Source organism: Marmota flaviventris, chromosome 18, assembly GCF_047511675.1.
Source record: "Marmota flaviventris isolate mMarFla1 chromosome 18, mMarFla1.hap1, whole genome shotgun sequence".
NCBI lineage: Eukaryota > Metazoa > Chordata > Mammalia > Rodentia > Sciuridae > Marmota > Marmota flaviventris.
Genome location: NC_092515.1, coordinates 35200340 through 35271531, shown reverse-complemented (window position 1 = coordinate 35271531; position 71192 = coordinate 35200340). Strand labels below are relative to the sequence as shown.

At 47.2% G+C, this 71192-nt stretch overlaps 1 protein-coding gene and 1 long non-coding RNA gene across 2 annotated transcripts; one reads left to right on the top strand and one right to left on the bottom strand.

The window, feature by feature from the left end:
* Nucleotides 1-29747: 29747 nt before the first annotated feature.
* Nucleotides 29748-32412, bottom strand: Irx5 (iroquois homeobox 5). The gene is made up of 3 exons (XM_027939214.2): nt 32164-32412; nt 30714-31119; nt 29748-30541 (listed from the first exon to the last, which is right to left on the bottom strand). The coding sequence occupies exons 1-3, from the start codon at nt 32410-32412 to the stop codon at nt 29748-29750; spliced, it is 1449 nt and encodes a 482-aa protein (XP_027795015.1).
* Nucleotides 32413-34808: 2396 nt separating this feature from the next.
* Nucleotides 34809-44813, top strand: LOC114095649 (uncharacterized). The gene is made up of 4 exons (XR_003583298.2): nt 34809-34893; nt 38418-38540; nt 39979-40045; nt 44528-44813. It is a non-coding gene; the product is annotated as an uncharacterized lncRNA (long non-coding RNA).
* Nucleotides 44814-71192: the final 26379 nt, after the last annotated feature.

Genomic DNA, 71192 nt, shown 5'->3' with positions numbered 1-71192 from the left:
CCCTTAACACAGGGGCCTTTGGGGACACTCCAGATCTGAACTGTAGCCCTCTGCTTGTCACGTTTGGAACATCGAAAGGCTCAAATGTTGATAGATGATGAAACTGAAGGGGAGAAAGAATGGCAGATCTTGGACCAACAATCGGATGATCTGGCCTATAAATGACACAGGTCCCTTCTGTAGGTCACCCGGGGCTGGAAGTAATCTCCCAGCTCATCCAACCACAAGGGGCCAGAAATACAGGAAGTATCTGGTGAGTGACATTAATACCTACCATAATTATCACAGAAACACCTCTAGGGATGCTGAGGTAATTAAATGAATTATATTCCTAATAAGTCGTATGTAAGTATAGGCTATTAGAATCATAATTAGGATGGTAGGTCACCATATGAGTAAAAATAAAATAAGTTCATCATTAGTAAGTACATTAAAGTAAGACCCAATTAAACTATGAGCAAAAGAATAATTACTGTTTTAAATTGATATTAAAATTATATTAGAAAATATGATGTATTGTCAAAAAAGGACCAAATCCTGGCTTGGCCACTCATTTGCTGTGTGATCTTAGGAAAGATGCTACCCATCTCTGAGCCTTCATTTATACAATAGGGTCTTGCACTCAATATCCAGGAATGAGCTCAGGGAATAGGCAGGGCATGAATGATGGGAGTCGGCGCTGGCTTACCCCCATTAGCTGGGGTGGGGAGCATGCACCCCTTGGTCCCAGGCTTAGGAAAATCCTTGACATTGGAGCTGTTTGCATAGGGCTTATGAATCTCAATCCCTAAATTATAGGTGACAGTGGCTTCTTAAAGAGGAAATGAATTGTTGCAACACAATCCAGCCATGTTGTATCGATATGATTAGCTAGTTATCCATGGAGTGCAGTAATTTGCTTTGATTTTTAAGTATCCGTTAGCAGCCAAGTCCTAATGAGGCAGCTCTAAATTGATTAGATATTCCAAGATACAGCACGGTTCACAGATTGTTTCAGAAAACTGTCAAGATCCGGAGACTGGCATTTCATTGGATTTAATGATTGCTGGGGAAGGTGTGCATCCCGGCCAGATACAATCAAATTTGTCAGCATGATCCTCTTAAGCACAATTCAATTAAAGTGTTATTCTCTAATTTTATTAGAACCGGAGCCCAGAGCTAATGCAAGCTCCCGATATTGCATCAGGAGGGGAGTGCACACGATTTAATTTCCCTAATTGGAGTTTAGTGATCTAACATGCTTTTCATATCTTAATTCTTGGGATAATCTCCGGTTTTTGCACCTGCTACAATTCTTCTAATGGAACCAAGCAATCGGAAGCCCTGGTTACTCCCGGGGGCGGAATCCTCGGGTCACATCTGCCTCATCGAAGGGAATTTGCACCTCTGGATCCCTGGCTTCTACCTGATTCCTTCCCACTGATCTTGGCCTTGGCCTCCTCTGAGAAGGAGGCTCTCTTGCTCTGATATAATCTGCTTTTCCAACAGGCTGGGATTCTTGCCGTGGGGGGGGGTGATGGGAAGAGCAGGGACCTTCCAATCAGCCCAGATGTGAGTCTCGGCTCCACCAGGCACCCATCCTTCTAATCAATATTTAGTGGGTGCGTGCTTGAGTGTTCGCTGGGGGCTGGGCACTGTGTCAGGCATTGGGGGTACACCATGAACAAATCAGGTACAGCTCCAACGGCGTCCAGGGCGGAGCCTGTTGGGGCTCGAGAGGGTCATAAAATAGTAAGCACACCAACAGCCAAACAGATGTGAGAAATGATGTGACGGGAAAGACCTCCTCTGCCGGGCGTGGGATCAGGGAGGGCCTCTCTGGGGACATGACTTTTCCACCCAGAACCTATGGAGTTCCCATGGTCTGCAGATCTGGAAAGAGGACCCCCAAAGGTATCTAAAGCCCTGAGATGTGGTGCTCCCTGTAGCTGTAACGTCCTGTCCCCCTGGGCCCTGAACTAGTCTCATTCTTCAAGTCTCAGGCAAAGCCTCAGGGTAAAAAGAAGGTTGGAACAGAATACTTTTGGAGCTAATGAGTGGACCTCTTGCTAAATGAAGTAGAAACTGTCCAGGTGTTAGGTTAGCGGGGTAGGTGGGGCAGTTCCCATGGTCTCACAGGTAGAGCATTGGATCTCTCGGTTTGTGTGACCCCAGGTGACTTACTGGACACCATTATGAGTAGCACCCCGTTCAGTCTCCAAAGCACCCCAGGATGAGTGATGAATCATATGGGCCCCCACTTACAGGTCAAGTAGGGAGGACTTTTTATTACTGACATGTCCAAAATTGCTCGGGTGGGGTCTTAGCTGTGACTCTAAGGGTCCACTTCACCTCACAGTTTGGTTGCTCCAGATGGATGGCTGTCGGGTTGGTTGGCTGACACTGTTTGCTAAGAGTTGAGTCTTCTAACTGCTGTATGATTGAGGACGATGTGACCCAAGGAATCCACCTCAGGAGGAACCACTACATGTGATGATGGAGAATCGCTGTCACAGGGAGATGATGAAGAACGTTGAGTTGGTTCCTTCTCCCCAGACGGCTGTCACCATCCCAGCACTACGTCAGCACTTAGTGCTTTGATTGTGGGCAGAAGGTGCTTGGATGGAACCCAGGGCCTTCTACATGCTGAGCACATACGGAGCCGCTGGGCCAACCTCAGCCCTATATTTGGAACTTTATCCCATGAGCAGCAGGAATTCACAGACCCACGAACACAGCGCTCACTGCTGCGTCTCCAGCACCTAGGACAGGGCCTGGTACATGCAAAGTTTGGCATTTCTATTCATCTTAAAGATCGCTCAGGCTTCTCAGTGGAAAATGGATTAGAGGGCTGCGGTTGTGGAGGCCCAGAGGCCAGTCGGGAGGCCTTTGACTTTTTCTGGGTGAGCGATGGTGGTGGCTTTGACACGGGGGAGCAGAGAAGAGATGGGGAGAGAGTGGAGTCCAGACATGCATTAGCTGTGTGACCTTGGACCATGCACTTAACTGTACCATCCACAGTTTCCTCATCTACAAAATGAAAAAAAAAAAAATCTATTTCAAAGACAAGTCAGGAGGTCATCTTGTACCCGGCCGGGGACATAGTGTGCACTGAGGTGTGGTTGTGGATGGATGACCGCCAGGTGTGTTAGCTGTCTTCCAAGCAATGGGAACCATTATCTATTCTTGGCCATTTTCTTCCAGTTGGGTGGCCAAGCTATGGGCTTAGCTATACGGGAGCTAAGAAGGATGCCCTGGGTCAGCCCAAACCCACAGGTGACCCTCTGCCCAAACGTGAGTCTCGAGGGCTGAGCAACTTCTCCCTGGTTCACGGCAGACTCAGTCCTACCTACACGGGGGTCAGAGCTGGGCCTCAGGATGGCAGAGGGAAAGGGCCACAGAGAGCATTGGGTCCAGGTACTTCTGATACACTAGGGCGTCCGAGCCACACGTAAGTTGGGGACAGAGACAGTTTTTTTTTTTTTTTTTTTTAAGAAAGAGAAGAGAGAGAGAATTTTAATATTTATTTTTTAGTTTTCGGCGGACACAACATCTTTGTTTGTATGTGGTGCTGAGGATCAAACCCGGGCCCCATGCATGCCAGGCGAGCGCACTACCGCTTGAGCCACATCCCCAGCCCCGAGAGAGAGACAGTTTTTTGTGACAGTGGCCCTGTCTATAACAGAGCACTGAGCTGAGAAAAAAGCAGCCCTCAGGTTCTCTACCCCACCTGCCTCCAGAGAGCCCAGCTCTTGCTGGAGCCACAAAGATAAGAAAACAGTTCAGGCCGGGCGCAGTGGCGCACACCTGTCATCCCAGCAGCTCAGGAGGCAGAGGAGGAGGATCGCCAGTTCAAAGCCAGCCTCAGAAAGTTAGTGAGGCGCTAAGCAACTCAGGGAGACCCTGTCTCTAATAAAATACAAAATAGGCCTGGGGATGGGGCTCAGTGGTGGAGTGCCCCTGAGTTCAATCCTCGGTGTCCCCCCACCCCCCAAAAAGAAATAGCTCAGCTGCACTGGGCTCTGGATGCCCAGCTCTTGGGTGCATTATCTCATTTAATTCTCTCAACGGCAGTAGGAGGGCACTGTGGTTGTGTCCTTTTCACAGATGGGAAAACTGGGGCTCAGGGACAACAAGAGCAAGGCCATCTGCTAGTCAGCAGCAGTGAAGATTGAAACAGCACGGGTGACCTTCACCTGCACAGTGACTCCACGGGGACCATCACCCTTCTCCCCAGGGCACCCCTGAAGCACAGGCAGAGGGCAGGTTTCAGAGCCTGGCTCAGACAGAGTGGGGTGTCCAGAGCCCTGTGGGGTCCACAGGGCAGCGGCTGGGAGCTTCCCCGAGACCAACACTGCCCCACTCCTGGGACCCAACCTGGCTCTCCCAGCTGCCCGGCCGTCCTTGGGACACAACCTCCACCCGTGGCCACAGCTCCATGCCGGGCCAGGCAGCTCCTTTCTGGTCATAAATGGACCTGTGAGCCAACAGGCAGGTGGCCGGCCACACATCTGGTGACAAAGGTGCCGTCCGTGCTGCCACATGGCACTCTGGACCCATCATGTTACCTACCTGCCCAGGCATACGGCAGGCGCATATGTGACACGGGCTGTTGACAGAGGACCCAGAATCCAAGCAAGGGGACCTTATGCAAGTTCAAGTGTTCATGGAGCAAAAGCTCTGAGAAAGCAGCAGGTGTGACAGCAGAGGGACAGGGACCCCGGTGGGTCCCCAAGGGTGGAGAGCCAGTGTAGACGGTAATGCACACACGCCCACCTTAGGGCGGGAGCCAGCCCTCCTGAGGCAGCCCGTCTGCCGCTCTGCGCTGCCCATGTACCCTCCCTTACATCATGTCCCCAAGTGACACTCTCTTGCCCCCAACACAACCCAGACACGCAGACAGCTCCCGGCTTCGTGGTGTTTCTCCTAAGTCCATGTCCTCGCTGGTTATCTGGGCTTTGGGGTAACATGGGAAGCAGACAAGGAGGCGCCCCCACTTCACAGATGGGAACCCTGAGGCCAGAAGGGCCAAGAGGCCTCTTCAAGGTCCACACCAGATCCCAAGGTCCAGCTCTAGGAGTCTCAGCGCCTGTCACCTCCTCCAGCTTGTCACCACTCTCCCTGACTCCAGAACTGGCCGGGCTGAGCCTGTCAGGATGATTTGGATTTTGGTTGCAAACGAGGGGCTTCTGCCCTGAGCCACCCAGCGGGAAGAGAGGAGAGAGAAGAGAAGAAGTCTTCAGAGACAGAGGCAGGTGGGGAAATGTTTTTCAGGCATGATCTGTGATACTCCCATGACAGTAATAAGGAACACGTGCCCCATGTCACTCTGCACCAGACGCTGTCCGGAGCACTCTACTCAAATGAGCAGATTTCGCTCTCCCAGTAACCCTGTGATGTGGCGGTGGCGGTATCACAGGTAGATGAGGTATCCAGGCACAGAGAGGTTAAGCAGCGTGGTCAAGGTCATACAGCTAGTAAGTGGAAGAGCTGGAACTTGAACTCACAGGCCTGGCTTTGGAGTCTGCTCTTAACAGACATTTGCTCATATCATCTTCACGCTCCCGGCGCAGGATACTCTGGGGACCTGCCTGTACAGATGATAAAACTGAGACTCCGGGAGGAACGGTGAGGCGCCCAGGGTGGACGCCTTATTTCCAGCAAGCCAACAGGCTTGTCCGGTGGGGTTCCGCTCCCTGAAGGCTTGACCCCAGGAGTGGCGACAGGGGATGGTAGCTTCTGACCATCTCATGTAGCATTAAATGTGTGGTCGCAGTCAGTCCCGAGTGATTTGTAAGGATCAGCACACGGAACCCTTACAGGAACCCCGGGAAACAGGTATGACTGACCCTGACCCTGTTATACAGATGAGGAAACCGAGGCCCAGAGAGATTGGGAGGTCTGCGGAGATCACACAGCTGGCAAAGTGGCAGAGTCTGGCTCCAGAGCCCTCAGGGTTTGCTGCCTGTTCTTCCAGATGAGGGCTTTCTTCAGGCCAGAGGGGCACTGAAGACTACAAAACAGCATCTGGCCATGGGGGAGGGTCCTGGAGAAGCATCCACCTCTCCTCCAAAAGGCCCACGGAGAATAGCTGAGTGCCCCCGACGCAGCCCTGACCAGGGGTCGGGAAACGCCCTCAGCTGGGACCCTGAGGCCTGGGATGAGATGTGCCCCCGGGGGCTGGGTGCGCAGATGGCAGCCTGTGGAATCAGGTAGAATCTCGCTAATAGAAACCCCAGGGCGCACCCGGCAGAGGGGGCTGCTGATTGAGAAGGCGGGCACCTTGCTCTGCGCAGGGGTGATCCCGCTGTCAGAAGCCATTAGGGGTCAGCTTTGCCTGCCAGCCAGGCTGGGGGCCCATGGCGGGGAGTGGGAGGAAGAGGGGAGGGGGCGGCTCCAACAGCAAGAGCAGCCGAGTGGAGAGGGGGAGGGGGAGGGGCGGAGCGCCTGGGCCGGAGGGGGAGAGACACATTGAAGCAATTGCAGGAGAATCAGCAGAAGGCGAGGGAAGACTTTTGAGCAACCACTTCTTCCTCCTGCCCCATCCCTGTTTGCCTCCCTGATCCCAGTGGGTGATGAAGTGATCCTATAAATAACAAATAGAATGAGTCTGGCTTATCAAAAAAAAAAAAAAAAAAAAAAAGATTTAGGGAAATAATTAAATTACTGGCTTTTTGAGCACTGGCCAAATAAAATGATCCTGGCCCTGTTTTTTCCCTGGATGGGTGGCTCGCCATGTTGCTCAGGGCTACTGTTCCCTTGCCCACCCCCTGCATCCTCAGGTCTGACCACCTGGGCAGATACCTGCTCAAGACAGTGGAACATGACCGGTGGCCCAGGACGGGCATCAGAGAAATAAAAGCAGGCCTCCAGCCCTGCTCCCCAAATGGGAACCAGACCCCAGCACCTGGGATGATGGGGCCCCCAGGACTGTCTCCAGCCAAGTCTGCAGTCCTTCCGCCCATTTTTAGGGCAGGGGTCTCTGCTCTCCTCCTGGACTCAGGAAAGAATGGGGCCACCATACCTGGTTCCAACCTCAGCCAGCTGCAGGGGTGGTGGCCTGGGGAGGGGAATGTGGCTTCTGATGTTACTAGGTTCCACTGGAATCAAGCAAAGAGGTGGCCTTGTCCCCCCCCCCCGGGAGAAAGCAACTCTCCCCCGGGGCCCTGAATCCTGCAGCAGAGCTCCCGGCTAGGGAGAAACGGCCTCCGTGGATTCTTTGTGGATCTGAACTGGTGGCCCCTCTGCCCACTTGGTGATGAATGGAGCATCATGGGTGGGTCTCCTCTCTCTCCCCTTCCCTTTCTCTCCTCCTCTCTCCCTCCAACAAACCTTTGCTGAGCACCTACTCTGCTATTTGAAGTTCTGGAAATGCAGCAGGGTCCCTGCCCTCTTGTAACTCACATTCTAGGGAGAAACTGTGGAACCAAACCCACAAGCGATACTATAAATAGTGCTGAGTGCCTGGAAGGGAAAATGTCCAAAGGTCATGGGGTGGGACAGGGTTGGATGGAGGGACAGGGAGGGTCTAAGCCGACTGTGGGGTGGGTACCGCTGGGGGTGAGGCTGGCCCTGGATGTGTGTTGGGGGCGGAGCTAGCGCGACACGCTAAGGAATCCGAGAAAGAAGGGTGCCATCCCCCGACGACCCCACGGGGTCCTGGACACGGTCAGAGCTGGGCACCTGGGGTGGGACCGGTGGGACCCGGTCCCTGGCTTTAGTGGGGGCCTTCTCTCGGGAAGGGAAGGAGCGAGGGAACACTGCATCCTGCTTCCCGGAGCCTGCGGGTGGCCTGCAGGGGGAGAGGCGCTCCTCACGGAGCATTTATCCTCGTCACCCTCCGGAGTCTCAGCCAAGTGTTATTACCCCCTTTTTGCACAAGGGAAAAAAAATATCTCGATTTCCATTGATCCATTCTGAATCGATGCTTTTAAAAAATCTCACGCGCATTTGGCTTAAGAGCCAGGCCGCCCCTCATGTCTCCACGGTGTCATCGATCGCGCCTGCGCCTGCGCGCCCCACCTGCCGGAGCCCCCGCCCACCGCCAGCAGCTGGCCGGGTCGCACCGCGTCCTTAATGGCCTCGCCCCCGCCCGCACCCTCCGTGCCTCCCCTGGCCCTCAGCCCGAGGTCCTTCCTCGGGTTTTTTGAAAAGATCGATAAGGTGCCGAGGCCTCCCGCCGCCGCCTGTCACTCACTCTCCGCCAGCCCATAAATTATGCATCCGCCTCTCTTCCCCGCTCCAATTTCCACTGCGTTTGTTGATGGCTCTGCGATGGTTGGCTTTGCTCAGCTTCCGAGGCAGGGGTGCTGTTGAACTTGGGGAGGGGGCAGCAGGCTTAGGACGAGGGGGGCGCATTAGAAGGTGGGGACGGGGGAGACCGCAGCTGCTGGCTAAGGGAGCCCAGGGGGAGGCCGGCTGCTGGGGCTGCCTGTGGTCCTGGGACCTTCCTGATGGGCCAGGGACGCATCAGAACCCAGCCTAGGGGCAAAGGACACGTGTCTTGAAGGGAGTATATAAGCCATCTCCTGCTGGGCGCCCTGCCCAGGCTTTGGACCCACAGGCACTTTGGCGAGGCCCACCTGTGGCTGTGACAGCACTTGGGTTTGCTGGGGAGGGGGCTTCCCCACTCAGGGGCCCCCAGAACACCCGCCTGGGTGAGGTGTTAAAAAAGCAGTTGCTGGAATTCAGGACCCCGTTCTCTGTCCCTCATTTACCGTGTCACCAGAGACAAGCCTGTTCCCTTCTCAACCAGGTGTACCCAGAGGACCAAGGTAGCGATCCTCATAAGTGCTGGGGAGCCTTGAGCCCTTTCTCTGCACGTCTCTGTTCCCCTTCACAAGCATCTCTGAGTGTGTGGCAGTCGGGACCCCTATTTACAGATGACAAACGGGATGGAGAGGTTAAGGCATTGCCAAGAGGCCTGGCTAGAAGCGAGGGAGACCTGAGCCCAGGCCCGCCCCAGGCCCGCGGCTGCAGAGGCTGTGCCCGGTCACTCTGCCCTGATGCTTTCTCTTGGTGTCCCAGACTCTCCTGCTCTGTGCCCCTTTGATGCTCTTAGGAATCCTTTCCCTTGGCCTCACACTCTGTCTTCCTCAGCCGTCCTGTCTCTGCCCTAAGCCCCTTCTTGGGGCCCTCCCCAGCTCCCTCTAACCAAACCTCTCCTCCTGGCACCTCCCCACCATCGCCCTCATCTGCATTGCCACCGTGTCCTCCTCTCTATTGATGTCACAGTGGTGGCCAACTGATTGGTATGTTTTCCCCCAACTGCATGGATTTTGTCAATGAATCATTAAAAAAAAAAAATTGAGCCAGAAGTCCAAGTTATAATCCCTACCTCTCAGCACGGCCCAGCCCACCCTTTTCTCCATTTTGACCTCGGTTTCCTCATCTGTAAAATGGGTAGACAGTAATGTGCCACTTACATACTTCATGATGAAGATGGGGGAGATGGGAGAAATGGGTACTTCTTCATAATCAAAGTAGATAATGAAGGAGAAAATACTTCAGAGCTCTAAATGTGCACACAACAGATTGGCACAACTCTTTGTACTAACACAGGAGCATCCTCCTCTCACCCCCAGGGAATGGGATTCTGACAGGGGCATGAAGATTCTGTAAGTGACACTGGAGGGAAGCCAAGTGGACAGTCTATTTGGCAGGACAGTGGGGGATGGGGCAGCTCTTTGGAAACCTCATGGGGTTGAGCAATCCCCGCCTTGTTGAAGCCAAGACCTAACATTGAGAAAGAGCCTTCAAACCAGCTGGGACTCAGCCCTGGGGAAGCGTGCTCCTGTCTCCCAGAGAGGAGAGGGCACCAGTCCTGACCTGAGAAACAAGCAGAAGGACCCTTTCACTCAATATCCATTTCTATGTTCATTCATTTTGTAGATAAGTTTGTATCTGTAATGTACCTGGGTCAGTGCCTGGCATACAGTAGGTGCTCTATAGGTGCACATTTGTCATTCACTCTTTCGTTCACTTACACGACTGGATTGCACAACTCCAGGGGTGCCATTCACAAGCATGCAGAGGCCCTGCTCATTTCCTCTTTGCAACCAGATCCTGGGCCAAGTTCTTTGGGTCTCACTGATGAATAAGAGTTCGGTTTCCAAGGGCCTCGAGGTAGCAGAGTTTAAGGTGTCTTGAAACATCGATGACCCCAACTTAAGGTAGAAAATAAGAAATAGTAGCTACCAAAAAAGGAGCAGAGGACAAGACGGAGGAGCAGGAGGAGGAAGGGGAGGGAGAGGAGGAGAAGGAAGAAGGGGGGTCGGGGAGTCAGAGAAGGGCCCCAGTTGCTTGAGCTCAGGAGGAGAGGCACAGTCCATCCAGGCAAGCATCAGGAGGCCTGCCCCGCCTGTAGGGGGCAGCAGTTAGCCATCCCCAGACAGCTGTCCAGGACGTGGGGCCAGGACTGCCGGCCTTCTGACTTGGTAAGAAAACTTAAAAAAAAAAAAATCAAAAAGAAAAAGAAAAAAAAATGTGGTAGTTTTTGAGTTTTTAAAAATACAGTGCAGGTCAAACAAAGGGACATCAACCCTGGATTGAGCTGGTTTATAAGAAGAAATAAATCCCTCCCCAGGAAGGGCTTCAAGGTGGCATTTGAACTTGACCTTGAAGACCTGCTAAGAATTGCCGGTTGAGAGGAGAAGAAAGGCCTTCTGGGCCCCGGGAATGGTGTGACCAAAGGCACTGGAGGGAGCCTAGCCTGGTGGGTGGATGGGGACCTTAGGGAAAACCCATGTGGCTACCTCAGTTCACAGATTAGGAAACCGAGTCGCACTCAGTGGTGCTTTTTGGCTGCAAGGTCATAGGGGATGGGACATGGGGGATGTGGGGGGGAGTCGTCTGCAGATAAGTTGCTGGAGGCCTTGAGGGCCAGGCTAAGGAATCTCGGCCTGAGTGAACACGAATGCCTGAGAGTTGGCATTCCCTCTGTGCCAGGCCCTGGGGGCGCCACATCATTAAACCTTCACCGTACGTTGACCATCAACCCCATTTGACAGATAAGAAAACAGAGGCTTAGAGAGGCAAAGCCGCTTGCCCAGCCTCACAGGACAGCTGGTGAGTGGCCTCTCTGTCCCCAAGTACTACTCTGTTCTACAGAAGGATCCCATGGAGCAGAGCGTTGTAGAGAGGGATTCCGTTGCCTGGACATATTTTTAAATTCTCTAGCTCCTTGGCTCCTGCAGCTCTGTTATGTTTTATTGACTTGAAGATCAGGTTTCCACACTTCCTGAGCCGGTGGCACCCGCCCCTTTTCAAACACAGCTGTCCTGGAGGGTGGGGCGGAGGCGTGCTCTAAACAGGAGTTGTTTAACTAATTGCCAATTATCTCTGAATAGGGTATGGTTTCCAACAGCTGTAAGGGATTCTGGTCCCCATCCATCGCCTACTGTTGCTGGTCCTTGGAGTGTGGTAAGGTATTCTTGGCCTCTTGCTTCAAAGAGAGAAGCCAGTGCTCAGCCCTCCCCCATCTCCCCCCTGTCTCGGCCCTTCTTTTGGGCTGACTGGTTAGCTTGGAAGGGCCCTCTCTGGCTCTAGGAAGATGATGGGTAAAGTCTCTCTCTCTCTCTCTCTCTCTCTCTCTCTCTCTCTCTCTCTCTCTCAGTCAGTGCACTGTCCTTAGGAGGGCCGATGTCTCCCCAGGACTTTATACCATACCATCGTGCCCAGTAGGTTCAACATCTTTCCTGTGCTTTGCTCAAATCTGAGAACAAACTTTGCCTCCTACATCCCAAATTGAGCAGAAAGCTCAAAAGAAAAAACAAAAATCTTCTAATACAAGATGCCTGAAGACCCCAGTGAGGATGGGGGTGTCCATCGTCCCTTCTGGCTCTGTCTGCTGGATCCCTGGGAGTAGGCCGAGGGGCAAACCTTTGTAAATGTTAATCTCCTTATGCTTAAGATATCTCACTGCCTTTGATGTTTCCAACATGTTGACGCCCATCACGGAGGAGGGTGTGAGGCCTAGACAGGCCAAGTGCTTGTTTTGACTGTTGTCTTCCTCCGGGAGCTCAGGGATGGTATGCTCCCCTCCAGCTGAAACACTCTTTAAAGCCAGGCGTGGGGAGAGGGCCAGAGACAGGGTACACTCAGGGCCACTACACCCCCATCACCAAAAACCAAACCTCATTAGAATAATTTCCTCATTCTAGACCCATCCATTCACATGGACGATCCTTTATTATAAACTCTTCCTGCCAATATTGCAAGAGAAAAGGAACAGACTTTTGTTGTTTTTGTTTAATTCATTCCTACGTGTGTCCGTTTAGGTCCTGCTAGCTGCTATAACAAACAATGCCCAAAACGTTCGTGACTCAGATATAACAGAAATTCTCTCTGATGTCAAGTCCAAAACAGATCCCCCGGACTGGAGGTGATTTTTCTCCAAATGACGATTTGGGAAGGTAGATTGATTCCATCTTGCAATTCGGGGTTCATTTCATCTGCAATAAATGCTTCCCAGGGCCTGTGTTCCACTTCAACAAGCTGGAGGAGGAGAAGGAACACCCATCTTGTACCTGCCATTGGCTGGAACTAACGAAAGTCACCTCCAATCATACTCCATTGGCTCTTGCCAATTAAACATAGGACTTCATCCAGAAGGAGCCTATGGTCATGTCTGGCTCTTGGCTACTTCCCATTACCAACCTTCCCCACGGAAAGGGGAGCAGGAGTCCTTGGCATACAGGTAGCCTGGGTGTGTCACACACGGCACTAAAAGGAAACTGGGGATCACAGGCGGACCAGAAAGCAGTTGAGTCTGAAGGTGCAGACCCCGGGTTCAGACTCTGGCTGTGCCCCTTTAAGTGATGCACTTGGCCTTCCTGAGCCTTGGTCTCCTAATCTGAAAACAAAGATAATGGAGGATGAGAACAATAACAGGAAGCAGTGTGTGTTACGTGCTCTCACACATCCCACGATTGCCAACTAAGGGTGAACCTTATAGTATTTAATAGGAAAATATAGGAGATAGTTGGCAATTTGTATGAATTTCAAGTTTCCCTTAGAGAAATAAAAGCAGCTCAGGAGGCTGAGACAGGAAGATCGTGAGTTCAAAGCCAAAGCAACTCAGTGAGACCCTGTCTCTAAATAAAATACAAAATAGGGCTGGGGATGTGCCTCAGTGGCCGAGTGCCCCTGAGTTCACTTCCCAGTACTGCAAAAAATAAATACATGGATAAATAAAGTGGAAGAACTGGCCACCTCCAGTGTGCCTTCCATCCTGGGGACAATCAGCTAGAGGTGAATGTAGAAGGATCACTATGAAGTCCCCTGTAGCTCCCACCACTCCCATTTGGCCAGCTTTGCCCATGGACATGGCCTGCCTGGCTCTCACTGGCAGGTGAATCTGAGACCCCTGAGCTTCCAAGTGTGGCCTAGACTGATAATGATGTCCCCGTTCAAGCTTCGAGAATGATTTACTCTACTTTTCTACCTTTGAGAAAGCTTAGTCATTTTCAAACCCCCTCCCCAGCAGAACCTTGTGCATTGGCTTCATTAACTGTAGAAATTGCTTATTAAGGACTAAAACTGATGTACATAATATTATTACTTGTCAACGTTTTACCTTGGCAGAGCATCATGTTATAAATACTTTGCCACAAACTTCAGAATACTGTTCGTTTTCCTAAGATAATGAAGGAGAATTTCTGGAAAGGTTTTATTCCAGAACTCAGAGCCCTGTGAATCCAATAAGATGATTAGGACGTTGGCCTGCTGAGGCCCGTGCTGGGGGGGATGAATGACTGACAGCTATAATTGATTGGCACTGGTGTGGATGCCAGGGGCACGGCTTTGTTGGGGCAGGCTGGTTATCTCCTGCCAATGTCCACTTGGATATTGCTGAGAAAGCAGGAGATGAGCAATCATGGAAGATTTTTAATGATCTGTTGACAGAGATAAGTTAAGAAATGGAATTACAAGATAGAGCAAGTCAACAAGGAGAGATGGGAGGAAGAAGAAAGGGAGAAGAAAAAGAAAAGGGAAGACAAAGAGGGAAAGGATGAGGAAGAACGAAAAGAAGAAGGAAAAGAGAAGAAGGCGGAGGAGAGAGAGCAGGAGACAGAAATAAGAATTCTGAGCATATCAGTAAGTATAGGTTAAGGTTTGATGCTATAACAAATGACTCAGTATCTTAACGGCTTAAAGCAACAAAGGTTTATTTCTGGCTCACGGTACATATCCGCCAAACATCTATGCTTGGTCTGTGCTTCACGTTGTCCTCAAGCTGGGACCCAGGCTGATGGAGCCTCCACCATCTGCAATATCATTATGGGAAGGAAAGAGAGAAGGTGAATTGTACACTGAATCTTAAACAGCCCACCGAGAAGTGAGAGCCATCACTTCTACTTACGTTTTGTTGACAATGAATGCCACATGCCAGGCCTCACTCAGAATGAGTGACGAAGCGCCATCTCACCACCTGCCCAGGGAAGAGAAGCTGGAATGTTTGTGAACGGCTTTAACATCTATTTCTCTGAGGGGCTCTGGGGCTGGAAGGGATCTGTCCTGGTTGGGACTTTTTGGTTGCAAATAACAGAAGGTGAAACTCAAACTCCTTCAACAAAAGGGAAGTTGACTCACAAACCCAAGTTGAGTGGTTCCAACTGTCTTCAGGCAAAGTTTGATGTCAGGGCTCCAAGTGTCTAAGGTCTGGTCTCTTGTCATCTTCCAGCTCTGCTGAACTTCATCCCAGGTTTCTTCCTTTTTAAAATTATTTACTGGTTTTCTATAGTCACACATGACGGCAGAATCCATTTTGATGTAAGTATCCGAGCATGGGATACATCTTATTCTGATTAGGCTCCCGTTCTTATGGATGTCCGGGGGGGGGGGGGGGGGGGGGGCGTTCACTGTGTTGTTTCCCTGTATGATTCATAGTCCCAGGGTTCAAGTCCAATGGGAAAAGGAAGCTTCCCCTTCCCTTCAATTTTAATAAAAATCCTAGGTCCAGTTAGGTCTTGTACCCGTTCCTGAACCAATCCCTATATTCAAGGGGATGGAATGTCGGCCACACGTAAATCACATGCCCAGCCCTGGACCCAGAATTGAATTAACTTCCTCAAAAGCACAGAGAGCTGGGCACGTTGGTGTAAGCCTGTAATCCCAGCGGCTTGGGAGGCTGAGGCAGGAGGATCACGAATTCAAGGCCAGCCTCAGCAACTTAGCAAGACCCTGTATCAAAATTAAAAAAAATAAAATAAAATAAAAAGGGCTGGGGATGTGACTCAGTGGTTAACTGTCCCCCTAGAATGGACTCTTACCTATACCTGTGTCCATTTTACAGATGGAGAAACTGAATCTCAGAGCTGAACTAAATATCCAAGTTCACACATAGAACAAAGGGTAGAAGTGGAGTTGAACTCATGCTCGTCCCTTGGTTTATACCTTCAGCACTGAGAGGGGCAGGGCACTGAGGCAGGGACTTTAAGTATAGACGTTTCTGTGGTCTGTAGGAAGGTGGGAAGCCAAGGGGGTGAGAGGGTGTAAGAGGCAGAGGAAACAGCACGTGCAAAGGTCCAGCGGTGAAATGTGCGCAGACATGGCAAATAATTTTACAGCTTTAGAGTATTGGGTTTGAAGGAACATGGTACTTAGGTTTCTCGGGGCCTGGTATGAGAACAATAGGAAGCATGACATGGTTTAGTAATGAATCTGCGTCGTCATGTATGCAGTCTGCCTCAGAGGGGAAAATCAACTGCCGGGAACAGACTAGAGCTGAGAGGCCACCCAGGAGGTGAGATGTGACAGTGGAGAGGTGACAGTGGCTGGGATGTCCCTGGGGATGGAGAGGAGGTTCGAAGAAAAAATGTTGAACCAGCAGATTTGGAAGTGGATGTGACACTGTGGAGAAAAGGGGGAAGGCTGGCGGGCCCTCCCATTGCTAGGTGGTGCTGCCACCTGCTGAGGTCGGTGGCCACGCGGGAGGGCGTCAAGGGACCCAGGAGCCTGACTCCGGGCCACGCCAGGAAGATGGCGTGGAGACGTTCAAGGTCCCCACACTTGTGGTTCAATAGGAAAGGGCTGGGACTCGGGACAGGGCCAGAGGTAGTTAAGGGAACCCCGGTGGAGGGAAGGAAACCTCCTGGTTGTGTGAGGGGGCAGGAAGTCACCACACAGCAGCTCCACCGCTGCCCAGAGGTGCCAAGTGGCTCTGCTGCCCCCCAGGAGCAGAGCGTGAGCTCCTCCCTGTCCTGCCTCAGAGCCTGACCCAGGGCAGATACCTGGGCCCTCAGGGTCACCCCACAGGTAGATCCTCAGGAGTCCCCAGGTAGATTCCCATAGAACCCCAGGTGGGTTTTTTGGGGGGGTGCCAGGGATTGAACTCAGGGGACCTCGACCACTGAGCCCCATCCCCAGCCCTATTTTGTATTTTATTTAGAGACAGGGTCTCGCTGAATCGCTTAGTGCCTCACCCTTGCTGAGGCTGGCTTTGAACTCACGGTCCTCCTGCCTCAGCCTCCTGAGCCGCTGGGATTCCGGGCGTGCGCCACCGCACCCGGCTCGGACTTCAGGTTTTGAAGTGCCGCTTTCATTTTGTCACTGTCATGCTCTGCCACCGTCCAGAGCTCCATTGTCTCTTAGCCAACAAGGTAAAAGTGGTAGATGGGACGATGGGGGGACGGCTGGGAGGCAGAACCTATGAGGAGGCCAATGTCCCAGTCCAGGGCTGGCAGAGCCGAGCCTGGAGGGCAGGAGGAGCTGTGTCACTCTGAGGGAGGTTTTGTGTGACGCTGGCCCTGGCTTCCCCTAGGCCTCTCACCAAATCGGGGACTGCTTCTTCCAGGCAGAGTCAGATGACATGTCAGGCTAGCAACCAGCAGCGACCTCACTCCATGCACGGTCGGTGGGAGCCATAAATAGCTAGAAAACCAGCTAATGCCTAAGGCAGCAGAGCAGCAGCCTCTCCCCCTTGGTTCTGTCTAAGCACAGAAAACGACAGTCAGACATTCTGGGCTCTTATCTCACTTTGACACCCACTTAGCCAAGCGAATCTTTCAGTGCCTTAGTTTCCTCATCTGAAAAAAGGTTAAAAACACAGAGCCTGTTCCACAGCGACTGACGGGGCTCTCCGGAAAAGATAGGTGTAAAAACTTTAGTGCAATAGCTGGCACGGTCGGGCACGGTGGCGCACACCTGTAATCCCAGAGACTGGGGAGGCTGAGGCAGGAGGATCGTGAGTTCAAAGCCAGCCTCAGCAACTTAGCGAGGCACTTAGCAACTCAGAGGGACCCTGTCTCTAAATAAAATATAAATAGGTCTGGGGATGTGGCTCAGTGGTTAAGTGCCCCTGGGTTCAATTCCTGGTACCAACAAAACAAAAAAAACACCAAAAAACAAAAACCCAAAGCAACACACATTAAAGCTTAATAAGGCAGCTTTTAATACTGACGACAAAATAATCATTTCAGTAATAGGTTATCCCTTGCACTGTGCAATTAGCAGCTCTTAGCAAAGGAACTGGTGTTGCAATTCTCAAGTATCATTTCTTTGACCCTAGAGGCAGAAACTTGGGCCTTATGTATTAGAAATATCAAAAAAAAAAAAAAAAGAAATTCAAAAAGTTATAAATTGTCATTTCCTTCTGCACAGAGAATTGCTGGTGGTAGATACACCGCTAGATGAACAGATGATAAAAATAATATGATCTAAACATATTCTTTATGTTTGAGGTTCTGAATGCTATTAAAAAGAAAAAGGAAAAGAAAAGAAAAACCGGTCCTTCTGCCACAGGTCCCCTCTTGTGTGAAGAAGTCCAGAGTGTCACCTTCAGGAGTTTTCATTATTCAGCTGTTTTGGGAATGAGTGATTGATGTAATTAAAGTTATTGGTAAAGAAAGACTCAGTTACCAAGGGACCGATGAGTCAGCAATGAGTTTAAGTAATGAAATAATGTTCCAAGGAGTGATTCCTAAAATAAGCTTTTTTTTTTCTTTTCTTTTCTTTCTTTCTTTTTTTTTTTTTTAAACTCTAGACATCTTAAACATTGACAGGTCAGCAAAAAGATGTGAAGCAGTTACAAATTGAGGAAAATACACTACACACAATTTTAGAAATTCTCAGATGAAGTCATTTTTCCATCCTAGGAAACAATATTTATGAAGTCATACCGGTTGGGACGTATCTTTGTTCAGAGTCGGCTGCGTGCTTTGGTGGGCTTTGTGCACATGCTCTAATTTACCCTCTGAGATTGATAACTGTTATCATCCCTGCCTTACAGAGGAAGATACTGAGGTCCAGAGAGGTGAGGAACTTGCTCAGGGCTCCAGAGCTGGCTGGGAGCACAGATCGGGTAGGGATCCGGGCAGGCAGGCTCTGCAGCCCACCTTGGTCACCACCTCCGGTCCTGGGTCCTGTGTTCAGAGTAACCTGGGTCCCTAATTCACCCCAAGTAACAGAGGGCAGCAGTCAGGATTTGAACCCATATCTGACTCCTGAGTACCAACAAATATGTTGGATTAGGATCCATGGATCTTAAAAAAATTCTATCAATACCCAGGACACAGCGGGCTTTGGGCTCTGTGGCTACAGAGAAGATCCCAGCAAGGGACCACACATGCCCCAGACGACAAAGACCCGGGCTAGAGTTGTGGAGAGGGAGACTTGAAGGAGACCCCTCGGAAGGATCCAGGGGACGTGGGAGTGAGCGCGTGTGAAATGTGAAAGGAGAAAGACGTAAGGAGGTTTCCAAAGTCTTCCACCAGTGGAGGCCGGGAGGAGAGGCTGATTTGAGTGGCCTCGGGGAGGGTGGCTTCAGTTGGGTGCATTTTGGATCCGGGTGCTGTGGTCCTTCCAGCTAGGGATATATATTTGGGTGGCCGCTGACATGTTGCTTGGAGCCAGGGCGGAGGAGGGTCTGGATGCTGAGCCAGGCGCAGCTGCAGCGGGCCGAGGGGCGTGGCCGACCTGCCAGGGCACGCAGGGGAGGGCCCACCTGAATCCCCACGGGGGAGGGGGAAGGGGCGAGACATGACCGTGAGCAGCCCTAACCTGGGAACCCATCGGCCCCCACTCATTAACAGTCTGCAGGAACAGGGGAGGCCAGCAGGATGGGGCGCGCCCCGCAGCCAGCAGCAGGAGAAGAGGCACATGGGGGAGCCTGGGGGAAAGGACTCTCAAAGGGAGATGGCAGCCACCCCCTAAAGCCCTTTCAGTGTGTCCCTAGTACCACCACCTCCAAGCTTTGCTCAGAGCTGGGGGCTCGGCCCCTCTACCCCGGCAGGACACAGGATCGAGACCCTTTCTGTTGCCAAGAAGCATAGTCGGTTGTTGGCTTTGGCCTTGTATCCCCAAAGAGTGACCACAGGCCGGAAGACAGGCCAGGCATGGCAGCCCCAGTGGGACAGGAGGGACAAAGCTGGGCAGGCTTGTGAGGATCCTCCTTTTGAGTCCTGCCTCCCCAGAAGCTCAGCCTGAGATGGGCTTTATTGGTGGAGGCGTGGGGGGATCAGGTTAGGGAAGGACAGCATGTCCCTGACTCTGTCACCAACCTATGGGACCTTCAGCAAGTTGCTGGACTCCTGAGGTCCTTAGCTTCCATACCTACAAAAGGAGCCAAAGCAATTTCCCAAAGTGTAGGAAGGGCAAGTCTCATGCCCCTGGGGAGGTTGAAGCAGGAGGAGTCACTCGGGACCAGGAATATGCCCTGAGCCTGGATGACCCAACAAGACACTGTCTCAAAAGGAAACGAAACTGGGGGTGTAGCCCAGTGGTCGACCGCTTGCCTAGCGCACATGAGACCCTGGGCTCTGGCGTTTGATCCCCAGACTGCAGAAAAAGAAAAGCTAAATCCCAAATGTAACTGGGGGAGGGGGGCACATGAGATGATTTCGGGGGGTGAAGAGACACTCATGGGGCACCCACGTCATTCTGAGGGCCGCCTGCAAAGCAGACAGGATAGGGCAGAGGAAGGGCCAGAAGAGCCACCGAAAAAGGCCTTCAAGTCCGGGGGCAGCATGTTCACTGAATTCAATTTTTGTTCTAATTGTCTCCTGTTACAGTCACAGTAGCTCTATCCATACCCCTTTCAAAATCAGAAAATGGTGACAAAATCTTAAGGAAAAAATGATATTAGTTCTAAGAGTCAAAGATCCTGACAAGGAAAGGCAGGGTGGGGCCGGAGCCTGCGGCCTGGAGTCCTGGGGGCCTTCTCAGACATCCCCCCCAGATGCGCTGGGGCTGGCAGGAGCCTGAGCAGATTGAAAGGGAAATGAAAAAGAAGAAAACAAAAATCTGCAGAGAAAAACAACTCCACCAACCCAAACAAACCAGGGCAGTGTTTCTCCGCCACACTCCTTGTGACAGCAGAGAGGTGGCGTTTATTCCAAATGAGCCCTTTTCTCCAACTTGCCACTCATCTGCTCTTTTATATGATCCAGGAAAATTGGTCCTCAGCTCACCGGGAGCGTCTTTGTACATCTGGGTATTTGGAGAAAGAGCCGCCGATTACACAGGGTCTGCATTTAGGTACCGGATACAAATAGAAGGTAAAAAAAAAGACAAACAATAACAACAACAACAACAACAAAAACCCTTGTGGTTTGAATCTAAAAAAAAAAAAAAAAAGACTCAGAAACAACTATGTAGTGAGTCTGATGTCAGACCGAGTTAGCCGGGAAGGTGTCTGGAACATTCTGGAAACCATGAGGGTATTCGGAATGTGGGGCTAACAGATGTCTCACTCGGCTTGAAAGATGTTGAGCTGCTAAGGGCCTGTGGGTTCCCTTGGGGACAAAGTCACTGATAGTTTACAGGAGAGGAAAAAAAAAATTTCCCCAGCTGACGACTGTACATACAATTCAATACAAAAAGTCAAGAAAGGGATTGAGAGGAAGCAGGCTGAAATGTCAAAAAAAAAAAAAAATTCAAAATAAATGCATGAAAGAGTCAGGGCTCAGAGCCGTGCTCCTACTCAGATCTATGTTTGATAGAAGGTGCTCCGTAGAAGGACCGGTGGAGGACATTAATTTTTGCTTACACTTTGAGAGATAATTGTGGGCAGGCACAAGTGGCTTCCAGTAGAGGAATGAGCAGATGCTCTCAGAGCACAATTATGTAGGGAAGAAAACGCTTCCTGGCAGGGAAAGGGTCCCCGCGCCTCCTCCTCGCTGTCGGGTCTCTGGGAGAGATGGCGCACTCCTCATCTGTACTTCACACACAGTCCCGAGGAGGCCTAAGATGTTTCCCGGCCCAACCTAAAAATATCTCCCTTGACAGCCTGTCACCGCGTCTGAGAGGCTGCCATTATAAATTCATCCCTCTCTGTTAAGTCATTTTGTTTCGGGGACTTCTCTGTGGAAATACAGACATCCTGGAGAACTTAGCTTGGACAGGAGAGGGGGACTCGGACCTGGGCTTGGGACCTGGCTCTGCCTGTGCACTCTCTGTATCTGCCTGGACGAGTCCTGTTTGCTTCCTGAGCCTCAGTGTGTCCCCTGGGAGAAGAGACAGGAAGGGAGGGGAAGCTGGGGGCAGAGGACAGGGATTCTGTTGGCTCTGGATTTTCCCTACATGCATCTCATTCTGGACGGTTGGGTACCTGGTGACTGTCCACCCAATGTGTCCATGAGAACAAGCACTGTGGCCGAAGGGCTTGTGGTCCATCAGAGTATCTAACCCTGCTCCTCCCTTAATGTTTGACATTTCAGCAAATGGCCCTCCTACTCCCCTGGGTGCTCAGGCCCCAATCCTTGGAAGTACCCAGAAATCTCTTCCTTCTCTCATCCTCCAAAGTGTGGCCCAAACCTGGCCACTTCTCCCCACTCTCTGGCTACTGGTGGCCCAAGGCAGTATCACCCTCCAAAGGATCCTCCATCGGCCTCCCAACTGCTCCCTCATTCCACTCTGGCCCTTCCAGAATTTCAGCTCCTCACACCTAGGGATGTCACTTGTCACTCCCATCAAGACCTCGCACTTTCTACTCCAAGTGAAATGAGCCAAAAGGTCCCCTCTGAAGTGCAAGCTGTCCCACCATGAATTCCAAACATCTCATGAGGAAAGGGTCCCCGCGCCTCCTCCCCTTTGCCTTGGCCTCCTCCCCTCCTACAAGGGTCTCCTTGCTGTTGCTCAACCTGCTCCTATCTCAGGATCTTTGCATTTGCTATGCCTTCTGCCTAAAACTCTCTTCCCCCAAATATCTGTATCCCTAAATTCTTTCAGATCTCGGCTTAAGTACCACTCCCTGAGGGAGCCTTCCCAGACAATGTCACTGAAAGAGTATACTCCTTACCCACCTTAGAATTTCTTAAAACCCTTGCCACTAGGACATGGTGATGTCATTGGCACACTCATTTGTTTAGTTTCTGTCTTTCCCTCTGAAGTGTAAGCTCCAGGAGGGCAGGGATTTGATTTTATCCATGTTGCATCATCAGCACCTGGAACCTTGCATCTGGCATAATGTAGGTGCTCAATTAACATCAGTTGGAGGAAAAGAAGGAAACCATTTAACTGAAGCTGCACTCACAAGGAGACCAGTGGAAAGCATTCCCCTGGAGAGGCCAATGCCAAGGTCTCTCTGGCCTTCTGTTGCAGGAAGTCAGGATGCCTCCTGGAGGCAAAAGTACAGTTGGTTGTTGAGAAATCTAGGGACAGTTTGAGGGGGTGTAAGGTCAGAAGGGAAGGTGTTGAATACAGAGAAAAGAACCCAAGCTCACCTTTAAAGTCCCTAGAGACCAGTCCAACGTGAGCCTGCAGACAAAGGGCTGGTGGGAGGAGCCCTGACCTGTCCTGCAACTCACCTGAAACTGGGTTCTGCTACCTAAGGGGACTCCAGGGGAACTCCAGTCAGCACCCCGAAGTTCAGCCTTGAGCAGGTTCTGCCTTCTCTGCCTCCCCCATGGCCCTCCAGTGCTAGCTAGGAAGTGGGAGTGCTAAGGGACAGGCTATTCTAGCAGGATTCTCCCCTTCAAATCAGAACCCGAAGGCTCTGTCTCCCACCTCCTCCTCTTCCCCAAGTCTGGATTGGTGACACCAGTGAGCTTCTGTCTTTAAGATAGTGTGGCTTTAATAACTGCGTTGAAGAATGTCCACCAGCCGTGCACTACAACCCACGTTAAGGCCAGGGGGTCCAGCCCCAGGTGAAGACAGGAGGCTCAGATGGGTTATTGGACCTGTCCAAGGACACAGAGCAAAGTAAGTTGCAGGGTCTAGGCTGAGCCACCAAGGCCCAAGCACCCACCCAGGAAGCCATATGGGCTCTACAGGACAGCCCCCGCTCATGGCTTTATGCTCCCCGAGGCTCCACGTTAAGGTCGCACTGCCATCCGAGAGGCCTTGGCTTACCTGTGGGCCTGCAGCAACCCCAGGCTGCCTCCAGGCTCCGTCAACCTGCCCGCAGGGGGCGATGGCGCGGCGCTAGAACCTGCGCCCCCATCCCTTCCTGACTCGGTTCGCACTCCTTAATCTGGGGACTGGGCCCGCCAGCAGCAAGCAGTCACAGGGTCCGAGCCAGGGAAAGCGCCCAGAGCCAGCCACTTGCGGAAACCCTTGCAGACTCTGGGGCCCGAAGGTTGAACCCCAGCTGCGTTGAGCGCCGCCGCCAGGCCGCCAGGGCGGACGCGAGCTCTGAGCCGCTGTTTGATGAGCATCGGCCAATAAATTCATTAATCATCATTTTATGCCTCATCAAACCCCCTGCATGCCCCTCCATGGGAGTTACACAAATTAGCCCCTGAAAAGACAGTAATTTCAGTTTAGCGAGGTAAGTGCTTTCTGATGGGCTCCGCGCACGGAGCTCTCCTGACAAGCCAATCCATCAGCGCGTCGGACCGGGCGCGGCCGGGACGTCCTGCCCAACCCGGCCTCTCCCGACTCGGATCTCTCCAGCCTCGTCAGGTTTCGACGCTCTCCTAGCACAGCCTCCAGAGGCAAGTCGGGGAGGGTCTCCGCCCAGAGCGCGCCTCTTTCCTCTTTCGCACACCTCCTCCGCCAGCGTCTTCTCAGGTCTCCGCCTGGCGCGCCCAGACCCCCTCTCCAGCCCATCAAGACAGATGAACTTTTCCCGGAAAAATCGAAACCCCAAATTGGGGAATGAACTGGAGGGGCAGGAGGACGCGCTGGCTCTGAACTCTGTCCCCGAGGGGGAAAAAAAGTCGGGCAGCCCTTTCTCCTCCTAGCATCTAGCTGTCCGGGTTCTGAGACCCCTGGCGATTATTAAATTGTCGTGTGTATTAAGTAAGTACATTATTGGGGGGAGGAGGGGTTAATCCATGGAGTTCAGCCAATTCGGAAACACACCCCAGACTCCCCAGAGAAGGCCACCCGGTCATAGAGAAGGGGGTCTGCCCGTGTGGAGGGCAGGTCCACCTGACCATGGTGGCCAGAGAGGTGCGCAAGGTTTTCCCTCCTTGCCCTCTTGTCTTTCTTACTGAAAACGCTTCCTGGGGTGTAAGGACGACGCCTGCGGGGAGGGGAGGTGGGCTTTCCCGGCGTGACCCAAGCCTGGAGAGCTGGGTACGAAGGAGAGAGGTCCAAGCCTCAGTGGAGACGTCTGTGGCGAGGGCGGGTACGTGCCTTCTCATTTTCCCAGCCTGGCCTCGCAAAGGTCCCGCGGGAAGCCCACCGGGCGTGCAGGCCCAGAGCCAAGGATGTCCAGGAGGAGTCGCAGCCCACGCGGAGTCCGCCGGCCAACCCGCCACCGCCGCGGAGAGCTGGAGCGCTGAGCGACGCGCGGCTCCTTCATTAGCTTCCCCTCCACGCGGCGCTGCATGCCTTGGAAAATAAGTTAGCAAACGGGGAGCCGTTTATCTCTTTTATCTTGGGGCCTGATCCAATTAAATAAGTGCACATTTACATTTGCATCCATCAGGCGGGAGCGCTGAGAGCCTGGGGTTCGCTCGGAGCAAATAAAAGCAGATCTCACTGGGAAGTGGCGTCTGGGCGCGCGGGGCTCGTTCGGGCGCCGGAAACGAGCGCTGCCCTGCGGGCGGCCTTGGGGGACGAAGGGCTGGGAGCTTCAGTCGACAGGAGGCGGGAGACCCCTAGGGGCCCCGAGGGGGCAGGCCAGCTTAGGGGGTCCAGCCAAGAGCGGCTGCCCTCTCCCCGAGGCCTTCTCCTGTTAGGCCATCTGGTCCCGCCTAGTACCGGGGACCCAAGTCACATTTATCGCTCCAAACGAAAAGGAGACCGGGTCTGGCCTGGTCACAAAGGGAGACCTGCAGGGTGAGTCCAGGGATAGTCCCACCAAAGCTTTGGTTAGTTTGAGGGAAAGACAGACGGCCAGGTCTCAGTTGGGCCCGATTTCTCTGTCAGATGGTGCAGCCCCAAGGGATGGGAAGCGACAGCCCGACGGTGCGCTCTGCTCACCCACACGTCCCCGAAGCAGAGGGAGACCAATCAACACCACCCGTTAGCACTTCCGGCCGGGTGGGCGGACGCAGGGGTAAGCCTCGCACCTTTGCCATTGAAGGTGCTTTCGAAATAGGGTTCTAAGCGATGGCGGGGTAGCTTTTGTTTTCTTTGCTTTCCCTTTTTCTATAACGATCACCCCAAGGGGGGCAAAAGCTCTTAAGACCAAAACGGTTGCGTGGTACCCGCACCCGAGCTTTCCAAACTGCAGCTGGAACCCGACTGCGCTGCGTCCTGAGCGCCCGCGTGGACGGGCCTACCGAGGTGCCCGCGTGCGCACCTGGCGCAGAGCGGGAACGTCGCGCACGGCCTGGGCGGCGCAGCTGCGGCCCCACCCGCGGGCTATCTGGTAGCTCACATATTTCTCAGTTGTCTGATGCCAGGTTTTTGAAACAGTGCGAAGCCATGGCGGGAATCCATAGGGTTAAAGCTGTTTTAGTCATGGGCCCTGTTCCACAAATCCCCAATGCTAACTGGGTCCTGGGGTCCAGGGCCGAGGCAACCTGGGGTGGTGAACAGCTTAAGTTTGACCAGCTCAGAGTTCAGAGCTTAAGCCCTGCTGTGGGTGGGGGCTTAGCAGGGTTTCTCTTAACTCCCCCTCTCGGAGAGCCCGGTGGCTCTGGGGGACCAGTAGGCGGCGCCCTTCCTAAACTGCATCCGCTTCGGGCTCCTTAGGAGTGCAATCACATTCCTTTCACTTTGGGCATTTTGCAATGCGCTGTTGCGTGCCTCCACCGGATCTGGCAGCCACTTGCCCGGGACAGGTGGGCTGAAAGACAAGGCTTGCGCGGGAATCGCATTCACGACCCTCTCTCGCCTCAACCTTCCAGATCCCAAGAGCTGTGCACGTCTCGGGAATGACTGGCCCCGACAGCTTTACAAACTAGGAGGCCTCGCAGCAGGCCCCGCACCCGAGCTGGTGGAAAGCCATTTAGGGGCCAGGTACCCCAAACTCGGGAGCAGAAAGGAGAAAGGTCCCATCTCGCAACCTCCCAAGGTCCGCGTATGCCCGCTCGGGAAATTAGTTGTAGTTACTGTCCCCTCACTCCCAAATCCCATGATCTGAAAATCGGCCCCGTGCAAAGGGGTAGGGAAAGGGACCCAGCCCGTTCCTGGTTTGGCGCTGCCTCAGGGGACTGTCTGCACAGACCCCACTCAGTGATCCCATGACCCTTGTGGCTTGGGATTGATTCAGTGCCTTCTAGTCCCTAAATACTTAATGAAGCTCTCCTTGGGACCAGGAATCGGCCCAGCCAGGCGCAGGTGGCTACAGCCCCTGCAACCCAGCATCGAAGTGTCTTGGGCACTGCTTGTCGCAGCTTGAGCGTCCCAATCCAAACCTGCGAACAAACACTAATCCCCGCACATGCAAGAAGGTCCCCAATCCCCAGCCCGTGCCTCCCTAGACGACTGGAGAGGTGACAAAACAGAGATTCTGAGAAGGACTTGGGACCCTACAGACAGACAACTACTTCTGGGATCAAACGTAGCCACGATTTCCTAAACGTCCACAACCTACATCTACCTGGCAGGCCATCTCCGAACTGGAAAGTCACTAGACAGACATCAGAAAGGCCTCTGGCCATCGAAACCCTGCCCTGAAAAGAAAACCCCGGACTTAAGTGAGGGCTTTTACTCCAGACCACCAGGCGCAGAAAAACTATAGACCCTGCAGAGGTCAAGGGAGGTAGGGATGTGGGCAGAGGACAGCGACTTGGGCACCAACAGCCGAGCCCTGGGTGGTTTTGCTGCCCGGCCGGCAGGCTCCAAGTGCAGCCCCTCGGTGGGGAGAAAGGCCGCGCGCTCCCGGGGGCGCGGTGCGGGTTCCCAGGCTGCCCGGCGGCGGGCGTTCGGCTTGCAGCCCTGAGCCCTCGCAGTCTGACTTTGGAGGCCGCATCATTTGCATACACCCAGGAGCACAAGGAGGCCTGTAATTTTCTTTTTAAAATCGTTGGTCAGGGTTTAGGGCCGTTGCTTCCAAAACCCCGCCGAGTTGAAGTCGTCCTTAAACTCCCCCCTTAAGAGAAGGAGACTGGCCTATTCTTCCCACTTTTTAGTAGACAAGGTGACTCCTGGGGCTGCATATTCAACAGGGGGTGAAAAACTGATTGTGAGCCAGGCTGGAGGGCTGGGGGAGGCGTGGAGGGAGGGATGAGGAGCTGGAGGCGGTGGTCGGGAAGGAGATAGTTATCTCTGGAATTCAATTGTTTAAAAAATCATTTATAATTAAAGGGACAAAATAAAATACGATCGTCTCATGCATATTTGATCATTCACACTTCCAGCTTTAAAATTATTTTCCCGGCGTGAATTTTCTCACTAATTTAAGCCTTCAAGTTCGACCACTCTTCGCTAAAATATCTGTACAAACGCTACTTTCAAAACTTGTTTAAATTCGAATAGACTAAAGAAGCCCCGTTGCAGGTGAAAATCAAGGGGGGAAAAAAAGAGCAACAACTTCGGTGCAACTTTGGCATGTGTTTAAAAAGCCGAGTAGGGTTAAAGCAATCCTGAGTAGAAATGCAAATATGTGCATTTTGATTTAGCCTAATTAAACCGGTGTTATGTGCAAACACATGCTCTCTCTACACTGAGACTTGGGTTTAATAGAGCAAATTAATTCCCCTCGCCGGAGTATGTTTTTGCTGTAGCACACCCTGTCTCCCCCCACCACCAAAAATTTCCCACGAAGTGAAACACGTTGGCGGCTCCATGTCAGGCGCAAAATGGAGACTCTGGCACCCCAGCCAAGCCGGAACAGTGAGGGTTGGCTGGCCTCCGACGCTGGGTGGTGTCTCTTCCTCATTTAGATTTGAGATGCATCCTGAGTTCACATTTTGAGATGAAATATGCGATACTAAGATGAAAAAAAAAAAAAGCCTCAAAAATACTTCTGTAGCTACTGGGCCAAAACTCTTGAATCTGAACTGGGGAAAAGTGCTAAAGCGACGACAAGCCTCAAGTCCACAAAGGCCTCCTTATCTAGGCATATGACCTCCAGCTTCTAAAAGCCACTTGTCCAAAAAGAGGCCCTTGGGGGAGGGTCTCTGGATTCCTTCGGGGGCTCCCCTAGCTTCCCCCCAAATGACTGTGGCCTTCCCTACCACCCCACCCCCTTCCTCCCACTACCGGATCTCCAACTCTGCAAAGTGCAGGCTTGAAATTCAGGACAAGTGTGACACCTACCTGTGAAAGGGGGGAACGGTCCCCTCGCCGGTCCCAAGACCCCAGCCCCAAGGCTGCTTGGGCATCCACAGGGCCCCCCGCCCCCCGAGTGGTCGCGGATGGAACGTTCACTAATTTAATCAAATCCAAAGAAGAGATCAATGCCCCATATTGAAGGAGTAGAGGAGACAGTGACTTGGGAAAGCCTTCCCTTGGTATCCCCTAACGCTCCCCTCCCGCATTAGCCAGCAGCACCTTTGAAATAGTAATAAGGGCTAAATCCGGCATAAAATCGAACTCATTAGCAAAGTTCACCAGCTGATTGCTTTGCATAAAACACGACACTGATTGGAAGTAATTAGGTTAAGCGCTGGCGCTCGGGTGCTGCGAGTCTCTAGCTCGATTTGCCATCTTTTCTCCCTTCTGGGCATACACTTGGGTCTCTTCTCCTTCCTCCAGGGTCCAATCTTCCCGGAGCAGCCCGCATCAGTGATCCAAATCCGCATTGCCCGGGCAGGGCCGGGTTCCCCCAGGCTTGGAGCCTAATTATGGCTTTCCCCATGGGGCTCTGAGGGGCTGTGGAACCTTTCATTTCCCACTTGGAAAAAAAGTTGCATTTGCACCTTTTGGACCAAGGCAATGGACAGTTTATTGAGGCTTCTAAAGAGTAATGAGTGGCTCTGATTCTGTTAAAATCTCTTTTAATTAAATATTTTGCATTTTACAAAGGCGGCTGCAGTTTCTTTTACTTTTTAAATCTAAGAGTATAACCTGTTTCCTTTCCGTAATAATACTTTAGCTCATACCCAGAAAAATCAATAGGTGTAAAAAATTAAATTAAACTTGGTATTTTTAAACTATGAAACAGTTTTGGGGAAAACACAAATGTATATATTTATATTACAAAAAACATTAAATGCCTGTACAGGTGTCTCGATTTCATAATTTACTTCAAAGATATTGAATTATCAATTTAAATACAAAAATGCTACATTAAATATACAGAATAAGATTTAATACAAATCCTTTTTTAATTCTTTCTTTTCGGTTGGTTAAGACTTTTTTTTTTTTTTTTTGTATTTGGAGATGTTTACATCTTTATGTCATCCATCTCCATAAACTATAAACTTTTGAATAGAAGGGTAGTTTATTTCTCTGTCTCTCTCTCTCTTTCTCTTGGTGATGGAAAAATAACTGCCAAGGCCATGGTTTTAATAAATTATGCAAGTCCGGGACCGACGCAGCCCGCGTTAAATGTCGGACATACCTTTCTTCAATTCATAGGGAGAGTCTTTGCACAGGTCTAGCTGAGACTGGCTCCGCAACATTTTCGGGTCTTTAGCCAAAGCGTCCGCACGGTTCAACACCGTCTGGTTTAATCCATTGAAATGAGAGCCCGGACCGGTGGTGGGACCTGGCCCGGGCCCCGGGTGGCCGTGAAGGTGTCCGAAGGAGCCATAGTTCGTGTAGCCGGGATAGAAGGGCGCGGTGTAGTAGAGAGGCCGGGACAGCACCGTCCCGCCCGGAAAAGGACACTGCGCGGAGGGCGAGCGCGACGGCGCCGGGGCCGGCGACGCGCGGCTGCCTCCCAGGGTTTGCCCGGCTACAGGCCCGGGGCACGGTGGGCACGGAGAGCCGTCGCTCCCGCCGCCCCCGTCCTTGACCTTGTCCGAGGATGTGGCGATCTCTGCCAAAGACCACAATTTGGGCTTGGCGAGCACCGCTGGCGGCGGCGGCGGTGGTGGCGAGTGGATCACCGAGGGCCCGCCGGGACCGGGGGGCAGCTCTCCCGCGGACGGGTGCGATCCGGGCGGCGGCGCACCCGCGGGGTAGTGAGGGGCCGGGTCCTCCGCTAGCCGCGCCGCCGCTGGCCCCGCTGGGGAGGGCCCGCCGGCGCGGGGGGGCCGGGGCAGCGTGTCGTGGCGGCCCTCGGAGGGCGGCTCCTTAAAATCCGAGTCGCTGAGACTGCCTTCGGTCTCCTTGCCGGCGGGGGTGGGCGGCCCCTGAAGCCGTTCGCAGCCCGAAGTCGCCTTCGGCTCGGCTCCTGTGGGCGAAACCCAGGCTGTCAGAAACGCAGAGGCCACGCGGCGGGGCCCCGGTTCCCGCCTGCAAAGGCAGAGACCCTGGCCCCAAACCTCCAGGCCCCGTGCGCGCCCCCTCCAGGCCCCCTATTCACTTAACTCCAGCTCCACAAATCCTTTCCCTCATCCACCAACCTGCTTCAGGGCCTTCGGGGTCGCCCTTGTCCTCGGGCTTCTGGGGCTCGTCCTCGTCATTCTTCTCCAGATCAATGTTCTCCTCCTCCTCTTCGTCCTCGCTGCGGTTTCGCGGAGTCCACGTCATCTTGTTCTCCTTCTTTAGGCGACGGCGCGCGTTGGCGAACCAGGTGGACACCTGGGTGAGGGTCATCTTGGTGATGATGGCCAGCATGATCTTCTCGCCCTTGGTGGGGTAGGGGTTCTTGCGGTGCTCATTGAGCCAGGCCTTGAGAGTGGCCGTGGCGTCCCTGGTGGCGTTCTTCCGGTATGCAGGGTCCCCGTACGGGTAGGAGCCCAGGGGCGCAGCGTACGGGTGGTACCCCAAGGAGCCCGCCATGCCGGGTGTGTGGTCGTAGGGAGAGCCCTGCGGGGGACAGGCAGAGAGGAGGTGAGTGTGGGCCTGGGTCTCCACTGCCAGTTGAACGACCGTAGCACTCTTTGCCTACGCCCCGGGGTTTGCGGGCGAGCCAGGCCCTCAAACCAGCTTCCCCTGGGGGAGGGCTGGTTGACTCAGACCCAGAAGCACACCGCCCCCCTCCTCAGAAGACAGCAGAGGCCCCAATTCCTGAATCTGGTCCTTCGGGGACCCCTGAAGCTGTCCCGACCTCGGTGCCACCCGGTCTGCCGGGGAACGACCGTGCCCTGTGCGCAAATCTGGCCTCCGCGCCCGGCCCACCATCCAGATAGAGGCCTGGGCAGGAGCAGGGACTCCATGCTCCGCTCTGGGGCGACCTCACGTTGGGCGCACGGGGGTAGAACAAGAGAAGCCAAGGCTTGCTTTCTTTCTGTTTTAATCCACAAAGAAACGCAAAGGAAAGGCTGAGCCTTGCCTAGCACTCCCACCCTCCAGAAATGCTAACCCGAATCGAAGCCACTGCGCTTTTCCAGAAAGTGCACCCGGCCGAAAAATCCCGGATGCACCGCAGCTCGGTCGACTTTTCAGAAATTTAATACCTCCAAATCGGATTGTGAAGATAGGATTACGGATTTGCAACATTTTGGAGGATTAATTAAAGGCGAGGCCAAACACATTTGCATAGATTTAGCACGCTTCTGTTCTGATTTCGGATCTATTTCTTTTGAACTTTTCCAAAAACCAAAAAAAAAATAAAATTTGCAGGGCGGCCCGGAGTTTCCGTTTGAACCAAATCCGGCTTTAATTGCAACGACCTTTCCCCTCAAAACCCTTCCCTCCACCTCAAGGATCCGAGCTAGACGCGGCTTTTCTCCCAACAACTCCTGAGCCCAAGGCCCGGGCGAAGCCCAGCGAGACAATCGCCCAAGTTTGTAGGGACCGCGAAGCCTGGCGGGGGAGGTCGGCAGTGGTGCCTAGGCCCGTGTCCCCAGCAGCCCTCGCCCGTTAGCCGGGCCCGGCTGCCCTCGCCCGCGGCGGATCCCGCTCACTCACCACGTACGAGGAGAAGGCGGCGGCGGCGGCAGCCGCGGGGTCGGCGCCGTATTGGAGGTGCGAGTTGTAGCCCGGCGAGGGCGCCGTGAAGGCAGTGGAGCCAGCGTAGGGAGAGAACGCAGAACCCGAAGACGAGCGGCCGAGCTCATCCGTACGGGGCCCCGAAATGACGCTGGTGCTGTATGCGGGGCACGAGTAGAGCGCCAGCGAGGCGGACGGCTGGTACAAGTAGCCCTGCGGGTAGGACATGGCCACACACGGGCATGGGGCGCGCCGCGCCGCGGCCGCCAACGAGTCGGGCGGCGCCCTGCGAGGGCGAGCGGGCGGGCACCTGGCCTCTGGCTGCCCTGGGCCGCTGCTCCTCGAGCCCGGGCTCCGGGGCTCCGGCCCGCGGCGCCTCCTTGTTGGCTTCCCGCGCGCCTCCGGCTGCGACCGCCGCGCCCGCTCCTCTGCGCGCCTCGCTCGCCCCGGCTAGGCTTTTTTCCCCCTCCCCGCCCTTGATGCTTTCTCTTTTCCCCCCTCGCTCTTTGCACCGGGGGGCTCTGCTTTTGGCTTCGCAAAGGTCCTGCCAAGATGCTAAGTTGGAAATTGAGGATTCTGACGCCTTGTGCGCGCCCGAAGCTCCTCCTTCCTGGGGTGTAGTCGGTGGGAGGACTGGCAGGAGCCTCTGGGCGGCCACAGCCAACCCGGCCGCCAGGCGCGCCTCGCCCTCTCCCTCTTCCTCCCCGGCTCCCTCTCCCGCTCGCTGGCGTTCCCCTCGCCCCTCCCTAGCGCCCGCCTCTCCTCCGCCAACCCCCTCTCCCCCCTTTCTCTTGCCTCCCCCTTCTCCCCTCCCTGGTCTCTCCCTCTCGCTCTTTCTCCCAGACTCTCGAGCGCCGGCCCCAGGATGACAATCACATCCCGAGTGCGCCGATCTCTTCCAACTTTCCTCCCTGGCTAACTCGGGGCGGAGCGGCAGTCTCGACGCTCGGCGGGCCCCGATAACGGGTCCGGCCTCTTGAAAGCACAAAGGGAGCGAAGGCGCAGGCTGCTCGGGCGAACGCTCGGTGCTCTCCTCTCCTCGCTGTTAGCGGATTTCTTGTTCTCTGGGAGGCTGGGCTACGAGGTGGTTCGCCACCCACTCCCCACTGGCTTCTCCCTCAAGCCAGGGGTCCCTGGAGCGAGTTGGAGATCCGGGATTAAGGTCCCCGAGACAGCCAATGGATGCCGGCGCCCTGGGCACAGGGAGTCCGGGATGACTGCCCCTCTGCGCTGGCAGCAGCAGAAGCAGCAGCGGCGGCGGCAGCAGCAGGTGGGCGAAAGCCAGGCCTCGGCTCGGCCTTCTTTCCACTGACCGCCCGGCGGGACAGCGAGGGAGGCGACACTGGGGTCCTGGGACTGCCGAGGTAGCCTTTTTCTAGAGGAGAGGTAGTGGGCAAGAACTACCAAACGGAGAAGGTGCGACACTGGAGTAGGTCCCCAGACCTCCTCGGCCCCCCCCCACCTCCCCTTCCACCCCCCTGTGGCGCAGCGTCCTTCTGTCGGTTTTCCATGGGCAGCTAGCCCTGCTAGGTCGGTAGTGGCGGAGGGTGCGGGTCCCCTTCCCTTTTGTTCAACTAAGTTGCCTTGCCTTTCACATGCACTCTCGCACCCGCCCAAGCTCCACTGCAAACACTAGGCAGAGCAGTGCCCAACCCAACCACTGTTTGTTCAGCGAGGCGCTGGCAAGACAAACACAACTGAGTCACAGGCAGAGCCCTTGCCCACCACGGCCACTCAGTTAGAATACAAAACAGATCCTCTCCCAATCTCTCCGCCTCCCGCCGCCTTAAGTCACCGACGCACTCGAACTCCGGGACAGACAGGGGCGCTGGTGAACCAGACAGGGGCCTGCCCAGTGTCGGGCACTGCGGTCGAGTTCTGTGTATCAGAGACTTCGTGAGCTTTTATAATGGAGCCACACGCCACCGAAGCACAACATACACAAAGTTTCTTACAATGACTTTGACGCGCAAGACACACTTTATATCCTGAGCTTCATTCAGCCAGAGCAAACACTAACCCCAACTCCTCACACTGGCACCCGCCCGGCGGCGCGCCTTCACGCACGCGCGCTGACTCCTCCCCTCCGTCTGCTCCCCATCGAGGTTCCGCCCCCCAGGCCGACAGAGCGCTCCGGACTACAGTATCCGAGAGCCTCTCGGTCAGCTCCGCCCTTCCCGTTACACGGCCTTCGCCTCTGATTGGACGTCGTCTTCCATTGGCTCCGCCCCCTAATGACGTAGACTCGCTTCCCTCCGAGTCCCAGCACCGAAGGGGCGGGGCCGGGCGGGGCTTCGGTTGCACTATTGTCATGGAGACGAGAAGCCGACGGCAGCACTGCCGGGACAGGATTCAGGGCCGAGGGGGTGGCGAGCCCGCCGACACTGGAGCGAGGCGCAGCGGCCAGCACAGCCCGAACTCGGGAAGCGCGGAGCAGGCCAGTGGCGGCCTCTCGGCTCACCCTCGCGGGCTCGGGGCGGTCTTGGTGGCGGCAGGGAGCAGCCGGAGCGTCCCCGCCCCGCTGCCTGGGCTCCCGCCTCCCGCGGCCGCGCGGCTCCTCGGCGCCCGCCCCCGGCTCCGCCCGCCGCCGCCGCCGCTGCAGCCCTTCGCGCTAACGGTCGGTGGCAGCCCGCGTGCGCCGCCCGCCGGGGACTCGCGCCTGCCACGAGGGAGCGTCCGCGTCCCGCGAGCCCGCTCCGCGGAGCAGAGGTGAGCCCCCTCCGAGCCGGGTCCCAGTGCCGCGCCGCCGGCTTCCGCCTCCGAGCCACGGCCGCGTCCCCTGGTGGACCAGGAGGACGCGGCGGGGCCCCGCGCGTGGGCCGCGAGAACCTCCGATACGCCTCTCTCGGTGTCACGGTTCGCGGGAGGACGCGCGTGAGCATGTCCCCTGCGTCCACGCGTGTCCTCTCCATCACTCTCTCGGCTCTGGTCCAGTACGATGGGTTTCTGAAATGGAGCCGTGGAGGTTTGTGCCACCGAGAATCCGAGTCTGTCACGCAGACATCCTCATTACATAATCCTACCACTCTGGACCCACGGCTGTTTCTCTCCCGCCCCCACCACCACCCTGATCCCCCCACCCCGCTTTTGGTCTCTTCTTTTTTTGTGTCAGGGAGGACTGGAAAGAATCCCGAAAGATATTGAAGCATTTAGAATTTATGGTTCTGTTGCCGTGGTTGTCACCTCCGCTCTACGTCAAATTTAAGACTCATTTCTTAAGGATGTCTCTATTTTCTGCTTTATTTGCACATTGATGGCTCTGCTGCTCGGCTGGCCACGGCCGCCCGGCTTCTGAGATAGAATTGAGCTAATATGTGAAAGGGAAGGACTGATTATTAGTAGGTAGGCGGAATTCAGATTGCATCAGGCTGATGTTCTCCCTTTTTTTTAGATGATCGCTTTCACGTTTTCTCTGGTAAACAATGAGTTTTAACTTTGTATCTTGGTGGTGAGGATCTGTTCCCCATTCTTTCCCTTTCTGTTCATCAGCTTTTCCATTTGAGAATCAGTTTACTTGTTAGCAGTAGTTTCACAGGTCTCTTGTCACTGAATCTCTTTTCTCCACCAGCAGAGGTGAGACCAACCCAACTCATCTCAGATTACCCACAATTTTTTTTTTCTTGGCTTTTCTTTTTACTTACCACTGCATTTATATCTTTCTGAATATGTTAACTTACACTAGGGGTAGGTTTGCTCTGATTGTTTTTAACATGGGGCTCTTAAACTTCATATTTAAACTTACTAAGGGTTTATTGGTTTGTCCTGTCTGCTTGGATCCAGTTATGCATAACTCTTAAAAGGTAAAGCTTTCAAACATGATCCATAATTGTATTGTCAGGACATGGCCATGAAGCTTGCTCTTCGAGTTTTGACTGTATAGTTGTCATTGTTTCAATCAAGTGCAAAAGAGGTTACTCCTGTTTACTTAGTGTAATAGCTGTTTACTGTTAAAACTTTAAAGACTCATAAAAGTAGGGCTGCTGTATTTTAAAGATCTCATCATTCTTGTGGGAGAGACACAACACCAACTCCAGGAAAGGCAACAGATTGCTTCTGTCATATTGCTTGGCTGTTTTAGAGTGTACTTAAAGGATTATGATTGATAAGGCTGTCTTGCCAGAGAATGTTGACACAGGTGTGCATCGTTATCTTAATTAAGATCCTGAGAAAATGTTGTCTATAAATGGAGACATAAGAAGGGCAGCATTTTTTTTGTACAGTTTTGCTTTTGGAGAATTTAATTGCACTTGAAACCTCTCTTTCTGCTTGCAGATTTTGTGAGCAGATTGGCAACAGAAGTTTTAGAGAGAAATGGTAGTTTAATGTTAAGTGTTCTGGCATGTAGTAATACTACTTGTGGCTTTTTGGCAATACATTTTCTCAGCTTGCTTTCTTTGTACTCTACCTTTGTAGAATAAATGGTTTCTAATTTTGAAAAAAAAATTAAAAACATAAGACTGCAGTATATGATTAAGCAAACATTGGTGTTTAGAAAACACCTTTTGAGGAAGCCATGCTTAATGTTCAGAAACAGGAATATGACAAAAAGGTGAATACATGAGAAATGTATGCCACTGGAATTTTTTTGGAGAGGAAAGAGTCTCCCATGATGTCTCAATGGTGGAAAACAGTTTCTTTTCCATATTATCGAGTGCCTAGCTACAACATTCGTGGAATGCCTTGTTTTTAGTTCTAGAAATAGAGGAGAACTTATCTTTTCCAAAATATTGTTCTGTAAATTTGAATTGATGAGCAAGTGGAGACGATGCATTAGTTTAAGGATCTGAATCATAACCTGGGTGTCCACTAAAATAACATTACTGTCCTTCACTCTAAATCTCTGACTGCAAAAACAATGGCAAGGCGGATGCTGCTGATTATATTACCTTTGGCTTACCCAGCACCTAATACCCCTTAACATAAGGATTACATTAAGATTTCCCCCTCTCTTTGTAGCTCACTCTTTCCTGGAAGCTGGCTGTCCATCAGTGTGTGTGAGAGAGGTGTGTGTGTTTTCCCTTTAATATTAAAACTCATTGTAGAAAGAGGAAATGAAAGTAGAGGATACCACAGGCATATGATCATGATCGGAAAAGCCAGGTGTAGAGTCACAGCTCATTCTTGACTCCAAGGATAATTAGCTGGTTAGAATTACATGGTAAACTAAAATCAAAGGGAGACTTATTTAGATTTGTTTGCTCAAACTAAAACAAGAGCGTTAATTTAGAGATAATTGCTTTATTTATCCCTCAGCCCCCCATCAAAATTTTTTTCTTTGGCAGCTGCATCTCCATCCTCATGCTATTATCCATGTGTTATTTAAAAATTTATTGTGTTGGAAGAGATGAAATAGGAACATGAACTAATTGCATATCATCAGTTTTGATTGATAGCATCAAGTAATTATTAATATATTTATATATTCTAGAAATCTTAGGAAAAATTAAATATGTTCTTTAGTTGATAACATGGAAATAAATGAAATCCTATAATCCTGAATGGATTAAATATGTTCTTTTAAATAGATTATAAATATTATACTTTGAAACCATGTTTTTATTCTAAACTAGCCCAGCCTGTTTTTGAGTGGTAGTATCTCAGTATCTTTGTTTTTGTTTTTGTTTTTTTCTCCTCATTTTCTAGGTTATGTGTTGATGTCTGTATTTTTAACATCTTTTTGGCATATTTGGTAGCTGTTTGGTGGAGAATAATTTTTCTAAATAGGATAACAGCTGGGACAGTTTTAAGAATGTGTAAAAATCTAGAAATTCTATTTTCCTTTTCAATAATGAGTTTGGATTGCTTTCTCGGCACTACTCTGAAGTGTGATACTGATAACTTATTTCTGCATAAATCTGCAATGTTTTTATAGCTGTATTATACCTAAGCACCAATTTAGCTTGGCAAATTAACTTAAATGCTTCAAAATTGAAAACCAGTATATTCTAATGTAGTTTGAGTTTAAGTCTTTATTAGTGAGGATGAACTTGACATTTGTTCAGGAGAAGGGAATATAATTTTCTCCTGCAGTTGTGATTTATGTAATCCATTTTTCTAGCCTTTTCTCAAGCTAATGATATTCCACACCTTGATACAGCTTTTATTTGTTTATTCACCATAATATGGAGTGATACCTTGGAGAAAATTAGATTAGATATTCATATCTAATATCCCAGTAGTATTGCTAGTCTTCTGTGTTTCCTTAAACAGAATCATTTCCATTTTCTATACAGGTGATAAGTATGATGCTTCCATAATACGTTTGGATGTTTTCAGCTAAGTTCACTTTCAAACTGTATGGTTCCTCCAAATGTTGGCTGAAATTTATTCTTGCATGTCCCAAGGCTCATCTGCAGGTGAGTGTCTGCACACACATACCGTGGGGATGCTTGTGTGTGGAGTGACTCAAAATAGCATGAGGGTTGGCTTTACCAAAGAATTGACACTGGTGACAGAGGCTAAGTACAGAAGGTAGAGAATGCCACTTGAGGCCTTTCAATATTGAAATTCCATTATTGCATTCACCGAGAGTGTAGTAAATAGAAAATTTTTGGATTTGTAGAATGACACTGGATAATTTATTTATTTTTATTTGTCATGTTTCCTGGAATTACATTGAATAATTCATTTGAATGATACTACTGGGTAGCAAAATTTATAAAGTAACTCATTACCTTTCATAAATATGAAGACTAAGATATTTTATAGAAATACAATTATTATTTTTTAAAAAGACTCTACTTGTACCAAATCACATTTTGGGATTATTTTAATTACCTAGTTCTTTTAATGGTGAATTTTGTGATCCAGTCATGAGTACCAAACTCTTAGTGGTGAAGAGTATACAGGTGTAGGCAGAACTTGCCATTTCTCATGAAAATTTGGCGGCTGAATATAGGTGCATGAGAAAGAATTATTTTGCAGAATATTTGTGTTGTCTAGTGGGCAGAGCAAGGAATAGGACTTAGTATCAGGATATTTTGTTGAGTAAAAAAATTAGTATATGACAAAAATAAAAATCTAGTTCTACAGAAGGCAGTATAGTTAGCATATATTTCGATAGAAAAAAATGCTTCTCTGTGATACTTTCTAAGGCATTAAAGTGATTTTTACTGTAATGTGAAATAATAATTGATTATAAATAATAGACTTGACTTCCCCTGTTACTGATTGGGACTTATGGAAGGGAGTTTCGTGTATGGCCGAGAGCTGAGGCATTCCAGCAAGTGAGAAAACATGACACAAATATCAAGAAAATGCTCAGCGGGGAGGGGGAGGGCAGTCTGATTCCTCTTTGTTTACCTTTAAGCTTTCTTTTTTGTTTTGTTTTAAACCATGTACAGAATTGTTGAATTTAAGAGATGAAAGGATCTAGATGGTTGTTTCTTTTTCCTTCTAAGGATAAATATGGGAAAAAAATCTAAACATATATGCAGATTTGTTGAATTTCACATCTGTCAACTGCCAAATTTATTATGAAAACTTATATTTCACATGCACTGAAGGTGTAACTCAAATGTATTTAAACTCTATTCCTTTTATAATAAAATAGACGTGGGCAAGGTCTGCCACTGTAGAAACCAGAAGGAAGCGGCCTCCAGTCTTGGGCTAGGGTTGATTAATGGATAAGGTCATACTAAATGTTCTCTGGTGGAAATAGCTAACGAGTATGCTTTTTGAGAAATGTATCATTCAGGAATAAAATCAATTGAAGTATTGGTAATTAAATTGTGATCCCACGAAGGGAGGAAGAGGAAGGAGAGAGGGGGCTGACCATTCTGTTCTTGTTTCCAGGAGTCCACAGCTCCTGATGGATCTAGTGTCCTGGCTGTTGGAAGGAGGAGATTGTGCAGACAGGAAGGTAATATTCTCTCTCTTAAAAGAAGACTTTTCTTTGTAATCCCGAACCATCATTATATATAAGAATTTTGTCCACTAGACACCTTTTCTTTGAATTTGGGATATGCAAGCAGACTTATTTTCCTCTGCTAAGTTTTTGAGCCTGCTTCTCTTAGGGTATGTAAGGGCTGCGTTGGGAACACTGAGAAATACCCTTTCGGCAGACTCAGCACCCTTAAAATAGCTTCTTTCTGAGACTGAGCTCTGTGATGGTGTCCTGGTCGGTGCTAGTAGGTGACTAACATTTCAGTTTGTGGTTGACACGCACGCCTGCAGCCTTGTCCCACTGTCCCCGTTTACCTCACAGTCCTTTGTTGGTTCACTGGGGGATGTGTTCTCTGCAGGGTGATTTGCTGCCAGCCATAGCCAGGCTCAGAGGGAAGGACTTGGTGGTTGGCAGCTGGTTCCAGAGCCCTGGCGAGAAGTGAGCTGGGCCCGCCTGGGGCGTTCCAGTGCGTGCACCAGCAGCTCAGTGCATGGCTGCCTGTCCTGGTTCCGAGCTGTGGGTCTCTCTCTGCTCTTCCTGTAATCCTAGGCCGGGGTAAAGCTTTCCTTTTCCACTGGCGAGATTGCTTGGCTACTGAGCCTGCAGCTGTTGCGGGGATTCCCATGGAAGGAGGACTCTTGCTTGGTTCTGGGGGATGCCTTTGGTGCTTTACCCACGTGCTTTTTCGTTTTCAAAAACCTGGAGTTGGCCTTGGAGAAATACACCTAAGATTCTTGAAGAACAAAAATTGGGTTCGATTTGGATCTATCAGAAAAGACTCTACTTCCTGATGCCAATCTCCACATTGATGATGCAGGTTAAATTAGAAATTGGTGTTTGTAAAAGACCAATTACTTCGTCTCAGAGGTTTCTACAGGCTTCTGTTGTGGAATGGTATTTGTATCTATTTGTTTTCCTTGTTAAGAAAAACTACTTTTCTAGTCATCAAAGATGTCTGCCCCCTGAACTCTATCTAGGGAGGAATATTAATAAAACAATAAAGGACTTCATGGTGTCTAATTGTATAATTAGGCAATCGGTAAGAAATGTGATAGCTAAAATTGGTTTCACCCACTAAAGGAACTAGTGAACATTTAAAAACACAAACCTTCAGAAAAGAGACTAATCTTCATGTCAAATAGTGTTTGGGGTTAACCCAACAGAAAGGCAAAATATACCAATTTTCGGATTCTTTTATTCACACCTATACAGAGGGTTATAAGCAGCTGAGGAAACCGTAAAATATAGTGTAAGAAAAAATGGGAATATCAAAGTGATTATTTGAAAAGCAGTTTACATTTGTAAAACTATTCAGTATTATGACCTTGAGCAACTTTTGCTCTTGGATGCTGGGTTATCACACTGGTTTTTTGTATATCCCTCTGTGGTGTAGCTTGTATATGGAGCGCAGGGATGTGTTTAGATTGAACAGGTCTTACTGTATTCCTTTACAGCTGCTCTTAAGTCATCAAAGTATCATCTTGACATCAATGGCACTGTTTTTTAATCATTGTTTTGAACACAGAATTATGGATATTCTGAAATGGAAATGTCTTATTTGTCATTCCAAATTTTATTCTCTATAATGGACTTTTAAAATAAAAGGCCTGTGAGTATACTTTGAGTCCTGGGCTAATTTTCTAGGCATCAGAACACAGAAAAGCAGCCTTGATTAATTTCAAACTGCAAAAGAGGCAGGTAAAACCGTTTTCAGCGGAAATTTACTAATGCAGCAACCCTTTAAATTAAATGTTTGTTAACATAATAGTGATGGCATTTTCTCCTCCTCCTGCTTGTGGTTTTGTCCAACTGGATGTTCCAGTGGCAGTCGCACCGACTGTTAAGTGTTTAAATGATGACACCATTATGTGAAGTGATTTTGAAATGAGAGATTCCAGCCAAGAATTACATCTGCTCCCATCTCCTTCAAATCATACTCTCTGGCAGTGCAGATTATGATTGATTTGTTTGTGACAGATTGCAGGAAACAGTCATTGATTTTTCAATATTTTACCTTAAAATTATTTACAGTTGTAACCATGGGGAGGTATTTCCATGGGCTGTCAGCCCCTGAAAGACTAGGATAATATTCCCTGCTCTCTGACAAGACAAATTACCTGTAATGAGTGCAGTAGCTGAAGGGTATACTTTTATTTTAAAATATGTCAATAACCCCAGTGACTAAACGAATATTGATTTAGCATAATGAAGCCTGAGTAATGTGAAAATGAGCTTTTTCAAGGGGCTTGGTAAAGACTTTCTTTTTAGCTGGTTAGAAGAAGCTTTTCATTCTTCCCAGTAGCTGGTTGAAATCCTGAATTTTATAAGCAGGAATGGTAGTGTTGCTTGTGATAACTCAATATTTCTTCCTCATTTTAATAATTCTTTTCAAGTCTGATTTTCAGCCAGCATTTTTGCCATGGAATAGCTACTGATTTGTTTGATGCTATCTTAAACCGACTTCAGTATCTTTACAATTTCAATATATTTTGCATGGAAACCTCTGGTACTGAATATTAAAATATAATTGTATCCACAGTTGTTTGTAGAGGACCTCACAATTGCATGAAGACATTTCAAATGGGTCATTGTAGTATTTAATGTGCCATATTTTATGGTAGACTGACTTTCAGTCTCTGGACATCAGATTGCGTTCCCTGGGAATGAAGATTAATTTACTTAAGTACTGATTTTTTAGGCATCAGTGCAGGTTTTCATTTTTGTTAGACTTTTGCTCTTTTTTTGGGGAGGGGGAGGAGTGTATTAAGATCTCAATACATAAAAATCCTTCCAACAAAATAATAGAAGTATATACCTGCATGTTTATGTGCCCAGGTGTTTGAAGATTTTATATCTGAATATCTCCATATCTAACTTGGTAGGTGGAAAAATAGGGTAGACAGGGCTAGGAATGCAGGGAGAAAAGTAAGTATTTGAACAAGATGTCAAACTGATATTTCATGAGCACCTAACTCATTCTATGGTAACTAGTAGTCATAAAATCATTAAAATCAATAGGCAAAATCCCTTCAGAAATTAAAAAGGAGTTATGATTTAAAGGAACTTCAGGTGGCTGTATGAATGCAAGCTCTCCTACGGCATGGCATATTTCTTATATGGAAATTATAAATACATCCTTTGATGGCAGAAAGGATAGACTTGAGAGTATAAAATAATTGTGTTTTTTCCCCAGGAATTTGCCTAAGGGTATGACACAGATGATCTCTGCCACTGTCTTTGTTGTGTTCTTAAATGAACTGGGTGCTTCACGAAATCCTGCACTTGTGATTCCACATGCTGCAAGATTTCATGTGGCCATCGGTACCTGCCTCCCATGTTCTTTCTCTTTTTCTACAAAAGTAGTTTTAAAATCCAGAAATATGAGGAATGTGCCGTCATCGTATATGAAACTAGTAGGCCTAATTCTTCAACGATTGATTTGGTCTTATGGTTTTTTTAAATCAACGCAGTGTCCATAGAATGACTTATGTCTTCCAGAAAAAATAATTTAGATTTTTCTTTCTCAATAGATTTTTGAATAAAGCATATTTTCTTCAGGCAGATCTATGCCAAGAAAAACACCTCTGTTGATGTTTAGTTTGGAGTAAAATTAAAAATGCATTAAAATCAATACTTTGTGACCCCACCATTTAGTATGAACGTGCGTGCTCATTTTACGGCACACAGAGAACTGTTTATGTGAGTTAACTTTAAGAGATGTGTAGGTAAAGCGAAGTTTTTTTCTGGGAGAATTATTCTCTTCTGGATACTATGCCCTTCTCTCTTTTTCTTTTTTTTTCCCCCTTGAAAAAAAATTACCCTGCCCCTGTGCTTCTATAGAGAACAACTATTTATATAAAAATTTTTAAATTTTGTAAGTCATTGCCTGGGGTTAGTTAAAACACTTGTTTTTGAAAATGACAAAATACCCCTGCCTTAAAAAATCTTTCTTATATTTGTATCTATTAAGATAAACAGTTTACTTTGATACGGTACATACCAACCTATTTAGTTAATTATTTTTCCAGAATTCACTTTACTGTGTTTCGTCTAACCTTTATGATAACTTAATATAGGGACAAATTAGCATATAATTCTATTTTCCATGTGACCTCAACCAGTTGCAGAATTGTACCACCACTGCCGGGGGCCCCTGGATAGTCCATGTAGACTGTAGCATGAAATGTTTGTAAGTGTTCGGTGCCGCCTGGCTAGTGTTTTTGTTACCAAAAATGTTTTAAAGTAAGCAATTAGAAGAAACACTTCACCCCATTACCAAGTTATTAAAATACCTCCTAAGGTAGCATTTTTAATTAGTGTACATAATTGATTGGTGATTTGTCTTCTCCCAGGCAGAAGCAGCCTGGTGACGTTCAGTGTGATCAGAAAGTGTAAGGTACTGGGGACTGACCCTGGCAGTGATCATGACGACTAAATGACTTTTTTTTTTCCTTTTAGATTCAGCCATCGGTCTTTGAAATTTCCTGACATCCGTTTCAGTCTAGATGGAAAAGAATTGGAAAAATCAAGCGCTCAGGGGATTTAAATATGTTTTGAATGTTTCTGTTTATAGACGACAGTATTTTTCCAGTTGAGCTCCTTGGTGTCCCTGTAGGGGAAGGGTAAACTCTTCTTCATCATCAATTTTATTGAAAATGCTTAAGACATAAAATGTTGCTGAAATAATTCCTGTTTGAAACAAAGTGAAGGAAAAAAATGAAATAAATTTTATATGGTGACTGTTTTTCTAAAATGTCTTTATTGGATTGAATGAATATTTAGACCTGAAAAAGAGGGTCCAAAAAAATCCCTTTATCTCAGTAATTCTGTCAGAGAGCATTAGAGGTGGTTTAAGATCACTTTCTAATATGACTCTATTATAGTTATTGGACATAAAAGTCTTGAAAGGTATCGTATGTGTATTTTAATTCTCTATATTAGCCCCTGTGGGATGGAACATTTCCTTCCTGAACAGCTCTATTAGTGCAATTCAGATAAAAGAAAAAATTGCCACAAGAGGTGGAGCATTGGCTATGTGTTGGAACGTTTGATTTAAAACGCAAAAAAGATTGGCATCCGGGTCTCCGTGGAGTGGACACATTTGGGGTTACTTTGCTATTGGCGAATTCCTTGTCATGACCTCTGTAGCACCTATGGCAAAAATGGAGGGGTAGCTCTCCAAAGGAGGCCTCCTGCCCTGTGGCCAGAGGTACCCCTACAGGGACCTGGGAGAGTCCCAGGACCCTCGCAGAAACTGCTGGGTGTGGCCCATTTTGGAACCATCTGATTCCACAGTTTTCGCAGACTCCAGGGGCCATAATGAATTCTTAACCCTGATCTCAGTGAGGCCACGTACATTTGGTAGGCTAGAATGTTTCCTTTTTCATTTTTATTGAATTTGTATATTTTTGAGAGGATTCTAGATTCACAGGCAGCTGTACAGTATAATGCAGAGAAGTCCTTGAACCCCTACCCAGGTTCCCCCATATCTTGCAAAATACAGTAGAATATCACAGCCTGGATGTTGATGTCCTTACAGGCAAGACAGGAACTGCTCTCGCCACCACAGGGATCCCTCATATTGCCCGTGTGCGGCCACACCTGCTCCTCTCCCATCCCACCTGCTCTTTAATCCTCATGTTGTAGTGTGGATGTGAGGTGTCCCCTGCAAAGCTTGTGTTAGACAGTGCAGGAGTGTCCAGTGGGGAAATGATTATGAGAGCTGCAGCCACTTGGGTGGATTAATCCATTTGATGGATTAATAATGTGAATGGACTCCTGGGTAGTAACTGTAGGCAAGTGGGGCTTGGCTGGAGGAAGTGGGTCCCTGGGAGTGTACCCTTGGGGATGGTGTCCTACCCCTTCTTCCTCTCTCTCTGCTCCTGACTCCCCTGAGCTGAGCAGCTTCCTCTGCTGCTCCCTTCCGCCATGATGTTCTGCCCCACTCAGGCCCAGGGCTGCTGAGTGGGTGGACCACGGACTGAGCCTCTGGAACTGTGAGCCCCAAATAAACTTTCCTTGTCAGGTGTTTTGGTTACAGTGATGAAAAGCTGATAAACCTATCAACCGCCTAACTGTCCTCATTTCTATAATTTTGCCCTTTTAAGAATGTTGTATAAATGGGATGATGGCAGGTAACCCTTTGGGACTGGCTTTTTTTAGTTGGCATTGTTCTCTGGACATTCCACTTGTGTGTGTCCATAGTCTGTTCCCTTTTTGTTGAGTAATATTCCGCAGGACGGGAGTAACAGCTCCTTTAACCAGTCCCCTGGTATTGGGACTTCAGGATACTTTCCAGTATGTGTTACAAATAAAACTGCTATAAACATCGATGCAGCAGTTTTTGTGTGAATATAAGTTTTCATTTTTCTGGGCCAAATGCCCAGGAGTGAAATTGTGGGTCACATGTTAATTACATAGACTATTTCTTTTTAAGACTAGAATTGATTTTGTGGAACAGAAGTGGCAAGAAGGGCACCTACATTTTTGTAGTGTTTTCACATTCATTAAATCAAGTGAATTTTTTATGATTTTAAAACACAGACTACCTTAAATAACTTGTAGCTACATATAAGGAAACTATGTTTCCAGAATATAGATTTTATTCTCATTTTATAGAAATACTTCTGCAAAAAATTACTTCTCGGTAAAACAATTCCTATATAAGAGAACAAGGCTAACACATATACTAGAAAATTAATACATTACTTGGGGAAATTTGGGGCCCAATTTTCAAAGTGTTCATCAAGACTTGACATTCAAGGGCTGATTGTGAGCCAGGCCTTTGTCACCACCATCTTGCCTGCGGTTCTTCTTTGTCGAATGAGCTCATTGGCACAATCTAGTCAATGGTGTTCCAGAAAAAGCTCATTTTGAACTGTTTGCACTTACTAGGAAAATGGACGGACTCAAAAACAAAAAGGAGCTTTTCGTGGTCCATGATCTCTAAAAGTGCAACTACTTTACAAAATGCCTGAGGGAAGAAACAGCTCTGTTTCCGCCAAACCCTGGTGGAAATCATGCTGTTATATTTACTAAATCATGATGAGGTGTGTACAAGACCATGTATGCTATATTTTAGGGGAGATGCATAGAAAGAACTTTCAGGGAAAGTTTTTACTCTGATTTTCCATCATGTATATTGACATTAGAACTCTTACTACAGGTGTAACAATGTGACTTTATACTTTTGGTTTGTTTGTTTTTAATAATAATAAAAAAAATTGGATGTGATTAACTGGCCCCAATGATCCCTCCAACAACTGTCCATGTTATAATCTTTATTTTTTAGAGTGAGATATGAGACCCAGGAGACCCTATCTTCAATGCTTCTAAGTATGGTTTCATCTTTAGCCCACAGTGGTCATGACCATAGGGACACAGGGGCCAGGAGATAGTAAAATAGCCCTTGCTCTTCAAAATGACTGGATGAAAGATACGAGTACACACCGGGAATCTTTAAATGCTGATGCAGTCATTCACTCATGACGCAGGGAGTGGAGCATCCCGTGAAAACTCACTAGAATGTGCTAGAAGAGCCGCGAGTGCTTCAAGCCCCTGGAAACCTAACAGTAAAGGAGCCAGTGCAGCCGCCCCTGTCCCAGCATAGTTCCCACAGCTCCTAGATTGGGCCATGAGGACAGGAAAAATATCAAAAGCAATTAGGAATCTAGTAATTTTGCATCATTGGAAGCTCACAATGTGGGAGGAGAGGGACACAGGCAGAGGTGAGATGGAGGGAACCGGTGGAATGCATATGTATATGTTTTAAGTGTACAATGTACTAAATGCTAAGAGCTTTTGCTGAATGTATATCCAATTTTCAGACACTAGGACACTCTGGTCACACTTAGAAACTTGGAAAATGGAAGACAAAGGTTTCCATCAGAGTTTCTTTAAATTTATGTAAACCATAGATTTGATCAAAGTGGTTATAAAGCACATTAAAATTAAGATATTCATGATTTAAATGTAGCAATATCGATTCCAGTATCCTCAGCTACATGGCATTGCCAACGGGGAGGCCAAAATAAATTGTTCTAGGAAATTGTGTTCTGCAAAAGGGCTACATTAAGCCAGCAGCTTAAGCATTCTGAGTATGTATAATGACAAAGCACCGTGGAATCGTCTTGTCATACTGTTTATGTAGCAGTTAAAAAATGAAAGAAAAGGAAAATGGTGCAATTTTAGGCAGTTTTTGAAAAAATTTTACAAATACTGTAAATCATAGGTTGTTTACCACTAGACTTCCTGACTCTGCAATGATTGCTGTATTCTCTGTGTTTTCTTTTAAAACACCAGGCACTTTATAATTTGGTCCATAATTGTTTATATATATTTTCTCCACAGAATGTTTTTAGAACAACTTATGGCTAAATTATTTTAAACCACTTGCCATCTTTACATTTTACATGTAAATATAACTCAGTGTCAGATGTGAGACACACTAGTAGCCTATTTTTCTCCCCTAGAAATCTTCTGATTCAAACTTCTTTCAAATTTAGTGCATGAAAAATGGCAGACAATTTCAACTTCTGGGCAACTGGGGAAGATTTGTTTTTCAGATGAGGAAACTGGGTCCCAGGAAGGACCAGTGACAGACTACTAAGTGTTAATGAGGATTTAAACTCACCTTTTGATGTCTAATCAAGTGCTGCCAAATGGAAGACGCTTGTCCTGACATCTAGAAGTTCCCAGATGTTTGTGCCACAGACCTAGCCATAGTAATGTTTTATTCTGTGCATGTCAGAAATAAATATCTACTTGCCCCTCATACAAGTTCTACAAGTGGGTTAGGGTAGGGTTAGGGTTGGCACCAAATATGGATATAGGTGGCACACGTCAGCGTGTTCATCTCAGAACTGGATTTTAGCCAACCGAATGTTCTAGTCATTCACTGTTGTTCATACTGTTTTTACATGGCGCTGGATCTGGAGAATCAAATAGGGAGATGGCGTCTTTCAACAAGGTGGGCATTGGGCTCAGGCCAGGAGATGAGCAGTGGGCTGGGAGCTTGGTGTGTCCCGTGGACACAGCTGGAAACACCCATTTCAGCTCAGCTTGACATGAGAGCAAGGCCAGGTGCCCAGGAGCACAGGGCAGGGGCAGCCTTTGGCCAGGCCAAGGGTGAGAGGCCAAGGAGGCCTTCCTGGAGGAGAGGGCTCAGTGGGTTGAATCCTAAGGGACAGGAGGGGCAGCAAGGACCAGGAAGAGCATGGTACCTTTGGGAGCCTTGCAGGAGTCCAGTTGGAGAGGCGCACCAGGGATGGGTGTGGAGGGCTAGCAGGCAGGGCCAGGCTGGGAAGGGCATTTAAGTGTCTGGCTGCTGAGCTTGGACTTCACCCTGGAAATAGGAGGCCCCTTAAGGCTTGGAGCATTCACCTGAGCGGGTCTGCATTTTGCAGGTACCATGTTGGCGTTGGCGGGGGAGCATACTGGAGGCAGCAAGGTTGGATGTGGGGAACCAGTTCTGCTGTGCGAGTGGTCATCCAGGTGAGAGAGACTGTGGTCGAAGCCACCAGTGTGTCCAGGGCAAGAGGGGGTTGAGAAGCAGATGGGGAATGGAGATGACAGGAAGGAAGGACCTGGGGACTGGTGGCATTCACGGGCAGAGGAAAAGCATGTCCACAAGGCCCAGCAGAAGGCCGAGCACAAGATCACAAGATGTTTTGAAATGGAACCCAGAAGGACAGACCTAGAGGGAATAAGACAGGTGTCCAGTGTGGGCCCAGATTTTGGTTTGGAGGAGCTGGTGAAGTACTCAGGGGGTTGAAACTCATCTATTCTTTCATATTGGTGCACTTCTTCTTCCTCTTGAAGGGCAAATTTCTTTTTTTTTTTTTTCCCTTGTACCAGGGATTGAACCCAGGGGCACTTAACCACTGAGCCACATCCCCAGCTTGTTTTTTATTTTTTATTTAGACAGGTTCTTGCTAAGTAGCTAGTTTGCTTAGGGCCTCATGTGTTCATCTCAGAACTGGATTTTAGCCAATAGAATGTTCTAGTTATTCACTGAGGCTGGCTTCTTCGAACTTGCAATCCTCCTGCCTTAGCTTCAGGAGCCACTGGGGTTACAGGTGGGCACCACCACACCTGGCAAGGGCAAAATTTTTAAGAAATGTGCTTTCTTTCATTATTTTTATTGATTTTTGGTAACACAGCTGTAATGATCCTATGCGAAGCAAGTCTTTAGACAAACCAGCTCGATATTATCAGGTGTTGTTTGTTTTAAAAGTGGTTCAACATATGCAAAGGGCTGGGCTGGGGGCGCATGCCTGTAATTCCAGCAGCTCTGGAGGCTGAGACAGGAGGATCATGAGTTCAAAGGCAGCCTCCGCAACTTCAAGGTGCTAAGTAACTCAGTGATGCCCTATCTCTAAATAAAATACAAATAGGGCTGGGGATGTGGCTCAGTGGACGAGTGCCCCCTGAGTTCAATTCCTGGTACCACCAAAAACAAACAAAAAATGCAAAGGAGGGAAAGAGCAGAGCATTCCTATCTCTGTTGTCCTCTAAACATTTCAGTGAACTAAGTGTAGGAATTTCAGTTGTGCACGGAGGTTTACAGAGACAGAAGGGTGAGACAATTCAAAGAAAAAAGGACTTGGGAATATTTTTAGAAACTTGATCAGGTTGGATTATGACATATACTTAAATGATCAGTATATCTTCATGTTTTTGATAGAATGTTATCTGGATCTTATTGCCTTGAATAGTTGTGCCACAGATACTCAGCTCAGTACCTATTTAGTTCTGGGTGCTGGGACAGTGTGGTCCATGGTCCTGCCCCGCTGCGTTTGTATTCTAGCTGGTGTGTTGTAACTCTGGAGGTAGCTTTCTATGCTGTTCCTGTCTGTATCTGCTTACCACAATTAGCATATGTCATGAGCATGATTTATGACTCTGAAGTCCTGTAACAATAAACAGCGCACCTCTAGAGGGACTGCCGTGTTCAAAGGTGGGAAATCAAGGCAAGGAGCAGGTGCTGCCCTTGGACGTGGGGCTGGGGATGACTCTTCTGAGCAGGGAGCAGGACCAGATAAGGACAGTAGCTCCTCGTTATTCTTGAGTGGCTGAGAGATAAGCAGTTATGACTTGTTTACTTAAAGAGGGGAAGACACAGAAACGCAGAGGTTGAACACGCCCGAGTTGGAGCCTTGAAATGTTCATGATGGAAACCTTGAGATCCACTAAGAAGCCAAACCCACGCTGACTTTAAACCCTGGAAAAGGGCTGGGGGGTGGCTCTGTGGTAGAGCACTCACCTAGGACGCGTGAGGCCCTGGGTTTGCTCCTCAGCACCCCATAAAAATAAATCAATAAAAATAAAGGTATTGTGTCCAACTACAACTAAAAAATTTTATATATATATATATATATATATATATATATATATATATTATATATATTTTTATTTTTATATAATAAAATTTATATAATAAAATTTTTATATAATAAAATTTCCTGCAGATAAACATTTATATAATAAATGTTTATCTGCAGGAAAACATTTCTGGAGCAAATCCCAAAGTACTATTTCTCGATCTTTCCTGTGCCCACCTTTACCTCCTTCTCTCTGGATTCTCCTTTCCTATCTTCTTTTAATATTTTACTTCTCTTATTTGTCCTGAGATTCTCCCTGTCCATGGATTTGTTTTCCTCAAGGGCTCCATTCTAGAATATTCCCTGGGCTCCACTGGGGATATCGGCCCCCTGGCTGCTGAGGTGTAGGAAGGCGGCCACAGGCACGCCCTCGGGTGGCCTTCCTCCTCCCTGGGCGGCTGCCCCTGCCAGGCTGCCCTCCACCTCTGCTCTCCTGGCCTCGCCTGCTGGACCTCTCCAGCTGCCCTCCTCTGCCCCCTGGCCCTACGCCCAGCCTCTTTCTCTGCCCCCTTCCACATCTCGCCTGATTCCTGACACCCCTCCTGCCCGCTACACCCCGTGGGGACCCTCGTCTCGGTCAGGTCAGGTCAGGTCACTCTGCTTCTACGGCTTTCCCCCGCCCACAGCGCAGCCTGCTGCAGTCTCAGAACCTGGGCCAGGGGCCGGGCGCACAGGGGAGGAAGTCACGTCTCTACCTACGGAGGCCCACGTCCGTGTGTCCCCTGCGCACGGCGCAGCCTCTGTGTCACAGTGAAGGAGCCTGCACCGACGTCGTGGCACCTCTGCGGGTGTGGAGGAGCGTGATGACCTGTGTCCACGCGTGCAGTCTCCTACAGTCACGTCTCTGCCCGGCGAATCCCACTCCTTGTGTCCACCCTTCCTTCTCCCCAGCCCCTGGCTACCACCGATATCTTCGTTGCCTCCATAACTTCACCTTTGCAGAATGTCACGTTGCTGGAATCCTGCATCATGGAGCCTTCTAGGACTGATTTGTTTTACTTAGTAATGCACGTTTCACGTGGGCGTCACAGCGCATCCTGTCCTCCCAGCAGCTCAGGAGGCTGAGGCAGGAGGATCACAAATTCAAAGCCAGCCTCAGCATGTTATTGAGGCCCTAAGCAACTTAATGAGACCCTGTCTCTAAGTAAAATATTAAAGGGCTGGGGATGTGGCTCAGTGGTTAAGTGCCCCTGGGTTCAATCTCCAGTACCAAAAAGTAAAAAAAAAAAAAAAGGAATATACACATATTTCCTCCATGTCTTTTTATGACTTTGTAATTCGCTTCTTTTAGGGCTGAGTAATATTTCATAATATGGATACGCCAGGTTTTTTTTAATCCATTCACCAACTGAAGAACATCTGGGTTGCTTCCACATTTTGGGGATTATGAATAAAATTGCTATAAATATCTCTGTGCTTTTGTGTTTCATCCTCCCTGGGTAAATTCCAAAGAGCCTGAATGCTAACTCAAATGGTAACAGGATATTTAATTTTATAACGTACTGCTAAACTGTCTTCCAAAGTGGCTGTGCCATTTTGCATTTTCACCAGCAATGAACGAGAGCACATGTCACTTCACACCCTTGTCAGTATTTGGTGTTGTCTGTATTCTGGCTTTGGGCTATTTTAGTAGGTTTATAGTAGTATCTCGTTTAATCTGCAGTTTCCTAGTAAGATATGTCTATTTGCTATTTGTATTTCTTCTTTTACATTTTTTAATTTTGTTGTGATAAGTACACATAGTATGAAATCATAACAAAATTTTAGGTGCACAATACAGTACTGTGAATTATACAATGTTGAATTTATTCATCCTGCATGATTGAGACAGTATATCTAATGATTAGCAACTCTCCAAATTCTTAACCCCTAATCCCTGACAACCACAGTTTTACTCTTTAATTCTGTAAGTTTGACTATTTTAAATAACTCATATAAATGAAATTGTACAGTATTTATCCTTCTGGGACAGGCTTATTTGACTTAGCATTATGTTCTCATGGTTCATGGATATTATAGCATTTCTCAGATTTTCCTTTTTTAAGGCTGAATATTATTCAATCATGTGTATATACCTCATTTAAAAAAATCTGTTCTTCTGGTAATAGAAACATAGGTTATTTCCACATATCGACTATTGTGAATAGTACTGCAGTAAATACTGGTGTGCAGTGTGTCTTCAAGACCTGACTTCACTTTTTTATTTTAGATATATACCTAGAAGCAGGATGGCTATATCATATAGTAATTCTATTTTTCATGTTTTGAGGAATCTCCATACTGTTTTCCACAGAGACTGCCAGTTTTGCATTCCTAAACATTGTAGAAGGTTCCCAGTCTCTCCCCGTCCTTGTCAACACTTGGTTTGGGGGGTTTTTCTCTGTGTGATAACCACCCTAGCAGGTTTAAGGCAACATCTCAATGTGGCTTTGATTTGCGTTTCTTTGCTGATTAGTGATGTTGAGCACCTTTCCATATCCACATTGCTTGCTTTGATATCTTCTTTGGGGAAATGTCTAGTCAAGTCTTTAGCCGTTTTAAAAACTGGGTCATCAGGGTTTTTTTGTTGTTGTTGTTGTTTGTTTTGTTATTTTTGCTATTGAATTGCAGGAGTCACTTGTATATTTCAGAAATTAGCCTCTTATCTGGCTTATGGCTTGCAATATTTTCTCCCCCTCCTTAGGATGTCTCCTCACTCTTTTGGTTATTTCCTTTGATGTGCAGAAGCTTTTTAGTTTGAAGCAGTCCCCATTGTCTATTTAATGCTCTTGATTCCTGTGCTCTTGGTGTCTTAGCCATGAAATCATTGCTAAAACCAATGTCATAAAAACCTTCTCCTATATTTTCATCTAGGAGTTTTGCGATTTCAGGTACTATAGTTAGGACTTTAATCCATGTGACTTGATTTTTTGCTGCATCTAAGATAAAGCTCAGTTTCATTCTTTCCTAGGTTGTTATTCCGTTTTCCCAGCACCATTTGTTGAAGAGACTGTCTTTCCCCGCTCAATGTTCTTGGCATCCTTTTTGAAGATCAGTCAACCTTATATACATGGGATGATTTTCTATCTGTCTGTCTTCTTGGATGAGGTGTCAAAGTCTTTGCTCTGTTTTTAAAAAACAGATTGCTTTTATTTATTTATTTTTTTAATGGCTGAGTTTTAAGAGTTCTTTGGATACCAGTGTTTCAGTGATGTGACCAAAAGATCTGGAAACAACAATTATAGGAGGAAAAGATGGCCCACTCTGTTGCTTTGGGCCTGAAGGATGCAGAACATCATGGTGGGAAGGTCCAGTGGAGGAGGAAAGTCTCTCAGGACATGGAACCAGGAAGCAGAGAGAGCTCTGCTCACCAGGAACAAAGTATATACCCCAAAGGCACGTCCCCACCCTACAGTGACTCACCTCCTCCAGCCACACCCTGCCTGCCCCCAGTTACCACCTAGTTATTCCCTATTAGGGGATTAATGGGCTGATCAGGTTAGAATTCTTCTCACCTCTGAGCCTTCTTGCACTGTCTCACACGTGAGCTTTTGGGGGACACCTCACATTTAAAGCCTAACGGTATTTCCTTATCAAATGTGTCCTTCCCAGATATTTTCTCCCAGTCTATAGTTTGTCTTTTAATTCTCCAGACAATGTCTCTCACAGAGCATAATTTTTTAGTTTTATTTAAGTCCAGCTTGTCAATTCTATCCTTCATGGAATATGTCTTCAGCGTTGTATATAAAAATCCATCACCAACCCCAAGGTCATCTATATTTTTCTCTTACATTATCTTCTAGTGTTTCATGGCTTTGTATTTTATATTTAAGGTTTTTGTTGTTGTTGTTGTTGTTTGTTTGTTTGTTTGTGGTGCTGGGGATTGAGCCCAGGGCTTTGTGCATGCAAAGCAAGAACTCTACCAACTGAACTGTATCCCCAGCTATATTAGGTTTATGATCCATTTTGGGTCATTTTTTTGTGAAAGGGGTTAAGATCTACCTGGACACTTATTTATTTATTTATTTATTTATTGCATGTGGTTGTTCGATTATTTCAGCACCATTTGTTGAAAATACTGTCTTTATTGTATCACCTTTCTTTATTTGTCCAAGATAAGTCAACTTTACTTATGGATATATTTATAGGTTCTTTTCTGTCCCACTGATCTATTTACTTATTCTTCACCAATAGCAGTGCTTTTATTACTGTATCTTTACAGGAACTCATGAAATTGATACTCTCAGCACTCTCACTTTTTCTTCTGCTTTAATACTGTGTTAGTTATTTTAAGCCACTTGCATCTCTGCATCAACTTTAGAATCAGTTTGTCAATATCATAAAATAACTTCCTGGGATCTCATTGACTCTCTAGATCAAGTTGGAAGAGCTGACATCTTGACAGCATCGAGTCTATCCATGAACATGGGATACCTTTCTACTTATTTAGGGTTTTAATTTTTTTTTTTTTCATTAGATTTTTGTAGTTTTTTTTAAGGTATGTGTACATATTCATACACTAAGTACTTCTTCTGGGGGAATAACTAGTGAAAATATATCATGTTTTTAATTTCAAATTCTTGTTCATTGCTAGTATACAGGACAGCAATTGATTTTTGCTTCCTGCTACTTTTTTGTGTTATTTATTTATTTTTATTTATTTACTTTGTTTATTTTTACTGTTATCTTCTTACTTTGGATTTAACTTGCTTTTCTTTTTATACTTTCCTAAGGTTTAAATTCTGGTTCTTGATAGATCTTTCTTCTTTCCTATTATATTTATTCAATGCTACAAATTTCCCTCTAAGCAATACTTCCTCTGAATTTCATAATTTTTTTTTTGTTATGTTTTCATTTTACTTAGTTAAATGTTTTAAATGTTTCTTTCTAAATTTCTTCTTTGGCCTAAGTATTAGTACAAGAATGTTGTTAAATATTCAAGCATATGGGTTTTTTTCCCACCTATTTTTCTGTAATGGTTTCTTGTTTATTTCCTTTGTGTTCTGAGAGCAAATATTATATGATTTTTATTCTTTTAAATCTGTTAATGTGTGTTTTAGTGCCCAGCATGTGTTCTGTCTTGATGAATGTTCCACGTGAGCTTGAGAAGAACGTGTGTTCTGCTCTATTGGTTGAAGTTGTCTGTAGATGTCGGTTAATATCCAGTTGGTTGCTGATGTAGAGCTGAATTTATAGTATTGAATAAATCTATTGGGAAAGGAAAAAGATCTATAAAGGATCTAAATATCAACCTTAGGAAAGTAGAAAAAGAAGAACAAGTCAAATCCAAGCAAGAAGAAGACAAGAATGAATAAAAATAATAAATACAATAACAATTGTAGAAAAGTACAGGACTGAAGAGCTGACTTTCTGTCTGCTGGTCTCTCCATGCCTGAGAGAGGCGTGTTGAAGCCTCCAACTCTCACAGCAGATCCACCCGCTTCTCCTTCCATTTCTGCCTCCTATAGTTTTGGTAACCTGTTGTGGGCATGGAAACATTAAGGATTGTTATGCCTTCCTGACCCTTTATCATGATGTAATGCCCATATTTATCCTTAATAACTTTCCTTGCTCTAAAATGTACTCTGAAATTATTACAGTTACTTTCACTTTCTTTTAATTGATAATATAAATGGTCTATATTTCTCTTCCACTTACTTTAAATTTGCATGTGTATTTAATTTTAAATGGGCTTCTTGTAGACAATACCCAGTTGGTCCTTATTTTTTGATTCACTGTCATGCTCTGTCTTTTAATTGGTGCAGTTAGATCATTGACATTAAGAGTGATTAATGGTATATTTGAATCACTATGTACCATATTTGTTACAGTTTTCTATTTGTTGCCCTTGTTCTTTGATCCTTTTTAAAATTTTTCTTCCACTGATTTTCTACCCTTGGTGGGGTTTTTGTTTTTGTTAATGTTGTTTTTGGTTTTGGGGATTGAATTCAGGGACACCTGACCACTGAGCCACCTCCCCAGCCCCATGTGGTATTTTATTTAGAGAGAGGGTCTCACTGAGTCGCTTAGTGCCTCACCATTGCTGAGGCTGGCTTTGAACTCGCCATCCTCCACTTTCAGCCTCCTGAGCTGCTGGGATGACAGCCTGTGCCACTGCACCCAGCTCCGTTGTGGTTTTTAATTTAGCATTTTCTCTCCTCTCTTAGCATAGCAATTACACTAGTTTTGAAACATTAAGTTTGTAACCTACCCTCACAACCACTCCAGGTCTTCTTTCAGGTAATAGTACACTGCTTCACAGGCAGTGCAAGTATTTTACAATAATAAAATGCTCCTACTTTCTCCCTTTCATCTCCTTGCCATTTATTTAACTTAAACATAAATGTGTGTGTGTGTGTGTGTGTGTGTGTGTGTACGCATAATCAGATACTACTATTCTGTTACCGCTATGATTTTGAATAGTCTTTACCTGTTAGGTCAATTAAAAATAAAATAAATAATTTTTTAAAAAATTTTTTTTTAAGAGAGAGAGTATTTTTTAATATTTATTTTTCAGTTCTTGGTGGACACAAAATCTTTATTTTATTTGTATGTGGTGCTGAGGATTGAACCCAGCGCCCCGCGCATGCCAGGCAAGCGCGTTACCACTTGAGCCACATCCCCAGCCCAATAAATTTTTTATTTTACCTTCACTTATTCCTTCTCTAGTGGTCTTCCTTTCCTTTTTCTTTCTTCTTCTTCATCTTTTTTTATTATTATTATTTCCTTTTTTGTAGATCCAAGTTTCTAGCTGTCAGGTTTGTGCACACTAAGTCCCTGGTGGTTGGTCGATTACAGATCAGGTTTCCTACCTGCTCCTGTTCCCACCGAGCTACCTGCTTTCATATGTCGGTCTCTGTACTACCGGTCCGTCTCTCCAGTTTTGGGGACAGCAACTTGCCCTGTGACCTCACTCAGGCAGATGTAAGACAAGTTGATGATTTTTTAATTGGTCCAACTTTTTACTTCTTAGAATGGGGGTGTGGCTTTTAAGGTCTTTACTTGCCAAACCGGGAACTGGAAGTCTGCAAACACATTTTTTTTGTTGTTTTGTTTTTGTTTTTATCAGCCTATGACAGAAAAAAGAAAGAAAGAGAAGCAGAAAATGAAAGAAAGCATTAAGAGACATTCCCAGCAACTGGACATTGCACAAGAACCAAGTATGTGATTCTATACTAAATAAAATCTCTCTACGGCAGCCATAGTTTGGATCTTGAATGTCCCCAAAAGGCTGTTGTGTTAAAGGCTGGTCTTCAGGGTGGTGCTATTGGGAGGCAATGGAATCTTCAGGAGGTGAGGCCTACTCACTGGGGGCTGTGGCTTCAAAGGTGATTGTGGGACCCTGATCTTTCCCAGTTTCCTTTGCTCCTGGGCTTGTGAAGTCAATGGTTTTGCTCCGCCATATGCTCCCTCCATGCTGTGCTGCCTCGCCACAAGCCCAAACCAATGGGGCCAACTGATGATGAACCAGAATCTCCAAAACTATAAGCCAAGATAAACCTTTTCTCCTTATAAGTTTACGATCTTGGGTATTTTGTTGTAGCAACAGAAAACTAACTAACACAAACGGCAGATTAGAAATTGGAAAGAAAAGAAAGCAACAACAATTAGTCCTTCACTGCACAGACAGGAAGATGGGACCAGGAGGCAGTCAAGAAAGGGAGAGGGTGACAACTGGGGATTCTATCCCATCCTTCCAGTTGTCTAGGAGTTTCCTGAGAGCCCAGGAAGGTCAAGCAGTCCGGCATGCTTAAGCAAGGATAAATATGAGTGTGCGGGGTGGATGTGGTGGACAGAGCAGACCCTCACCACTCCCCATGACCTCGCTCTTGCTATTAGAGGGACCTTCCTAAAATGAGATCCAATCATGTCATACCCTTAGTTAAATTCTTCAGAGATGCCCTCTGCCTAACACTCCTCAATGTCATTCCCAAGGTCCCACCACCTGACTGACACACTCAAACAGCTGCTTCCCACCCACCAGCCCATCCGCCCTTCTCATTTTCCTAGAGCAGACCTGGTGCTCTGCCACCTCCAGGCCTGAGCTTCTGCTCCTTCTTTGGTCTAGAAGGTTCTTCCTCCTCTTGGCCTTTCCAGGCAACAGTCCATACTTCCTTTAACATCTGTCTTCTTTATTTATTTTTATTATTTTGTGGGCGCATGCAGAGGATTGAACTCAGCTCCTTGCACGTGCTAAACATGCACTTCGCCATTGAGTTCTTTTCCCAACCGACATCTGCCTTTTTGAGACTTTCACACACTTGAGGCCAAATGCACAGAACAGGCCCAGGGGCTCAGTCAGTCCTGAGTGAACCTGGAGCCAGAGAGGGAGCTTACCAGTTGAGCCAAGCCTTGGATAGTTTCACAGCTGGTATCTCCACATCTGGAAAGAGGGATGTGTCTTAGACCTTTAGACAGAAGTCATCGCCAAGAAACACTGGAGCCAGCATCTCAGTATCTGAGCTCTGGGGTGAGGTGGGGGGGCAGGGAAGAGGTTATTAAGACTGGGTGGCAGGGAGTAGCTTCCCAGCATGGAAGCTCTTTGCTGGGTCCCCATCCTTTCAGGGGAGACACTCCAGAGCAGGGATTGGTCAACTTTTTTCCAGACAGTGAATATTTTGGGTTTTCTGGACCAGGCAATCTCTCTTGAAACTACTTTGTCATTGCAGAAGCCGTAGACACGGGGGTGGCTGTATTCCAGGGATATTTTCTTATAAAAGTGTTCCATTTTCAAAAACAGGCTTCAGACTAGATTCTGAAGAGAGAAAACATCCCCCTTATGCAGCACCCTCTTACCAGCTGCCAGAGGCCTCCTGGGGTTGAAAATTTAGAGTTCCTGCCTCCCCAGGTCTTTTCTCTGTCTTAATCTGCCTCTTCTCACCAGTTGAAGAGGTCTGAAATGTCCTTCAATGGTGAAGTAAGAAGTGAATGGCGCACCCTAAGTCACCCTGTGACTCTAAAATCTTTAACCCAGGTTTTAAAAAGGCAGATGCAGGAAATTCTTATCATGAAAACATTTGGGAACTAAAACCATGCCATAGTATAATCTTGTAATGTCAGCAGTTCCTGCCTGTGTGATGGCGGACGTATGAGTTTGGGACCTGAGAATAGAATTTAACTGATCATAAACTGGGGGGAGGCTGGGAGTTAGGGGGATCCCATCCCCATGTCCATTATTCATACTCCACGGGGACAAATGCAAAGATGGCTAATATCTTTGAGGTTATAGAGTGGCAGACAGAAGAGCATTCCATAAATTTAGCCAGTAGACATTAAAGACAAGCATCCCAGCCCTTAGGTTGACATAGTCTATAAAATGGCCAAACTGAATAGCTGTGTGTGTTAGCATTCCATTACTGCAGCAAATACCCAAGATAATTAACTAATAAAAACAAAAGACTTCTTTTGGCTCGTGGTGTTGGAGGTTGGGTCCACGATGTGTGGGCTCAGTTGCTTTTGGGCCTGCGGCAGGGCATTACGTCACGGTGGGAAGGACCTGGTGAAATCAAGCTTCATGAAGGGGAGGACAGAAAAAGGCTTTAAAAGAGAGGAAGGAAGGAAGAAGGGACAGGGTCCTGCTTCAAGGTCACACCCCCAGGGACCTCAGCCTCCCACTAGGCCCCCCTCTAAGTTTCCATCCCTACTCAGCACCGCCACTCTGGGGAGAAAGCCTTTAACCCATGGGCTTTGGGGGAACATTCTAGAGTCATGGTAAACCCCATGCAAATTAGAATCCAAAACAATGGTGTCCTTGAAACCCTGACCTAGCCCACGCCAGGGAAGGAGGTGACGGAGGCTGGCTCTCAACACCAGAGCCCGTTCTCAGGGGCTCCATGGAGGTCACCCTGCCACCCTCCCTCTGCACAGCCACCCATCAGTACGCCCGTTGTCAGCTTCACTGAATGGAACCATCTAGGAGTGAGGCCAGGGCCAGGGGAGCTGCTAAGCTGGGCTCTGACTTGGCTCTTGTTGTTTTGTGGTTCTATCTAGAGAGAGAGTCTTCAGGTGACAGTGTCCTATTCTGAAAGCCAACTGGAACGAGACTTGGTTCCCACAGTCACCCAGGTACACTGCAGACTGAAGGGGGCTGGTACCTTTGAAATTTCTGAATCTTCTCCTACGTTTTAGATCTCTAGACACCCCTCCCCCCAAAGCCGACAGTCCTGATGTCGCTTATTTCTGATCTGACATCCAAACAACTTGTACATTCCATTTCAGTTCATCACCCACTCATGGAGCACCTTAACGTATCTGATGGAATCAGCAGTGTCCAGTGTTAGCTCATCATCGATCACACAGATGGGTAAACCAAGTCCCCTTTCCTGCGTCCGCCTCTCACATGAGCGCAGTGTGTGTAAGTTCACAATTTCATAACTTTTTCTTACATTTATCTTGGGACATTTAGTTTTCCTTTTTTAAAGTCCATTTTGAATGAGTTCATTGTCAATTTTGAAGAGGACTAGTTGATCTCAGTACATTTTAATATTATGTACTTTTTTGCTTGAGTTATTTACTACGTACCGGTTTAGTTATGGACCGATTTTATTTGTCATTTTATGGCATACATATTTTCAGTGGAGACACTTAGGCTAAGCTGTATTTATTTATACCACAGTACATTAACCATAAAATGATCTGACTACAGTAAAACCACCCTAATCTGGAACCCTCGGGGAGTGGGTTATTGAAGATAGCCAAGTTCTAAGAATTTAACATTAACTATTTGTGTTGGAAATCTTTGTCGAATGGATCAGACCTTTGTTTCTCATCTTGAAAACAACATACAGAGTCTCCTTTAACTTTGATGATAACTCACAGTCATTAGTGAGCGCGGGACTACGGTAACTCAATTTGCATTCAAGGACTCGTTTTTTGTTTTGTGTTGAGGTAGCTCTGTTCGGCAGCTGTTTTGGTTCTCATTGGCATTTCACAAAGCAGTCTTCGCACTGCCTGACCTGCAGTTCTCCTTGGTCCTTCAAATGGTGGCTTTTATGCTTCTGCCGACGTGGAGGCCAGGCAACTGGACTCGTTAGAGGACAGCCGGCGTGAGGGAGAAGGGCAGCTCGGACTGTGCGGTCCTGTCTGCAGTTGCTGGCAAGCCTGCCCCGCCTGGAGTGCCCTTCCCAGTCACAGGAAGCCTCTGTTCCAGCCTCCTGGTGGGGACTGGGCAGACCCGCCCTGACACGCCCCTTCCCTTCTCTTCCCAGAGCTCTGCAGGGCCCAGGTCAGATAGGGCAGGGGAGCACCGGAGCACTGGGGCTTGAGCCTTGGACCTAAGGGGGCTAAACACACCTTACAATAAAAAATCAAGTTGAAACAGGCGAGGATGCGCACGCCTGTAATCCTAGCAGCTCAGGAGGCTGAGGCAGGAGGATCGGGAGTCGAAAGCCAGCTTCAGCAACATCGAGGTGCTTGGCAACTCAGTGAGACCCTGTCTCTAAATAACATACAGAATACGGCTGGGGATGGGGCTCAGTGGTTGCGTGCCCCTGAGTTCAATTCTCAGTAACCCTCCAAAAAAATCAGGTTTAAAATAAGCTCCGTTTTAAAACATAGTTTATTAAGCGATGCCTAATCTGCGGATTCCCTGCTTTTTTCTTTCTTTTCTTTTTTCCCACAGGTGGGGTTTGAACCCAGGGCCCCGGGCATGCGAGGCCAGTGCCTATGACTAACTCACCCCCAGAGCTTGACCTTCTCCTCTTCATTCTGTTCTCTTCCCTTTTGCATAAACACTTAACAAACGGCTTTTGGCTTGTGTACTTTTTTTGAGACTAAAACTAAAGCCTTAATTCTAAAAAAGCCTATCTAGTCAAAACTGTAGAGTCCATAACGATTCCAATGTTCCCTTTTGGTTTTGCACATTATTAGAGGTGCATTGGGTACATGTGTTGGGTTCTGAGCACAGTGACAATGGAAACTGTTGAAAGGGCTGGCAGGGGGCCTCCCACTGGGAGCCTCCAGGGCCTTAGGTTCACTTATGTGCAGCTTTTCGGCTTCTTGGCTTCTCGGGGATCTATCTGCACCATCTTTCCTCGAAAGGTCATCAGAGCAGTGTGGGATGATGTGGTTCCTCTGTCAGAGCCCAGGACAGCAAGGTACAGAGGGCTGGAGTGGCTGGCCCAGTGCTTAGCATTGTTAGGTTTGGCCTCAGACCCAGCCTGGTTTCCCACCATTCCTGCGTGCACAGACTGGGGAGGAAGAGGGGGCACCCGTCCTGACTCCGTAGGTCAGGGCTGCCAACCCTCTGAGCACATGGAGTGCCAGGTCACACACACAGAGGAGGGAGCTTGGTCACAGGCATATGATCCTGAAGGGAAGACTTCCTGTCATCCTGCTGTTGCCAGAGAGGGCCAGAGACTGTCTATTTGGGAGACCTTCTATTTGGATTTGACAATCAGCTTCAACTGGCCAGCTGGGGGCAATAATTTGGGGATGCTGGTACTGAATATAATGGCTTTAATTATTACTCTAGATAGTAGTCCAGTGTTTTTAGAGAACTAGGTATTATTTTGTTTAGTTGTGTTATGGCTATATATTAGTTAATAGTCAGTTAATAAAATTACTATATTTTAAAATTAGGTACATAAGTGGGAATGAATTCTGATCCTTCTCTTCCTCCTCCTTATCCTCCTCCTCTTTGTTCTTCTACCTCTTCTTCTCCTCCTCTTCTTCCTCCTCATCTTCATCCTCCTCCTCCTCTTCTTCCTCCTCCTTCTGTTTCAGTATTAGGGATTGAATCCAGGGGTGCTCTACCACTGAACTACATCCACAGCCCTTTTTAATTTTCATATTGAGACAGCATCTTGCTAAGTTGCTAAGGTTGGCCTAAAATTTGCAATCCTCCTGCCTCAGCCTCCCAAGTTGCTGGGATTACAGTTGTGCACTTACCATACCCAGCTGATCCATTCCTAATACAAACAATATCTCTACAGATTGTATTGAAAATACAAGTCCTCTTAATTTTTGGATTTTAAAATATAGCTCATCTTCAATGACATCTACAAAGTCAATGGCTTATTGTTTAAGAATTACTAATGATCCCTAGCACTAAAAAAAAAAAAAAAAAAGTTGATGATTAGATGAATTAACCCGATGTTTTTGATGGTTTACTGACAGATGTTATATTTCATACAGATTCACATTTAAATAAACCTTTAAGAAATTTAGTTCGTTTTTGTTTTTTTTTCCATTTCTTTGTGGGTTTGTATGGTCAGACAGGAGATCACTTCCCAAGACATCAGCTAAAGCCCAGAAATCTAAAATGTCATTAACCAGTTTAGTTTGAAAAAAAAAAAGTCAGAAATTTAGGCTGATCTATTTATATGAACTGACGGGTGCTACCAAGTTAATCCTGTAATTAAAATTCATTTCTCAAAGATGTTACTATAATCTTAGAAATATTAAAGATTTAAACCCTAAAGATTTCTATGGAAGTGATTAAATTTTCTCAATTATTTCTCCCCTCTCTCCCAGAGTGATTGATTTCACTTTCTGTGTCTCAATCCTTGAGCCAGAAGGCTTCTGTGGAGGCTCCTGACTCAGGGAAACCTGTTTCCGGGATCATCTCGGTTAGACACACAGCTGCCGCCAAGACGTTCCCTTTCCAAGCATGGGTTTTAAATTATGGCCAATCAAGAGGCCGAGCTGGAAGAACACCTGTCAGGGACCGTTTTTCTACCAGGAGATGGTCTCTTTCATCGCATTTCACTGTAGTTCAGAGAAAGGTTCATTTGAAAATGTGGCACCTGCTTCTAGGATTCAACCTCCTCTGCTGAAACACCAATTTGGAATTGATTTCTGACGTTATTCAATAGTGAAACGAGAAACTGCGACAAAGTGTCTAAAAGGGAAGAAAGGACTTTCCCAGACTTGATTTGCAACTTTCCCTGGTGAAAAAAAAAAAAAATCTAAAAAATGTATTTTTCAACTTTTCTGTGTGAATATAATTAATAATAGGAATTCTTTGGAGTAAACTTGTACAACATTGGAGGGAGATGGTGAAAACATTTCATGAACTCTGGCTGATTTTCCTGTGTTGAGATTGGTTACATTTATCTGTGAACAATGCCAAGTATTATTGATACTGACTGGTGCTTGGAGAGACTTTGAACTTGGCTCTAATGGGGAGCACCCTTAAGTCCGTTAATCGCAGGTACTTTCTCATGTCCGCACACTATATTGTGTAACTATCAGAAGACAAACTTCATTTTGCAAACTGTGATTTAATGGTAGAACAGTGTGCAGACCCGAATATCAGTTAATTTTCAAAACATTTTATTCTACACCAATTAGCTCACGTCCTGGAGGGCAGAATGACAAGAGGTTACTCATTCGCTATGTATTTAATTAATTGAAAAATGCTCAAATTGCTTTTACAGTTGTTATTAAAAAGTAGAATCAGTGTTGCCAGTGCTCAACCATAATTGGAACCCCAGGGAATTAAATATTTAGCATTAGTAATGTAACAGCACTTAGGACACAAATTTCTATTTTCGTAATGAAAGCTATACACTGCGAGTGCAAGCAGCAGAAAGGACAGATGTGACAAGCCGAGCGGCCTGGGATATTTCAGTAAGACACCTCATTGGACAGCAAGTCTTACCACATTACCCGTTTGTAAGAGACCTGCAACTTTAATTCCCAACAGAAACCCGTTACCCAAGTATTTAGATTTCTAATTGCATCCGGGACGAACAGCCGGGCAAATGTCTTGCTGTAAGGGGCTGGAAATGTAGACCGCTTTCTGAATAATCCTATATAAGTTCATGCCTTTGTCAATTTAAAAATAGCGGGACTGCCCGAGAATAAAGATCTTGTTTGTTTTAAGTTTAATTACATTTTAGGCATACATGTTTTCAGTGCTACAGTGAGAAAACTTGGATGTGGAGCTCTAATGAGCTGTAGTGGTAGACGGCTGGAGACCCTGAGGGATTCACAACGTAAATTAACTGGATAAAAGTACTTGGTTAGGATATGGTTGATGGCTGAGCTGTTCTTAAAACCCAGTTATAGAGCTGTCTCTCACCGCTGTTTTCATTCTAAACAGGCCCTGTAGAGACTTAAACAGCCGCCTGTTACAACTGTTCAACTTGTCAAAATGTATTATATTACTTCACTAATAAATAGTATTAAAGGGTATTTGACTTCGTTTCTGGTTTTCAGAGGGGATCAGGTTGATAAACACAACTGGCTTAGGTTGGCCTTCTTTTAATTTCTTTATGTCATCTAAGTAATATGGGAGGCCCACGCTTGGAATTTGCAAACATTACTTTCCTGGAGACGTAAAACTTACAATATAATATGTACAATGGAAACAATGAGTGGAGACTATTTATTACAGAGTGTTTGTTCTTGAAAGATGTATGACTTTGGCGTTCTCAGCTTACGTTCCAAGTCTTGGGAACCTCCTGCTATCCTGCCATTCTTTGAAGCGTGGCTAAACTAATTCCTTTGCCCATCATTCTATCTGTTCTTGAAAAACTCGTTCATTGTAAGAAAAATTAATTTCACAATTTTCTTTGTCTATTGTCCCTGTGTCTGGTTTTTGGTAATTTATTTTAATTGATCATGATCTCTTATCTATTCTTAAGCAATTTTAAAAACAATATATGCTTACTTTTAAAAAATTTTTTTTTAATTTTTTTGGTACTTGGGATCGAACCCAAGGGCACTTAATGACTGAGCCACTTCTCCAGCCCTCTTTTGTATTTTATTGAGAGACAGGGTCTCACTGAGTTGCTTAGGGTCTCGCTAAGTTGCTGAAGCTGGTTGTGAACTCATGATCCTCCTGCCTCAGCCTCCTGAGCTGCTGGGATTACAGATATGCACCACCATACTGGGCCACATGCTTGGTTTAAAAGAGGAAAAAAAAAAGGTTTTTTTATTTTTTTTTTTTTAATAAACTCTCCCCCAATTCTGCTTTCTTGCCTGGCGCTCACCTTTGCTGTCTGGTTTTATTTATTTATTTATTTTTGGTGGGGGACTAGAGATTGAACTCAGGGGCACTCAACCACTGAGGCACATCCCCAAACCCTATTTTGTATTTCATTTAGAGACAGGGCCTCACTGAGTTGCTTAATGCCTCAATAAGTTGCTGAAGGTGGTTTTGAACTCATGATCCTCCTGCCTCAGCCTCCCAAGCCTCTGGAATTACAGGTGTGCGCCACCACGCCTGGCTTTTTGCTGACTGCTTGAAGGAGTCCTTTTACAACATTTTTTGGGCCATTACACATGTGCACATATAGGTATATGTTCATGTGTGTGTGTGTGTGTGTGTGTATTACATCTAGCGTATTTCAAGAACAGAATTCAGACAATTCCATAGAACTCTGCAACTTGTTTTTTTATTTCCCCATTTATCACAGACATCTTCCCATATTGCTGCCCCAGATCATCCTCGTGGTTTTGAATAGCTAACTGTTATTCCACGTCCTGGAGGTAATTTTATTTACCTATTGCCTGTTGATACCATCCAAGTCACCCAGGTTTTGCTGCAGCAACCAGTTAGGCGGTGAACCTCCACCTACGTGCGATTTGGTAGCACCCGTGGCTGTATAGCTCTGTGCATTTATCATAATAAACCACTGATGTACCATTTATTAATTACTTGATTATTTTGTTCAAAGCCCTTTACATATAGAACTCATTCCATCTTTAAAATAAATAAATAAATTTAATGAATAAGAGCTAAAGGGTATTGTTATCATCCCTATTCTTCATAAAGGGAAACTGAGGCACCAAGAGGTCAATGTCCCCAAAGCCACATGGTGAATCAGCAGAGCCTTCAAACTCACGAGGTTAGGTACATCAGAGTCTGAGCTCCTGACCAGTATCTTGTGCCGACAGAAACACCGCAGAGTTTTCCTTACGCTTGACCTTTCCTTTGCAGTGGCTTTGAACTTGGCTTTGCATATTGGTTGCCTTTACGTTTCTTCAGAGGATGGGCCAGGCTTGTCTGCTCTTCGTCTTCCTGTGCTGCTGTCTTCTGGTCAGATTACCAAAGATCTTTATGGATTGTGGTGTGCCTCCACTATACATCACCAAATATGTTTTTCTCAGCCGACAACCTGTGTTTCCACTTGATTTTAATATTATCAAGTTTTGCTCCATGGATTGGGGTAGAAGGAAACCTTCCAAGATGCCAATATGACAAGTTTGTTTTCCTGTGTCTTTTTCTACTGCTTTTAATTTTTTCCAAGTTTTTATTGTTAGCCCACGTGGGATTTCTTTGTGCGTGGGAGGAAAGACCAGATCTTTTACTTCCAGTAACATCTGCATTTCCTGTTGCAAATGCCCAATTCTTTTTCCTCCATAGTGTGAAATATGCCCTTTGTCTAAGGCCATCTTCCACCTACATATGTCTCTGGGCGGCCAATCCTTTTGGAATATTCTACTTAGGCGACATTTATGTCTAATTCTGCATAGTCACACCTTCTTTTGTCGTTGTAGGTAAGTTTAAGTCTTTTTAACTTTTTAAAATGCTGTTTATCAGGTACCTGTAATTACCAAAGTAATACCTACTTCTAAATTCACAAATGCACATTGTTTAGAAAGGTTTAAATAATGGTAGACCAGAGAATGATCTTCCAGAGATGTCCACATCCCATTCCTAGAACCTGTAAATACATTATGTCACACGGCAAATGGCAATTAAGGTTACAGATGGAACTGAGGTCACTCATTGGCTGACTTCCTTGAGGTTGCCTTGGATTGTCCAGGTGGACCAGTGTCATCATGAAGGTCCTTAAATGTGGAAGAAAGCAGCTGAAGAGTCGATGAAGAGTGGACGCCACGTGAGAGGGACAGAACAGGGTGTTGCTGGGGTCAGTGGAGCTGAGGGCCCGGGAACGTGGACAGCCGTGGCCCTGGAGAGGAAAAGGAAGTGGACTCTCCTCCAGGAACTTGTGAAAAGGACAAAGCTCTGCTGACACCTTAGTTCTGGTCCAGAGAGACCCAATTCAGAGTACCTTCCTCCAGAACAGGAAGATGATAAATGGGGCTTCAACTGCCAATCTTGTGGTGATTTGTTATAGCAGCAAGAGAAAACTCATACAAAGGCGAAAACAGAAAACTCTTCCCCCCATTTTCTACTCCCTTTTTATCCTCTCCTGCCCGACTGTAGGCCAATTCCTCAGGGTAAACAACTAAACCGTTTGCCGGGTACTATTACTGGCTACAGAAAGTTTTGTAGGATGTATGGTTATTTATTAAGGCAAGTCCTATTTTTTTCCAAAAGAAATGTTGATTTCTAAAATGTTTATTTTTTCAGGTGAATGTTTAAATTGCTTTTTAAATTTTATTTTAAAATCCCTTTAGGATTTTGATGGGGAATAGATTGAATTTATAGATTAATTTGGGGGACGATACTTTCCCTAATCCTGACTCCTTCGGATACCCCACAATAATGGCTAATATATATTTTTTGAATGAGTAAATATAAGTTCTGTTTTTGTTTTGGCAGAGAAGAGGGCATAAATGCTCAATTATTATGTAAATACTCTATATTTTTTTAATGATCCACTTAGATTTTCAATCCGTGCTTGTGAAATTTCTACATAATATTTTCATTTAAAATCTTCTCTATAGTTATAATTGTATTTGTTTTTGTTTTTAATGCAAATGGGTTTAATCTGGTTTCCCCACTTCTTTTCTGGGTCACACTTGGCAGAGTTTTACGTTCTTGGTCTTTTCATTTTTTACCAAAAAAAAGAAAGAAAAGTTTGGATTTTTTTGATATCTTCTTTTTCCAATTCTTTGATCTTCCTTTTGAAAAAAGTACTGTCTTTTCCTCACCCATTGCAAGGTCTGTGATGAGCCTTTTTTTTTTTTTTTAAGTATTCTATTTTTTGTTGTAGTCGGACACAATACCTATTTTTTTAAATTATCTGTTCATTTTTATTTTTTATTTATTTGTATTTATATTTATTTATTTTATTATTTATTTATGTGGTGCTGAGGATCGAACCCAGGACCTCACACGTGCTAGGTGAGTGCTCTACCGCTGAGCCACGACCCCAGCCCTGTGACTGAGACTTTATAAGAAAAAGATCAGGAGAAAAGCCTACTCATTTATTTAATTGTAGTTTCACATGAAACCAGACACTCCAGAAATGAAGACTCAATAAAGCAGGGGAATCTGTGTTTCACGCTCAGGTCTGATGAAGAGTGGACACAGCTACAGAGGTACAGCTGGTCAGAAGCCGGGGGAAGCTTAGGCCCGTGTATTCAGATTCTTCTTGGCATCCTGTGGGACACCCCTCCCTCTGGGAATAGGACAGGACATCTGTCACATAGGAGACAGGTAGAAGGTCAGAAAGTGACATTCCTGGATTTTATAGTTTGCCTCGGGCAGGATGGAGAGCGAGGTGGGAGAGGCCCTCCCTCTCCTGCTGTGTTCCCAGCTTCTGCGGCATTTCAGGGTAGTGTGGCCTGAACCCCACCACCTCCTCATTCTTCTTTTCACCCCTTTTCTGGGTCTTTTGGCTGAATGCCATTTTTTTTTCTTCATTTCTTTTGGTCTTTTAAACATATTTTTTTCTTAGGCTATAAATGATCCTCTAAGTTCAGTTTTGGCTGTGCCCCGTTTTTGTGTGTTATGGATTTCATTGTCTTTCATGACTGAATAGTTCATGATTTTACACCTTTATGTTTTCCTATCCAAAGAGGTATCTTGAAAAGAGCATTTCAAAGAGCACATAAGTGGTTGAAGGGGTTGGGGGGTGGAGAAGGTGGAGTGGGAGTAGAATGCTATCATTTATTTTTCA

Coding starts and splice junctions, on each gene's coding strand:
- Irx5 (XM_027939214.2), bottom strand. CDS start 32,412: ATGTCCTACCCGCAGGGCTACTTGTACCAGCCGTCCGCCTCGCTGGCG. Junction 31,120..32,163: donor CCGCCTTCTCCTCGTACGTG/GTGAGTGAGCGG, acceptor TGTCCCCCGCAG/GGCTCTCCCTACGACCACAC. Junction 30,542..30,713: donor CCCCGAAGGCCCTGAAGCAG/GTTGGTGGATGA, acceptor TTTCGCCCACAG/GAGCCGAGCCGAAGGCGACT.